General features: G+C 43.8%; 1 protein-coding gene across 2 annotated transcripts; it reads left to right on the forward strand.

Moving 5' to 3' along the window:
* Positions 1-18,779: 18,779 nt before the first annotated feature.
* Positions 18,780-58,543, forward strand: TMEM128 (transmembrane protein 128). Of its 2 annotated transcripts, none has more exons than XM_070757333.1 (5): positions 18,780-18,888; positions 21,830-21,971; positions 45,404-45,565; positions 49,354-49,462; positions 56,608-58,543. In XM_070757333.1, the coding sequence occupies exons 1-4, from the start codon at positions 18,807-18,809 to the stop codon at positions 49,451-49,453; spliced, it is 486 nt and encodes a 161-aa protein (XP_070613434.1). In that variant the 5' UTR covers positions 18,780-18,806; the 3' UTR covers positions 49,454-49,462; positions 56,608-58,543. The 2 variants fall into 2 exon arrangements, with proteins under 2 accessions (XP_070613434.1, XP_070613435.1); XM_070757334.1 differs by lacking the exon at positions 18,780-18,888 and adding an exon at positions 21,592-21,706.
* The last annotated feature ends 13,546 nt before the right edge of the window (positions 58,544-72,089 follow it).

The raw sequence follows: 72,089 nt of genomic DNA on the forward strand, positions 1-72,089 counted from the left end.
GAGCAAAGTCCGTGATGAGCTTCTGACTATGCTTTGATTTATGAGAAGTGAGTTATCTAGGAATTTATGAGATTTGAATTTTGGCACGCTTCCCAGATGCAGAGTTGAGGCTGGTTTCTTAATGTGATAGAACTGTTCTTGCTTCATATAGTACTTAAACTCTGCATTGCAATTTATGTATCCTGCTTGCTTGAAAACAAAGAATGAATTTTATCTCTAAGAAGTGATTTTCCAGGACTTAAAAATTATCAGAGGCCTGAGAATAGAACAACCAGGGAATAAAATAATGTGCTGAAGCTGAACAGACTAAGGACACTAGACAGATTAATACCTGTTCTGGACCTGGGCTAGGATCAGGCTGACTGTTCCAATAATAAAAGCTTTACAAGCTGGTAATTTTCCAAATAACATTTCTTTTATTCCTTCCACTTTGGATCTCATCATCACAGCTCTGGCATGGAGAAATGCATTCAACTCTTACAGACTAAATTACGAAGTCATAAGTCTTTCTAATTAACAAGCTGTCTACTTCAAAACATCTTCTTATATCTGAATCAGGTTCACGCTGTTAAAAAGCAGTTTATCATGCAATAGAAACAGTCACTTAAATCACCATCTTGGTTTTCTATCACTTTGAAGAAAGTGTTATTCTCTTCCATTGAATTCTGGAAGTGATGTAATTAATTAATTAATTAATTTACACACTCTGAAATAGCACATTAAACCTCTTCTCCCTAATTTCGTCCTTTCTTTTCTGCCACCTTCTGAACTTTGGATTTAAACAAGGGCTACCTTCTAAGCTTCCACTATCAGAAGAAACATGACTCTGCATACTTTCGTTAGACAGCTGTTTTATTTCACTTTCATCCTCACTAGCTTCCCCCATATCTCTTAAATCAGGGTAATTGACAGCTTCTACGTCCTCTCCATCTTCTGAATCTGACAATTTTAAAGGCTGACAGAGAACGCTCACAACAATACCTGATAGGTAGATTCCCCTCCCTACTTTCCTCCCCAAAAGTAAATAAATAAAATAAAAAGAAATAGAAAACAAATGTGCATGTATAAAAGAGTAGAATTTCCTCCAAATTCTTTCTGACATTTTCTGGGATTTTTGGTATATTTGTGTTCTGCAAATAATATCTTATTTCTTCTTACATTATATTTTCTGGTTTCTATAATTGTTCATAGTAATTTGTTTTGGTAGTGTAAATTTCCTTTCATGTCTATTAATTGGTTTAATGCTTTCATATCTGTCTTAATTTTATAGGCCAAACAACATTCTGGATTATTTGCATTTTCAAACAAGTTTTGTTTTACCTGCTTTATTTTCTGGGCAATCTCTTCATTTTATGTTTCTGTAGGGTCATATTTATTTTGTTTTATCTTGTGGATAATTTTGCAACCCCCCCCCCCAACCTTTTGTATTCTTCCTCCATCTCTTTTTTCTTTTTCTATCTTTTGTTTCTTCTGTTTTCTCATATAATATAATTACTAGTCCTCTAGTATATGCTTTACAAGTATTCCACACATTTTGTAGGGAGGTATCCTCTTTCTTTCTTTTCTTTTAAAAAAGGAAGTCAGTTCTTTTCCCATATGTATTTGAAAGATTTTTCATTTACTGCTCTCTGGTTCAGTGTCCATCTTGATATTTTTTGATGTCCTTTCCATTTCATTATAATTGGATTGTAGTCTGATCATATATTTGGTCTATCATTTCTATTTTAGTCAATAATTCTAATGACATCCACATCATATATATTCTTGTCCATAACAAATGTCTATTCGATTAGTACATGTATTGTCTTACTTTCATTTTATTTATTATTCATTCATTCATTCATTCATTCATTCAAGCGTGCATTAGTAATATACATAGATATAACATTGTTTATATACATAAAATGAGTACTGATGAGTACTGATAAGAGGGAACATTAGGACAGGGATGGTAGGCTTGCTGGTGCAATTATGCACACCCCTTACTGACCTCTTAGGAATTAGGTGAGGTCAAGAGTGGACAGGCTAAGGGTAAGGTTTTGGGGGGTGAGGTGACAAAACTGCAGAGTCAGATAGTGAGTTCCAGCATTAAACACTCTGTTGCTAAAGTCAGGAAGCAAAAATGTGCTGAAATCTCACACTTGTGAGCATCTCCTCATAAAATTTTGCTTCTGCGCATGTGCAGGAAGCAAAAAAAGCCAAAAAATTCAAGAAAAAAGATGGCACCACCTGACAGACTGGCACCAGAGTGGTTGCATGCAAATTGCGCAATCTGACGGCTGCTACTGTTGGTAATATTTTTGCTTTCATTTGTTCTACTGTCTACAAGTACTGCCTTATCCACTATGCAGCCTTTTTGGGGGGGCATTGTTATAACAATAGTTAAATCTGGGGTGTTGTGTTGTAGGTCCCTTTCTATTTGTATTCTAAAATCCCAGAACACTTTAGCTTCTTCATTTCTTATCATTTTGTCTATTTTGTGGTCCCGCAGTTTTTGCTTGCATTGAAATACCATTGTATGTTATTTTCAGATATATTTCAAATCTCATTAAGAGGAATTTTCAGGGAGTCTAAATACACATTCCAGCCCTAAGACCTGCAAGTGGAAATAGAATAACTGAATTCATTCACTCAGTCAAAATACTGACTGGACATACTCAAACAAAATGATAATATAACATGAACATGAGTCTTCGAAGGGTGGCATACAAGCCTAATAAATACTACTACTACTACTACTACTACTACTACTACTACTACTACTACTAATACTAGCAACAACAACAACAAAAATCTGTCATTGCAGAAATTTACATAGGTTTTCTTTGTTGATAATCTTGCTCTCTATTTTCCCTACGAGGAGCAACATAGCTTTTGTCAGGACTGCTGGCTGGACACTTTATATTTTTTCTTATTTTAGTATAATTTGTAAACACTGTATGTGGTCCAGGATGTAATAACACATTAGCTCTCCTTTTTCAGTTTTCAGTTTGGATGCCCAAGGGTACCTCACTTGGCTTTCTTGTTGCTTAGCTGCCTGGTTCTTCTCATCCTGTTCAAATGTATACCTGCTTATAGCTATTGCATTCCTTGCAACAAATACACCATTATCCATGTCCTCTTCTTAAAGGGTCATTTTGAGGTTGCAGAGTAATTTAATATACACATGAGAATTCTCCCTTGAACTCAACTGATTGTTCAATGTCAAACTTAGATTGAACTGTAGCATCCGATTGCATTTCAACAGATGGTAGCTAGTCATGTTTCTTGACTGTGCATTCAAGAGTTTGGTGGTAATTTAAAGAAGAATGCACACAGAAATACAATGTAAATTGTGTACTATTAATAACATTTATACCGTTCATCTTCCATTTAAGATCATCAATTTTTCCTCATTACACATAAATGTATCCCAAAACACAAAGACATGGAATTACATTTCTGAAGTGGACTAGCTACAGAGCAAAAATTTTCAAAATCTGCATTTTTCTGTGTTGCCATTTGGTTTAGTTATGTTGCCAAGGTTGTTCTGTATGGCTATGTAATTACTACTGAATCAGTGTTCCTGGGAATTTGATTATCTTGAAAACACCTAAAGATACAGGAACACCTAATCTAAGGGGTAATGAGCTGCCACCACCAGATCACCCACTAAACAAAACCAAGTAAAAAAACCAGAAATGGTTGTGAGAACCTCATTGGATATGAGACACTATTTAATGACTATTTATTAATACTATTTAATGACATTTTTAGTGTGGCAGCTTGAAATTATTCAAGGAAGATAATTAGTTGCTTCCAACTATGCTCTGCATGGGGTTGCCCTTAAAAAGCATCCAGAAGCTCCAATTGGTTCAAAATGCAGTTGCCCACATTGTAGAGATAGAATGGCACACCCTAGAGGCTGGTAAACCACACTAGATAAATGTGACATTCTGTGATAAGCACTCTGACCTGTGTGACCTTTTGTCTACGTGAAATTCCATACATTTTAAAAAAAATAAAGTTTATTGGTTAACAAAAGGTAAATGGGGGAAGGGAAAATGGGGTACATAAATTTAAAAAGGGATAGGAATAATTAATACATGATATTGTATTCTGACATATATATCTTACTTTATAACAAAAATTCAATGTACACATTTATATCTTATTACTATAAATACTTCATTTTTCTATCTTATCTTATTATTTAAAAGGTAGTAACAAGTAGTGATAGGGATAGTAAGAAAGATATTTATAGAAAGGTAGTTAGGAAGATGGGTTTACAATTTTATAAAGTATTTGTAGAATAATAGAGAAGGGAGAAAGGGAGGATCTGCCTAGGTGACAGACGTTATCAGGAAATACGACATGGTGTAATAGTATGTTAATGGGTGTGTCAGTAATATATCACTAATGAAAATAATTTAAAAAAGGAAAAAGAAAAGAAAATATATTTATGTAAGTATTGGAAAAGAGAAAAGCTGTGATTCAGTTAGTATAGAATAAGGTAGTTAGTTGAATTATATTGTTATCGTGTGTACGGTTGTTTAATTGAGTTTAAGAAACAAGTAAAAAGAGTAATGTTGTCGGAATCTAATTTTAGGCCATGGACTCTAAACCAACATGAATTGACCATTCACTGTCTACAAGGTAAAGTACAAGACCCCCATGCATTAACTAAGCAACAGGATCCTGTATTCTCTAATACCCAATGAGATGTAACTTGATGAGTAATGGTATGTGACTGAGGATAATAAAAGGAAGTGCCAGGCTTTGTCCTAAAGAAGTGCCTTCCCACAAGAGGTTGCCTCCTTTCTCTTGATTGACATCATCACATGGTCTTGTGCAGACTCAGGCATCCAAATGTATCATCTCTTTTGTAGGAGTTGCATTGGCTGCTGATTTGCTTCTGGGTGCAATGCAAGGTACTGATTGTCACCTTTAAAGCCCTACATGGCTTGGGACCAGGTTATCTGAAGGATCACATCTTCCCAGTTACATCCATCTAACTTAGAGCAGCAACTCACAACAGACTGGACCATGTCTATGAATGACAAATGGAAACCTACTATTATCTCCGTGTTTTTGAAAGCCCCACTTCAATGCAGCATAATGTAGAACAGATTTGTAGTTTAAGGCAAGTATTAATCTAGGTGGGGATTTTTCCCTCCAGGATACACAGCCTTAGTTCTGCAAGATGTCTTGCCAACTGAGCAAGTGCTACTTCTAGATAAGTGATTCTCTGGACTGCTTCTGCAAGAAATTGTCTTTTCATCTGGTTACCCCTGGTTTATTTCTCGGTATTTGACAAACTACTCCTAAAACTTAGATCCTATGGCATCTCAGGATTCCTCCACAGCTGGATTACAGCTGTCAAACAGACAATAAATTGTCAAAATTGGAAGCACCATTTCCACCCCCATCCCTGTTGAAAGTGGTGTTCCCCAAGGCAGCGTACTAGGACCTACTCTTTTCATTCTCTACATCAACGACCTCTGCGATCATATCATAAGCAACTGTGTTCTTTTTGCCGATGATGTAAAACTTTTCAATACCACAGACCAGTGATTTTCAACCTTTTTTGAGCCGCGGCACATTTTTTTACATTTACAAAATCCTGGGGCACACCACCAACCAAAATGACACCCTAAGACACTCTTCTCTCTTTTCCCATCCCTGTCTCCTCCCCCCCCTCTCTCTCTGTGTGTATACACACTCTTGAACCATTTCCAAAAAAAGGTGAGGGCTGGGGGATTTTTATCATATGCTTTAAATCGAGAGTCACTTCTCTCTCTCTTTTGTTTCTCTCTCTCTCCTCTCCTCTCATTCTCTGTCTCAATCATTTTCTCATTTCTCTTTTTTCCTCCCCTTTTTTCTCTCATTACTCTTTCTCTCTCCCTTCCTCTCCTTTTCTCTCTCTCTCTCTCTCTTGTTTTCTTTCTCTCTCTTTCGCTCTCTCTCTCTTGCTTGCTTTCTCTCTCACTCTTGCTTTCTCTCTCTTTTCCCTATCTCTCTTGCTTTCTCTCTCTCTCTCTCTTGCTCTCACTCTTGCTTTCTTTCTCTCTCTTTCTCTCTCTCTCTCTCACTCTCTCTCTCTCTCTCTCTCTCAGCAAAAAGTTGCGAGACCGGAACCTGAGCTTCCTTCTTCGCGGCACACCTGACCATGTCTCGCGGCACACTAGTGTGCCACGGCACACTGGTTGAAAAACACTGCCACAGACAACACAACTATTCTCCAAAAAGACCTTGATTTCATCTCAGATTGGTCTAACACTTGGCAAATTCAAATATCATCTAGCAAATGCTCTGTTCTCCACATCGGCAAAAAGAATCCGAACCTCGTATACAAACTAACCACACAAAATCTGATAAACAACCCCCAAGCAGTAAAAGACATTGGAATACTAATATCAAATGACCTAAGTGCCAAAGTCCACTGCAACAATATCGCCAAAAAGGCTTCTAAAATTGTCAACCTGATCCTATGTAGCTTCTGCTCCGGCAATCTCACACTACTCACCAGAGCTTACAAAACTTTCGCCAGACTCATCCTCAAATACAGCTCACCTGTCTGGAACCCACACCAAATTTCGGACATCAACACCCTAGAAAAGGTCCAACGATACTTCACCAGAAGAGCCCTTCACTCCACCACTCAAAACAGAATACCCTACGAAACTAGACTTACAATCCTGGGTCTAGAAAGCTTAGAACTACGATGCCTTAAACATGATCTAAGTATTGCCCACAAGATCATATGCTGCAACATCCTGCCTGTCAACAACTACTTCAGCTTCAACCGCAATAACACAAGAGCACACAACAGGTTCAAACTTAATATCAACCGCTCCAAACTTGACTGTAAAAAATATGACTTTAGCAATCGAGTTGTTGAAGCGTGGAACTCATTACAGACTCTGTGGTGTCAACCCCCAACATTTTTCCCTTAGACTTTCCACGGTTGACTTCTCCAGATTCCTTAGAGGTCAGGAAGGGGCGAGCATAAGTGCACTAGTGTGCCTTCCGTCCCCTGTCCAATTGTCTCTCCTATATTTTATATATCTTTTCTCCCATTCATATATCCTTCCTCTACTCTTCATTGATGTATTCTATTCTCATATCTCTTCTTCTATCCCTTCCCTGATATTTACTAGTATATGTTTTTATTCTCTTTTATTCTATTCTCTTTATTCTCTATTAACTTTCAATTTGTATTGGACAAAATAAATAAATAAATAATATTTTTTGGCAGTTTCAATATTTTGTAACTGTGAGAGTGGAATGTGTTACTTTACTAGAGGCTTATGTATGAAAAAACTATAACAAAAGTGATATAGTATTTATTAGCTCATAACTTATTCCTTTGTTATCATAGGGAACAATAACTGACATCCATATACAATGGTACTTCTACCTAAGAACACCTCTACTTAAGAACTTTTCAAGATAAGAACCGGGTGTTCAATATTTTTTTGCCTCTTCTTAAGAACCATTTCCTACTTAAGAACCCAAGCCCGGAAAAATTTCCCAGGAAATTTGAGAGCAGCACGCAGGCCCGGCCAATTTATTGCTATTCCCCCTTTAATCCTGGCCATCTCGGGCTATTCTGGGCTGCCAGAGGAGCCTTTCAGTGGTGCTTAAGGAGGCTTTGGCAGTCCAGTGCGAACAAAGCATTTTCCTTTCTCTGGGTGTTTGAAGAGAGACTAAACCTCTGCCAGCGTCCAGAGAAAAAAAACGCTCCCTTGCCTCGGGAAGCCCAGAGCGAACTGAGCATTTTCCTTTCTCTGGGCTCTTGGAGAGGGAATAAACCACTTCGCTGTGGTGACCCCCCATACACCCGGCATGAAATTGTCTCCCGGTGTGTCTGAGCATGGAAAGGCAAAAGGGGGCGCTTTGCCCCGTCCAGATCAACTCGGCTTCAGCCAAACTGAGGAGTCACCACAATAAAGGAAAGGCACTGACTACAAAGCGAGTGAGCAAGAGAAAAGGGGAGCCCTTCAGTATGGGAAGGAAGAGGCAGCAGCCGCAGCCACCTTTTGGTCAAAGGAGCAGGAGGTTCCCCCCTCTCGCCCGCCTGGGTTTCTCTCTCTGGCGCAGTGTATGGGAGGCAGCCTCGCGCCAGGTATATGGGAGGTGCGTGCTCCTCCTCGCTGCCTCAGAGTCCCTCTTTTTTTTTAAGCCTTAAAGTTTTGGATTTTTTTGATTCTTCTCACCTCACCTTCTTCCTTTGGCAGCGACTGTCCTCCTCCTCTTCTTCTTCCTCCTCCTCCCACCCAAATTCTGAGCTTTTATTTCTTTCCTAATGGGTTTGCACGCATTATTTATTTTTACAGATTCCTATGGGAAAAATTGCTTCTACTTACAAACTTTTCCACTTAAGAACCTGGTCACGGAACGAATTAAGTTCTTAAGCAGAGGTACCACTGTATATTGCTTAACTTTTTTTTCTCACACAGAATTGAAGTGTATCTCCTTTTTCCTGAAGTCTGCCTGCAGACCTCCCCAGATGCCTCAGAGGCCCCAGATCCTTCCAGGGACCTTTCTTGCTTCTGGTGTTTGGGTAACATATTCAGAATCAGAATAGAGCTGGAAGGTACCTTGGAGATCTTCTAATCCAGCCCCTACTGAAGCAGGAAATCCTATACCACTTCAAACAAGTCTGTCCAGTCGCTTCTTAAAAATCTCCAGTGATGAAGCACGAACTTCTAAACACAAGCTGTTCCACTGGTTAATTGTCCTCAATGTTAGGAAATTTCTACTTAATTTCAAGTTGTTACTCTCCTTGATTAGTTTATATCCATTGTTTCTATTATTTATTATTTTTATTTTATTTTATTTCACTTCTATGCCGCCCAATCCCGAATGACTCAGGGCGGCTTACAACAGTATAAAATTACCATATAAAATTACAAACAACAATAAAAAGGACGTCAATAAAAAACCAATCTAAATTCTAAAACTCTAATTAAAACTCGTAGCAGAGCAACTCAACAACACACATACATAATATTCATGCAGAATCATATTCATACAGGTGGTCAAGTTGGTGTTGATTTAGGGCCCCCAGGCCTGCCGGCATAGCCAGGTCTTTATGGTCTTATGAAAAGCCAGCAGGGTGGGGGCAGTGCAGACATCAGGTGGGAGTTGATTCCAAAGAGCCAGGGTGGCAACAGAGAAGGCTCTCCCCTGAGATCCTGCCAGTCTACATTGTTTGGCTGACAGGACCTTGAGGAGGCCAACTCTGTGTGCTCTAATTGGTCTCTGGGATGAATGTGGCAAGAGACAGTCCCGTAAATAATCTGGCCCTAAGTGATATAGGGCTTTATAGGTAATAACAAACACCTTGAATTGTGTCCGGAGACTGATAGGAAGCCAGTGCATCTCATGGAGTATAGGTGTTATATGGGTGTACCAAGGTGCACCCACGACAACTCGGTCGGCTGCATTCTAGACAATTTGAAGTCTCTGAACACTTTTCAAGGGTAGCCCTATGTAGAGTGCATTGCAATTACAGGTAGCCGAGAATAGTTAGTTTCATTTCAGCAGCAGACAAGCACAGAGTGGACAAGAGAGCAGAAAGGATTGAGCCACACCCAGCCTTAAACTTAATTTTCAATTTCGATTATCTGCACAGACTCAGATTTATTTGGCTCTCGTTAGCTGATTTAGTTGCTATACCTATTCATTAGCTGACTTTGTTAACAATCAGGAATATTCTAACACTCTTCCCTTTATGACTGGAAGAGACATAAATAATTTAATATTCTTCAGATACTTTTCTTTGAAGATCTACATTCACAGGTCCCTGATACCTGAATATCGCTTTTACTGTAATACAACCTTTTCAATGAAACAAAGATCATCTACACATGCTAATAGTTGACAAGCCCCACCTTGTAATTTTTCAGTGTACAGTATATGCAACCATCAGCCTTACAACTCTTGAAACCAAGACCTTTCAATGCAGTATCTAAACCAGACCTGGGCAAAGGTTGGTCCGCGGTCTGCATTCGGCCTGCCCGCTGTCTGTGACCAGCCCACCCGCCAATGTTTCCTCTAAGGCGGGCGGCTATGCTGCCACGCAAACAACCCCCCCCCTGTGCAGTCTTTTCCAAGGCTGTGCAGGAGTCAGGTGTCGGAGTTGGGAGGGAGCGGCAAGGAAAGTGCAGGGAAGTCTTCCACCGGTGAAGGTTATTCCTGCACCAAATGTTGCACGGCGTGCTTGCATGAGCTTCCCATTCCAGTGTCAGCCCGCCATGTGCTCCATGCGCTCTTTATGCATTAATCCAAATCAGTATCACCTACTACCTATCTTATTAGAATTAATACTTCTAACTTTATTAAAACAGATCAGCAATTCCTAAATTCATATATATAAATAGAAAAAATAATTCAAGTTAAAAAAAGAGCAACAAAACAATACTCCAAGCTTAATCAACCCTTCTCAAACTCCAATTTTTATAATCTGAGCAGAACTTTGAACCAAACCCTTTTATTTTTTTTATTTTTTTGAATCCCAATTTCCATTTTATTCTTTCTATTCTTCCTTCTAGGAAGGAAGGACTTTGTTAGAAAAATTAAGGGGTTATTGGATCAAACTTTGGACACTTGACAACTGGTCCGTAGTTATGAGTTGAAACACCAGAAGATACGTCTAGAGCAGCGTTTCCCAACCGGTGTGCCGCGGCACACTAGTGTGCCGCGAGACACCGTCAGGTGTGCCGCGGCGCCCCTAGGAAGCTCCAGCTGGGTGGGGCGCTGCCGGTGCTGGACCGCCGTATCCGGCGTTCTCCTGCTGGGCCCCAAAGAAGGAAGGCAGGAAAAAGGAGGCAGGGGCAGGGAGGTGCGGCAGTAGGAGTAAAGGGAGCCGCGGCTGCCTCTGCCTCCCCACGGTGCCTCCGGCCAAACGCGCCCCTGGCTTCTCCGCCCTGCCCCATTGCCCACCCGATCCGCCCACTCTCCTCCCCTGCCGCCGCCGCCTCAAGCCTTGGGGCGCGATCCGCCTCCTCTCCTCCGCCGCCGCCTCCTGCCTTGGGGCGAGCAATCCAGGAGTCCGGGACTGTGTGGCTTTGCGCAATGAAGAGAAAACGGCCGACTTTTCCCTGCTGCCGTTTTCTCTTCATGGTGCAAAGCCACACAGTCCCGGACTCCCGGATCGCTCGCTTCTACGGTCAGCAAAGCCATCTGCCCAGGAAAGCGCCGCGCTGGCCGGAGAAGCGAGCAATCCGGGAGTCCGGGACTGTGTGGCTTTGCGCCATGAAGAGAAAACGGCAGCAGGGAAAAGTCGGCCGGACTAACGGGAGGCAGCGCGAGGCCGGGCGCTGGGGACGTCTGGGAGGGCGAGGAGGCTGATGGCTGCTGCGCACTCCACTCTCTCTCCGGCTCTCTCTCGCTCTTTCTTTTTCTCTCTGTTGCTGGCGTGGTGAATGAGAGAGAAAGAGAGAGAGAGAGAAAGGAGGGGAGAGAGAATGAGAAAGAGAGGGAAAGAAAGCAAGAGAGAGAAAGAAAGGGGGGAAGGAGGGAGAGGGAAAGACATAGAGGGAGGGAAGGAGGGAGAGAGAGAGAAAGAGCAAAAAAGAGGAAGAAAGAAAGAAAGAGGGATGGAGAGAAAGAAGGGAAGGAAGAGAGAGAAAGAGGGAGGGAGAAATAGAGTGAAATGGAGGAAGAGATATTTTTTTTGTCCAAACTTTTCTTTAGCCCCCCCCCCGCCCCCCCGTTCAGTGTTCCCCAGAATTTTGAAAACATGAATAATGTGCCGCGGCTCAAAAAAGGTTGGGAAACACTGGTCTAGAGAAGCAATGGAGGAAGAGTAAGTCTGAATCGAACACTTATAAGAGCTTTTATTAAGACTTACAAAGTGGCACTCAAGGCGGCAAGATGCGCGTATCATGCCGCCTTGATTGCATCAGCGGAATCCCACATGGTCACTCTGTTTAGGGTGACCCGCTCCCTTCTTAACCAGGGGGAAGTTGGGGAGCCCTTACAGAGTAGTGCCGAGGATTTTAACACGTTTTTCGCTGATAAAATCGCTCGGATCCAGGCGGACCTTGACTCCAATTGGATAACAGAGTCGACTGACAATGAGTCAGTCAAGGTGACTGGGGCTTGTACTTGTCCACCTGTCTGGGAAGAGTTTGATCTGGTGACACCTGATGAAGTGGACAAGGCCATTAGAGCTGTGAGTTCCGCTACCTGCTTACTGGATCCGTGTCCGTCCTGGCTGGTCTCCACCAGCAGGAAGGTGACACGGAGCTGGGTCCAGGAGATTGTCAATGCTTCTTTGGGGGGGGGGGGTCTTTTCTGGATCCCTACAAGGAGGCACTTGTGCACCCCCTCCTCAAGAAGCCTTCTCTGGACCCAGCCATTTTTAACAACTATCGGCCAGTCTCCAACCTTCCCTTTATGGGGAAGGTTGTTGAGAAAGTGGTGCTGCTCCGACTCCAATGGTCCTTGGAAGAAGCCGATTATCTAGGCCCTTGACAGTCAGGATTCAGGCCTGGCTACAGCACGGAAAATGCTTTGGTCGCATTGATGGATGATCTCTGGCGGGCCTGGGACAGGGGTTTATCCTCTGTCCTGGTGCTTCTCGACCTCAGCGGCTTTCGATACCATCGACCATGGTATCCTTCTGCGCCGGCTGGAGGGGTTGGGAGTGGGAGGCACTGATCTTCAATGGTTCTCCTCCTACCTCTCCAGTCGGTCGCAGTTGGTGTTAGTGGGGGGTCAGAGGTCGACCTAAAGTTTACTCCCTTGTGGGTGCCTCACGGGTTGGTCCTCTCCCCCCTGCTATTCAATATCTACCTGAAACCGCTGGGTGAGATCATCCAGAGGCATGGGGTGAGGTATGAAACCGCTGGGTGAGATCATCCAAGGGCATGGGATGAGTTATCATCAGTATGCAGATGATACCCAGCTCTACATCTCCACTCCTTGTCCAGTCAGCGAAGCGGTGGAAGTGATGTGCCGGTGCCGGGAGGCTGTTGGGGTCTGGATGGGTGTCAACAGACTCAAGCTCAACCCTGATAAGACGGAGTGGCTGTGGGTTTTGCCTCCCAAGGACAATTCTATCTCTCTGTCCATCACCCTGGGGGGGAGTTATTGACCCGCACAGAGAGGGTCCGCAACTTGGGCATCCTCCTCGATCCACATCTCACATTAGAGAAACATCTTTCAGCTGTGGCGAGGGGGGTGTTTGCCCAGGTTCACCTGGTGCACCAGTTGCGGCTCTATTTGGACCGGGAGTCACTGCTCACAGTCACTCATGCCTGCATCACCTCGAGGTTCGACTACTGTAATGCTCTCTACATGGGGCTACCTTTGAAAAGTGTTCGGAAACTTCAGATTGTGCAGAATGCAGCTGCGAGAGCAGTCATGGGCTTTCCCAAATATGCCCATGTTACACCAACACTCTGCAGTCTGCATTGGTTGCTGATCAGTTTCCGGTCACAATTCAAAGTGTCGGTTATGACCTATAAAGCCCTTCATGGCACTGGACCAGATTATTTCAGGGACCGCCTTCTGCTGCACAAATCCCAGCGACCAGTTAGGTCCCACAGAGTGGGCCTTCTCCGGGTCCCGTCAACTAAACAATGTCATTTGGCGGGACCCAGGGGAAGAGCCTTCTCTGTGGCAGCCCCCCGCCCTTTGGAACCAACTCCCCCCTTAGATTAGAATTGCCCCCACCCTCCTTGCCTTTCGTAAACTCCTTAAAACCCACCTCTGCTGTCAGGCATGGGGGAGTTGAGACATCTCCCCTGGGCCTATACAATTCATGTATGGTATGTTTGTGTGTATGTCTGCTTTAATAACGGGTTTTTAAAAATGTTTTTAAATTATTAGATTTGTCTTGAATTGTTTTATTGTTGTTGTGAACCACTCCGATTCTACGGAGAGGGGCGGTATACAAATCTAATAAATAAATAAACAAACAAACAAACAAACAAATGATGGTGGCCATGTCCCAGGGTTATGTGAACATTTTTTGGGATTTTCTGACAAGCAACTGCAGGGATTCACGTAACAACAGTGGCAAGAAAAGTGGTAATGTGAGGCAGAACTCACTTAATAACCATCTTACTCAGGAAATAGAAACATTGGCCTCCATTGGGATCAGAACAGAAGTCGAAGATTATCTGTCTGACCAGTGTACTCTTTTAGAAGATCAGGAGTCTATTTTGAAGCTCCACAGAAAACATCTAGGGGAGAAGGCAGGTTGTCCTCAACTTACAACGGCTCATTTACTGACCGTTCAAAGTTGCAATGGCCCTGAAAAAAGTGACTTATGCTCCTTTTTCACACTTACTACCTTCGCATATACAGTATTGGGTAGAACTGAGTTAATTATATTAGTCCGGCCCTCTAAAACCATCCCAATTTTTCATGCAGCCCCATGGCAAAATTAATTGCCCACTCCTGATCTAAACAGATATTCCAATTCCTGGCTGACTGTTCAGCCCATAAATGGCCTTGTTCAATTTATATACTGTGTTAGGCCTTTTACTTTCATACCCTGGTGCTTAAACCATGTAAATTTCTTCCTGTAACTCAGCATTGAGGAATGCAATGGTTATGTCAAAATGCCAAATTTTATGGACATGTGCTGCTGCCAATGCTAGTTCAAGTCTTATGCTTTCACTCTTTACAGTTGGCCCGAATACCTCATCATAGTGTACATTTTTCATCTGTGAAAAAACTTGTGCCACTAATCTTGCTTTATATTATATTGGGCAGTACTTTCTTCTTGTATACCCACTTACATCCCACAGCCTTGCTTCCCTGTGGCAAAGTCATTGACACGAATACTGTACTTCATATTCTTCCATGGATTTCATTGCCTTGTTTACATTTCTTTACATTTTACTTATTCAACTTTAGGTAATGCCAATACTTCCTTATAGTTTTTTTGCTCATACCATACATTAAACACTTTATTGGCAGAATACCTGTCAGGTGGAATCCCCTTGTTCCACTGCTCTGACCTGCGTGGCATTGACTGCTCCTGTATGTCAATTCTTTCTTGTTTCATATTTTGTTCAGCTTTTTCAGTTTCTCCTCCCTGAATGTTGACACCATCACTAAGTGAGTTACTGTCACTAAATGGATCACCATCACTAAGCAAATCATTCCCAAAATTTGCATCAATTCTGTTCCAATTTTGCTCTGCAAAATAGCAGACCTGGAAATCACTAATATTTTACTTCCATCACTAAACGATAGCCTTTTGAGCTTGGCTCATAGCTCATAAACTTGAGCTTTCTAGCCTTTGGTTGTTCCTTTCTTTGGAATATGCACCCAGGCAGTACTTCCCAAAACTCTTAAATGTGCCAGAGATAGCTTTCTCGCATATAGCATTGCATATGGAGTAAAATTAATGGATGAACTCCACAGCCTATAGCTTCACCCCAGCAAAAAAAGAGCTTGGAAGGGTCACCTTTTCAGCCATGATGGCCTCCTGCACCCTTCTGTCAGTGAAAACAGAGCTCAGGAGGGCCACTCAGACTCAGACTGTGTTTGTGTGTGTAACTGTGGAAAATGGCCACAATTAGCAGATGAAAATTCACTGAAAAGCTAAGTTAAAAAAAAAAGTGAATATTTTTCTAAGCCTTTAGAGAAAATAATAGGGAATAAACAAACAGGGAAACACTAAATACTGTAATACTAAATAATAAACTCTAAGGAAATACAAACATTAATTTTAAAAGCATACTATTATATGCATACTATTGGGAGTGGAAATTCCTTTGTTTGGCTTTAGTAGATAAAATGAGTTTTGCTTATACAAAGAAGAGCTATTTCTCAAGAGGTTTATGGCCCTGACAAGTTGGCAAAATAATAGTGTATGTTATACTGTATAAGGGAACACTAGAATTAGCAGAATTATTAGAAATGGGAAAATAACAAAGTAGCAACATTTTAGGCAGGAATTTGCATGTATCCTTGCGGTAGGCTGTAACCCATCCCTTCAGATAGCTGATGTGGGAATGGGAAGTATTTTCTTTTCTTTTTAAATAATTTTATTAATTTTCCACTTTTAAAATGAAAAAATAGTAAATACAGAAGAAAATAAAAGAAAATTAAATTAATAATAGTATATACAGATATTAGTACTGTATTATATTAGCATTAAAGTCACTATATTTATATATTAATTATACACTAGACTATAATTTGTCTCAAGTATATAAATTAGTATATGCTTTTTTTCCATTAACAAAATAATTTCATACATACTTCAGTGATTTATCATGCAGGCTATATTGCCCTTCCCAAACTGGCGGCCCTGGCCCTCTGGAATCAACTCCCCCCAGAGATCAGAACTGCCCCCACCCTCGTCTTTCGTAAATTGCTTAAGACCCACCTGTATCGCCAGGCATGGGGGAATTGAGATATCTCCCTCAGGGTTATATAGTTTTATGTATAGTATACTTGTGTTGTATGGTTTTTAAATGATGGGTTTTTATATGCTTTTTAAAAAAAATATTAGATTTGTCACATTGTCATATTGTTATTATTATTGTTGTGAGCCGCCCCGAGTCTCTGGAGAGGGGCGGCATACAAATCTAATAAATTATTATTATTATTATTATTATTAAAGTCTAGATTTTATTTATTACATAATTTAAAATATTTAAGAAAGTAAAAATAATAAACAAATTAACCTGAAACCCGGCTGGGCATATTTCAGAGAGAGGAACTCCTCCCTCTGGGCCCAGCCAGGTTTCAGTCACACATACCAGGTCAGCCTTCTCCTCCAGGATAAGATCCCAGATAAGAAGGATATTATTCACAACCGACCTGGCATTGAGCAGCAGCAGCCTGAGTCCAGGGCCTGGATTGCACTCATCACCAGAGCCCCAGGTTGAGTCCATGGGGCAAGAACATGGGATCGCTTTCAGCCTGCCCCACATCTCCCGTGATATCTGCCTCTCCTCAGCAGCACTGGAATTTTTGGCCCTCTTCCACCCCAGAGATAGGTTCCCCCATCCCTCCTGCCTCAACATCGCCAAGCAAGCTAACCCAATTGTTAATTCCATTCATCTCATACATACCTTCCTTCCGATCCCAAACATCCATCACTAAAATTACCCCCCAATAAGTTAGTTTAAAAGAATATTAAATTTTTTTAAAGGTTAACCAATCAATTATAAATTTAAACTGAGACAGTAATATAATTAGAATCAATTAATATAAAAATCAGTTCTTAAATCACTAATTGAAAATTCATCAGTCAGTCAATCAATCCAGGTCAAGATGATAGTAAAGTCTTCTATAAGTCTTTCTTTAAACGTCTCTTTCAAGCTGAAGAGACCAAGGCATTGCAACCTGGTTTCATCCAAAGTTTAAGTTTGTTCTATAGTCTGTTCTTCTCTTTTTAAGTTTAGATTGTGAAACAAAAAGAAAGGAATGTTATCTGGTGTTCTGATTTTCTCAATCAATTTTGTTTGTTATAATTGTCTATATTATTTCCTCATAGCATCTGCTTTAAAATACACACACACACAAACTCTTGCCCTTGTCTACTGATCTCAGATGTTCAAATCTTTCCGTTCCTGAATTTTCTTCAATTTTCCCCAGACTATATGTGTTACATATGTCCTTCTGTACTTCACTTTGTCAGAGTACAGTGGATATGTTTACATAGTAACCGGCTTTTATTACTGGTAACCGCCTCTTTTAACTGTTCCATTAATTCTCCGTCGCCATTACGCCCATTCTCGCCACCAACACTTTCTCCTTATCCTGCAAATTTCTTCATATTTAATCACCGTAAAACAGAAGAGAATCACAATCACAGCTTTTAAGCGCTCGGACTTAATCCTGTTCTTTCTTCTAAAGTAGATATCTTATCTTCGTTTCCTCAGTTGCTTCCTTTTAATTGCTTCAGATCGCCACGTCTTCAGACCGGCTAATAGCCGGTTTCTTCGTGATCAGCCTTGGGGATTTCCTTGCTGCCTGGAGAGGTCAGCTGACCTCCTTCAGATTCACCAGGGTTTCCCCTTCAAATCGCCGGCTCTGCAAGTCAGCGATTGCACTAAGGCTATTGAAAAGAGAAAGCAGCCCTTAGAGAAATCTGGGGCTGCTCCTCAGCGACGTGGCGTTGAAATGGGAGATATTTTCATTAGGTATATTAACCTGCATTTAGCTTCTGTAGGGCATCTCTCTCTTGCGGGGGAGATACCACTCTTGCCCAACCAGAAGAGAACCAAACGTTTCTATTCTTTGCTCAAACATCTCGTGTGAATTCCTGTGTCAAAATTCAACAAACACCATTCTAGGATGAGAAATAATCTCAATAGATTATCTCTTAGTGATCTTTTTCAATATATTCCAGTTTTAAGATAATTCTTTGTAAAAAAAAAAAAATCAAATGAGAACGTCTATTTCAAAACTGAGTTTTCTGTATGCTGATTGTGTGGAAATGGTCTGTTTTTAGTCTTTTCTGCATTCTCTATTTTTCGATCGGCTCACAGCAAAGCGCAAAACGCGCACTATACGCAACATAGAATACTTTAAAATGTTTAAAGTATACTGTATTCCATAACGTACTATCAATAGATTAACCTGAACATAGATATTTCTAGCACCGTACAGAAATACACCATCGGCCCAGCTCTATTTCCTCAAGGATCCTTCTCCCTGCTGGCGGACACCGGGGATTCTACTCGGTGGTGGCCGAGGCCTCAGAAATACACTTCGGACCGCACCAGACGCGTCAGAACAATATCCCATTCCCACACAACAGAAGGGGGGTGGGGCGCGGGGCGCTGTGCTTCTGGTTTCCGATTGCGTCATTTCCGCCGCCCTCCTTTCGTGGTTGAAAGATGCCGGACTACGGTGAAGTTCAGCTGTTGGTCCGCCGGCGGCGAGGGCAGGCGAGCGGCCGTGAATCAGAACAGGACAATAGTAAGTAAGTCTTGCTGACTCAAGGAAGCGGACGGGTGCACGAACCGAGGGGCTTCGTCGTCTCCTGCAGAGTGCAGCGTCCGCTCGATGTCTACCCTGTTCTACTCGGAACTGCCCTGACTTGGGAGCAGGGAGGCTTCCGGAGGGCCTCGTTTTGGGTGTATCTGCTTGCCCAGGAGGCGGGAGTAGCATTTCCTATTCGGGCGCTGACAACATTTGGGGAGGGGGGACTGATTGGTAGCAGACGGCTTCTAAGCGTGTTCCGCCATAGGCCGGGCATCCGGGTCAGGCAGGGAAGACGGCTGGACATAGGAGTTTCCTTAGGGAACCGGGCCCTATGTCTCAGAAGGCTTTTCAGGCGATGACAACCCCCTGGAAGCCAGCCTAGCAGGCCCCTGGTAGCTCGAGAAATAGCGGACTCGAACCCTCTGTCCACTTCATGGCTCTAGCCGGCGGTAGAGCAGTTTGTGGTAGTGGAGCCACGAAGTGCGTTGGTAATCTAATCGTGAGGTGACTGGGCTGGAGTGCCTGTCTGAAGGTCCCCAGGAAAGGACAGGCTCCCGACATCCTTCTGTATTTCACTAACACCTTGTAAGCTGAATTTGATAACAAAGTAACAAACAAAGCATTTGTTTATTCAATTTATAGACTGCCCATTTCCCAGTAACTGCAGTATGCAAATGTGAAAAAAAATAAAAGAGCAGCTAACACTAATAAAAAAGCATGGAGATGGCAAAGATATTCCAGATAGAAACGAGGGAAAAAGTGGGGGGGGGGGGGGGCTGATTTTACACACACTAACAGTCTGATCCAAGAAATCCAAAACCTGCCAATCCAAGACAGGATCAGCTGGGCCAGACAGTACAATATTGGTTTGGTTTTATTATGGCTGAACAATGCATTAGTTTGTAGAATTCAGAAAAAGATATATCTAGAAAGAGTGCATATGAGAGCAACAAAGACTATTAGGGAACCGGAAGTTAAAATATATGGAGAGGGTCCATATATTTGCAATGACATCCGAAGCTGCCTGGCTGCTTCGTCCCTTTCCCAGGTGAAAGTTCCCCTCCCCAACCTTTGGTTACGTTTCCGGGACTGGCAAGTTGCACTTCTTAAAACTGTTTCCATTCAGTTCTCAAGCAAGCCTCTAGATGGATCGGTGAGTGGGTGGGTGGGTGGATGGAGAGATGGATGGATAGACAGGCAGACAGACATGATGGATAGATGGATGGATAGATAGCCCCCACCCGGGTTTCCTGAGGGCAGCCCATTGCCAGCCCAGCGCACCCCGAAAACACGCTTGGTTGGGGGGGGGCAACAGCTCCGAGCAAGACGGGGAACCCCCCCTCCCAATCCACACACACACACACACCTCGAGGGGAACATGAGGCTGCGAAGCTGCGTGGGACAGGGACGGGACAGTTTTAAGAAGTGCAAATTGCCAGTCCAGGAAACATAACCAAAGTGGGGGGGGACTTTCACCTGAGATAGGGACAAAGCAGCCAGGTACCTTCGGGTGTCATTGCAAAGGAGAGGCAGTCAGCCCCCCCACTCTCTCTCTCACTCACGCACACACTCCCCTCTCTCTCTTTCTCTTCCTGTCTTTCTCCTTCTCTTTCTCCTCTTTCTGATGGGCAGCAGGGGCGAGGAGAACTTGGAGCGGTTTGTCCTCTCGCCCAGCTGCCGAGGATCAAGCGGAAGGAGGAAAATAGAACGTAAATAGTGCAACTTGCCAGTCCGGGAAATGTAACCAAAGGTTGGGGTGGGGGAACTTTCACCTGGTGTCATTGCAAAGAAGAGGCAGTCAGCCTCTCTCTCTCTCTCTCTCTCTCTCTCTCTCTCTCTCTCTCTCTCTCTCTCTCTCTCACACACACACACACACACACACACACACTCCCCCCTCTCTCTTTCCCTTCTCTTTCTCCTTCTATTTTTCTTTCCAATGGGAAGAAGGGGCAAGGAGAATTCAGAGCGGTTTCTCCCAGACAGAGAAGCCGTGCAGGATCGGAGGGAGAAGCGGCGGCCGGATTAGGACTCCGGGCCGCTACTTCAACTGGCCACTGCTTCTTTGGCCAGGGAGACAAAGGGGAGTACATGGCTGTCCCTGCAGGCTCCGGAGGAGGAGGTGGTGGAGGAGGAAGAGGAAAGGGGGCATCTTGCCCAGCCACTGGAAAGCAAAGGGAAAATCCCAGGCGCTTTGGCCGACAACAGTTGATATTGGCAGTCCGGAGTTGGGGAATCCCGGTGGGGGTGGCAAGCAAATGGAAAATCCCAGCGGTGGCAGTCACAAGGCAGGGAAATCCCTGCGGCAGTAAGAGAGTGCACGTGCAGTAAGAGAGCCCACGCACCCGAGCTCGGGTTCGTAAGGTGAAAATGGTTCTTAAGACAAGGCAAACAAATCTTAAACCCTGGGTTTATATCATGAAAAGTTCTTATGAAGAGGAGTTCGTAAGATGAGGTATCACTGTATATGTAATTTTATATGCACTGTTTAAATATAGATAAAATAGCTGTTCTCATGGCTTGAATTGGCTCTTGTAACTTTTTTGTAGACACAGAAACTAACTGGAGGAATGGAACTGTACATTGAAAATTTGTTTGTCATTTCATTTTGATGGATTAGTTGGTTTGAAAGGGTTGTTGGATGGGCTTTGGAAGTGTTTTCTTTTTGTAGTTTTATCCTTTTTCTTCAGATAAGGTGGTACTGCTTCCTGGTACGGTCAAGCTACATTTGCTGGAATCCTGCTATGTGCTTACAGCATATGCTTTCTAACAGGCATGCAAGAAAGTCATGAAGCCTTGAGAAGAATCTGTTCAGGTTTAGTAAATTGTAACTAAGAATGAAAGTGTTCTGTTTTAGTAATTTATATTTGTTGTTATTTTTTAACATTAAACTTCAGCTACTACACTTTACAGAATAACAGTGGCTTTATTTTTACAGTTCCAGGTACAAACATGGAGAAAAAGGAGAAGCCTCTGCCTAGGATTAACATTCATTCTGCATTTTGGATATTGTCATCAATAGCTATTACATATTATGTTGACTTTTTTAAAACTGTTAAGGAAATTATTCAAAAAGAAAGGTAAAGTTCTGTTTTTATACAAATGAAAGTTGTTACTCTCTTTGAACAACATGTTAGTTTGGAAAAAATATTTATTAAAATTATTGATAGATTCTGCAATCTTTCAGTACATTATACATCTTACCATTTGAGAAAATAAATGTCTAATTCTAAAATCATTTTAATGGTAACTCAATATTCCTATCTACACCTATATAGCAAAATTTTCAGTAACTGAAGTAAGAGGGTTATCCATTTCCCTCCAAGTGCAAAGTGCATGCTGTAATATGCTCCTGAATGCTAAGGGCATGAACGCTGCTGCAATGGGTGCCCAAGATGCTTACTGAAGTGCACAAAATCAACAGTGAGTGCCACCCAAGAATTGCTTTTCTCAACTGTTTAGTGACAGGAGATGAAAGTTGGGCTTATCACCATATTCAAGAGCAAGCGTCAATCAATGCAGTGGTGCCATACCCATTCTCCTTCAGCCAAAAAATTAAAAACTCAGCAATTGGTGAAAAAAATCTTGGGCACCCAACGCGCACAAATCTTGGGCACTCATCGCAGCATTCAGGCAGTGTAGTGTATTACAGCGCTCACTTCGCACTTGGAAGGAAACTGAATGAGGATGCTCATCTCTAACCTTCACAATGCCAGTCAATGATCTACTGAACATTGGCACTGCTAGGTCTCTTCTGCTAGCTTCCCGCTACATGATAATAATACCAACTTCCCCCACAAACATTCCCCATGAGAGCTACATGCCTTGTAACCAATGTTCCCTCTAATTTTTTTTTGGTGTGGGCGGAAAAGTACAGTGTCTGAACAGCAGTCCCTTCAGCACTCCCTTCTTTTTTATTAAAATAAATTACCGTATATACTCGAGTATAAGCCGACCCGAATATAAGCCGAGGCACCAATTTTTGCCACAAAAACTGGGAAAACGTATTGACCCGAGTATAAGCCGAGGTTAGAAAATGCAGTGGCTACTGGTAACTTATAAAAATGGAAAACAATAAAATTACATTAATTGAGACATGTTTTAGAATATTTATTTTAAAGAAAACCAGTAAACTAGCTCTGTAAATTTAAAAGAGGGTAAACAAATTAACAATATTAACAATAAATTAAAAAGTAAAAAAAGTAGCTCGATCAGGAACAAAGCTAAAACCTAAGAGTTAAAATCCTTCAAAACTGGATTCCTTCTCATCATTACTTGGATTTACATTATTGTTCTGTTTTTATATATGCTGTGAGCCACCCTGAGTCCTTGGAGAGGGATTGCATACAAATCCAATTAAATAAATAAATAAATAAACAAACAAACAAATAAGTGTATCCAAAGAAGAGCTTCAGCATTAGCTGCTGTGAGGTTATCATCATAGAAAACCAAATAGATAGATAGATAGATAGATAGATAGATAGATAGATAGATAGATAGATAGATAGATATAGATAGAAAGATAGACAGACAGACAGAAAAATAGATAGATAGATAGATAGATAGATAGATAGATAGATAGATAGATAGATAGATAGATAGATAGATAGATAGATAGATAGACAGACAGACAGACAGACAGAAAAATAAATAGATAGATAGATAGATAGAAATAGATAGATAGATATAGATAGAAAGATAGACAGACAGACAGACAGACAGATAGAAAAATAGATAGATAGATAGATAGATAGATAGAAAGAAATAGATACAGATAGATAGATAGATAGATAGATAGAAAAATAGATAGATAGAAAAATAGATAGATAGAAAGATAGACAGATAGAAAAAGAATTCCTGTCTAGCTCTGCCTCATAACACATTATTAGATCCTATCCAAGCAAGGACAGCAACTACCACAAAATACCATTTTTTAAACAGTTTAAATCCTTTCAAAGGAGGGGGAGGAGAATCTGACAGCAGGGGGCCTTTTTAATCCGACTCACCATTGCAAATGGCTGCCTTCTTTGAGCTAGGGAGAGGAACTACGGCGTGCCAGAGGGAACAAAAGCTGGTGCCTCCTCGCTCTGGCTCAAGCAATGGCGCCCTCGTGTGGTGACTTTGTCAATGACCCGAGTATAAGCCGAGGCTGTGTTTTTCAGCCCATTTTTGGGGCTAAAAAACTCGGCTTATACTCGAGTATATACGGTAATAATAAAACAAAACCAAAATCTATTACTATTAAAACTAAAACAACCAGCAAAACCAAAAACACAACTATTAATAAATCCATGCTTTAAAATCTTCATTTCTTAAATATTTATCATAGTATTATAATAATCTAATAATAGTATGAAAATCTATCTGAACACCAATGCATCAATTAATGCTGTATATTTCCATATTTACTTTTCTATAATTTCATTCAATATTTCCAAGCTCAATTAATTTTCAGGACTTAGCATTTACTATTATTAACTTTCAACAATCTACATTTCCACGTATATTTTAAATTAATAATGCAAAGTCATAAAATCATACATTTTCCCTTGATCTACCCATGTTACATCAACACTCCGCAGCCTGCACTGGCTGCCGATCAGTTTCTGGTCACAGTTCAAAGTGTTGATTATGACCTATAAAGCCCTACATGGCATCGAACCAGAATACCTTCGAGACCGCCTTCTGCTGCACGAATCCCAGCAACTGATTAGGTCCCACAGAGTCGTCCTTCTCCAGGTTCTGTCGACAAAATAATGTCGTTTGGCAGGACCGGGGAAGAGCCTTCTCTGTGGCAGCCCCGGCCCTTGAATCAGCTCCCCCCAGAGATTAGGACTGCCCCCACCCTCCTTGCCTTCTGCAAACTCTTAAAAACCCACTTTTGTCGCCAGGCATGGGGAAATTGATTCCCCCGGTTGTCCCATTTTATGCATGGTTTGTTGAGTTGTGTGATTGTTTTTAATAAAGGCTTTTTAATGTCTTTTGTTTATAAATATTGGATTTGTAAACTGTATTTCTTGTTGGAAGCCGCCCCGATTCTTAAAGCTGTCAAGTTTGAAGTTTGTAAAAAGTGTACATCGTTGTAAAAAGTACACATTTGTAAAAAGTATTCTGCTACACTGGTATTTTATTAAATAATATATTATTATTATTTATTATTATTTATTATTATTATTAGATTTGTATTGTAATATTACTACAATATTTGTTTCAGAATACTTTTTTCCTTGTTTTCCACTCTAAAATCTAGATGTGTCTTATACTCAGAAAAATACGGTACTATCATTCCCTGAAAATAAGACGTGGTCTCGATTTCTTTTGACCCCCGAAGAAATGGCTAGGGTTTCTTTTGGGGGTTGTCTTAATCCCCCCCATCCATAGTTCCCTCTAAGCTGAGCAGTGAGCAATCGCTCACTTAAAAATCATCATCAACTCAGAGTTTTCCAAACCTGCCCAGAAGCTGAGAGGGAAGGAGAGAGAGAGGAAGAGAGGAAGAGAGAGAAACAGATAGAAAAAAGAGAGGAAGGAAAAGAGAAAGAAAAAGAATGGGAGTAAGGAAGAGAGAAAGAAAATCAAAATCTAGTTTGAAACTAGCTCAACTATTTAAGTGGCATTTTGATATTGATAGAGTTGCCCTATTATGAGCTCACTGTTATAGACACACAGTACAGTATTTTATTTTGAAATTCTCTGAGGCAAAACAGGGTGGGTTTTTTATTTGTTTGTTTGTTTGTTTATTTATTTATTTTTTCTGTGCCACCCAGTCCCAAAGGGACTGCCGCTCAAACACTATATTTTTCCGCCCACCCCCCCAAAAAATTAGAGGGAACACTGCCCCCATCTACCAGTATGAGGCGGGGGGGCAGCTTCCCCACACACTTCACAACGGCTTACCTAACATTTGCACCAGCCATCCACAATGTTTTTGCTGTTGTTTATTTTGTCCTCACCAATGTGGTCCGGTGCAGCCAAGAAGAGTTGTCTTTACTCAGCAAAAAAAGAGGCTCTCGTTGCAGGAGGTTTTAGATTTGGTGCTCTTGGCTGGGATATTTGCAATCTCCTCTCTCCAAATGAAACAAAAGTGATTTATGCCTGTTTTTCATTCAGATACCCATGGCAACATTGCCAGCGTGTCACATGGTCAACATTCAGTAGCTTGGCAACTGACTCATATTTATGATGGTTATAATCTAGGCCGGATCATGCGCCAGACACATAGGTCGGGGCAAAATAAACACCAGCAAAACAATTGTGGATGGCTGGTGCTAATGTTAGATAAGGTGGTGCTAGGCTCATGGGGCATGTCACTTGGCCTCATGGTCTTTTTGTAGCCACAATTGTACACCAAAGGCAATCCATTAGCCAGGGTTGTAAGAGTGCCCACCACGAGGCTGTTTTGTGTGGATGGCGGGTGCGAATGTTAGGTAGCCTGGTGCAGGGCTCGGCCTCCCACTCGTTTTGCCTCTAACAGCAGAAATGGCCCAATGGTCAGGCTATTTTGTGTAGATAGCTCGTAAGATCATTAGATAAGAGTGTGCGGGGTTCATGGGGCAAGTGCCCCCTTCGCCACTTCACCTCCTAACCCCATGTTGTTAGCACTGCAAGCAATCAGAGCTGATTGATTGATTGGACTTATATGCCGCCCCTTTCCGTGGATGGGTGAGTGCTTAAGTAGGAGTAGTTTTGGGGATAGGATTTAATTTTAGTGCATGCGTTCAAAAACATGATAGCTTGTCCTTTTGGGGAAACACAGTACCTACAATCAAGATTCAGAAGAGTTACAAACAGTTGTGCAAAAAAGAGGAGAATTTGGCTTAAAAATAAACTTGAAAAAGAGCCAGGTCATACTTAATAAATTCACCAAAGAAAAGAAAAAAATATATATGTGGAGAACAAGACATAGTAGACCACTGTATATACCTTGGTCAACAGATCTCAATGGAAGATGATACAATAAAGAAAATTTAATGCTGTGTTAAATGTGGTTGGCAGACATTTGGCAAGCTAAGTGTAATTTTCAAGAACAATCCCCCTCCATGCTTTTTGATTGGTGAATGCTTCCTGTTTAAACATATGCCATTGAAACAGGGACACTCACAATCAGTACAAAATCTATGAGTGGTGCAGAGCCATGGAAAGATACATAACTGGCACCACAATACAAGATAGAACGATCAGCACATAGAAAACAAACGAGTATAAAAAATGGAAATGGACTGGTCATATAGCAGAAAGAACTGATGGCAGGTGGACTAAGGCAGTCAGAATAGATTCCACTCAATAAAAAGCATCCACAAACAAGATAGATTGACAATACCAAGCATTGCAGGCCCCAACTGGCAAAAGAAAGCTCAATACCATATTGGTTGGAAACATGCAGAAGAGGCATTTATCCTTCAGTGTATAGCCAAATACTAGAATGAAAAACATGTAAGAACATATTTCTATTTCAATATACACATAATTTCAGATACATGATATAATTATTTAAAGGAAATATGCACAATTCTCTGAGTTGGCCCCAACTCCAAGCTCGGCATACTTATCCAGTGTTTGGCAATGAAAAATGAGATTACTTTTGTCTTCCCCAAGCTACCTTACAATCTTGGATTTTCTGGTGATTTCCCATACATATACCGAATTGAATATGTCTCTGTTTAGTTATCTGTGTACATATTTTTAATCAGCCAAATGCTGCTGTTTGCTATGGCATACATTATATGTAATAAATCTGAAGAGTGTAATAAACTAATAAGAGACGTCCATGGTATCAGCAGGACTCACTTCCCAGCCTCGGGAACACTAACAGGCTGTGCAACAAACTTCTCTCCCGCCCCTGCGTTTCCCCCTCCTGGTAAATGCTTTGCTGAGCAACAGGATTGGGGGGGAGGGGAGGGTAATGTGAGTGTTAGCCCATCATACTCCTCCCTGCCTCCTCCACTCTATCTCACTGCATTGAGGACTCTATTCCCAAGCAAAGTTCCTCCATGCTCCCAGGATATCGACTCCCTCAGCGCACTTTCAGTATCACAACCTACCCTAAAAGCATGAAGGCAGGGGATTGGGAGTGCACTTCTTAGCGGGGTCCTTGAAAGAGAAAGCCAACCCTGCCCCAGAAAAAAACCTGGGAGGGAACAAGGGGAAACCGAGGTTCATCCAATTGGGAAGAGAAGAAAGCAAGGGGACGCCAAGACCCTTCAGAACCTACTAGAACCACAGTGTGCACCTTTGCAAGAAGGAACTCCCCCAGGCCTAGATAGTTTTATGTATGGTATGCTTGTGTTGTATGTTTTTTAAATAATGGGTTTTTTGATATTTTTTAAATATTAGATTTGTTCTTTGTACATTGTTTTATTATTGTTGTGAGCTGCCCCGAGTCTGCGGAGAGGGGTGGGATACAAATCTAATAAATAAATAAACAAAGGGTTTTTTTAAAGTTTCAACTCCTTTAGGAATTTCCACTTGTGGGCAACTATAGCTCCTTCACAACCTGTGGACTTCAACTCCCAGAATTCCTGAGTCCATGGGTCACAAAGTTGCAATTCATAATAGTAGCAAAATTCCAGCTATGAAGTAGCAACAAAAATAATTTTATGATTGGTGGTCAGCACAGCATGAGGAACTGTATTAAGGGGTCATGGCATTAGAAAGGTTGAGAACCACTGGTTAAGGGTATGGGACCTAGCAAGGCAGCAAGCTATGTGAGGGATTGCCTTGAGCTAGGGGAGGACCAGTGTGGGTGCTGCAGTTCAATCCTCTCAGGGCTCCCCCCCCTCTCAAGACAGCCTGTTCTCTGTTTAATGATCCTTGTGGTTACTTAACAGTTGCAAAAGGGACAAACAATTGTCATTATGTAAGCACCTCATTTAATAATCACAATAACTTACAGCCATAATTCTGGGAGCAGTTGTGGTTGGAAATCGGGACTACCTGTACAAGATTCTTGTATAAATATAACTTCAGCTATTCAAATATATTTAATATTTTTTTTACATTTCAACCCAGTATTGTCAACCTACGTATATAAAAGGACCAAATAGAATAAAATAAAATTAGGATCTATATAAAACAAACCTTCAGAAACAATGAATGTTAATGTTCCGTATGTAGACCAGATCTAGGCATTTTGCAGCCCTAGGCTAAATCTGGTCTCTTGACTGTTGTTTGTTTGTTTGTTTGTTTGTTTGTTTGTTTGTTTGTTTGTTCGTTCGTTCGTTCATTCATTTATTGGATTTGTATGCCGCCCCTCTCCACAGACTCGGGGCGGCTAACAACAGTAATAAAACAGCATATAACAATAATCCAATACTAAAAACAGTTAAAAACCCATTATTATAAAAACCAATCAGACATACAGACATACCATGCATAAAATTGTAAAGGCCTAGGGGGAAAGCCTATCTCAATTCCCCTATGCCTGGCAGCAGAGGTGGGTTTTAAGCAGCTTATGAAAGGCGAGGGTGGGGGCAATTCTAATATCTGAGGGGAGTTGGTTCCAGAGGGCGGGGGCCGCCACAGAGAAGGCTCTTCCCCTGGGCCCTGCCAAGCGACATTGGTTGATGGGACCCGGAGAAGACCCACTCTGTGGGACCTAACTGGTCGCTGGGATTCGTGCAGCAGAAGGCGGTCCCTGAGGTAATCTGGTCCAGTGCCATGAAGGGCTTTATAGGTCATAACCAACACTTTGAATTGTGACCGGAAACTGATTGGCAGCCAATGCAGACTGCGGAGTGTTGGTTTAACATGGGCATATTTGGGGAAGCCCATGATTGCTCTCGCAGCTGCATTCTGCACGATCTGAAGTTTTGAAAGGTAGCCCCATGTAGAGAGCGTTATAGTAGTCGAGCCTCGAGGTGATGAGGGCCTGAGTGACTGTGAGCAGTGACTCCCGGTCCAAATAGGGTCGCAATTGGTGCACCAGGCGAACCTGGGCAAACGCCCCCCTCGCCACAACTGAAAGGTGTTTCTCTAATGTGAGCTGGGGATCGAGGAGGACGCCCAAGTTGCGAACCCTCTCTGAGGGGGTCAATGATTCTCCCCCCAGGGTAATGGACGGACAGATGGAATTGTCCTTGGGAGACAAGACCCACAGCCACTCCGTCTTGTCTGGGTTGAGTTTGAGTTTGTTGACACCCATCCAGGCCCCAACAGCCTCCAGGCACCGGCACATCACTTCCACTGCTTCGTTGACTGGACATGGGGTGGAGATGTATAACTGGGTATCATCGGCATATTGATGATACCTCATCCCATGCCCATGGATGATCTCACCCAGCGGTTTCATGTAAATATTAAATAGCAGGGGGGAGAGGACCGACCCCTGAGGCACCCCACAAGGGAGAGACCTAGAGGTCGACCTCTGACCCCCCACTAACACCGACTGCGACCGACCGGAGTGGTAGGAGGAGAACCACTGAAGAACAGTGCCTCCCACTCCCAACCCCTCCAGCCGGTGCAGAAGGATACCATGGTCAATGGTATCAAAAGCTGCTGAGAGGTCAAGAAGCACCAGGACAGAGGACAAGCCCCTGTCCCGGCCCGCCAGAGATCATCCATCAGCGCAACCAAAGCAGTTTCCGTGCTGTAACTGGGCCTGAATCCAGACTGTCGAGGACCTAGATAATCGGCTTCTTCCAAGGACCGCTGGAGTTGAAGCGCCACCACCTTCTCAACAACCTTCCCCATAAAGGGATGGTTGGAGACTGGACGGTAGTTATTGAGCATGGCTGGGTCCAGGGAAGACTTCTTGAGGAGGGGGTGCGCAAGTGCCTCCGTATAAGAAGCCGGAAAGGACCCCTTCCCCATGGAGGCATTGACAATCTCCTGGACCCAGCTCCGTGTCACCTCTCGACTGACCGAAACCAACCAAGAGGGACATGGATCCAGTAGACAGGTGGCGGAACTCACAGCTCCAATGGCCTTGTCCATTTCATCAGGTGTCACCAAGTCAAACTCCCCCCAGACAGATGGACAAAGACGTTTAGCCCCAGTCACCTCGACTGACTTGTTGACAGTAGACTCTGTTTTACAATTGGAGTCGAGGTCCGCTCGGATCCGAGCGATTTTATCAACGAAAAACCTCGGCATTACTCTGCAAGGGCTCCCCAACTCCCCCCTGGTTAAGAAGGGAGCGGGTTACCCTAAACAGAGCGGCCGGGCGGGATTCCGCTGATGCAATCAAGGCGACATGATACATGCATCTTGCCGCCTTGAGCGCCACTTTATAAGTCTTAATATGAGCTCTTACAAGTGTTCGATCGGATTTGGACTTACTCTTCCTCCATCGCTTCTCTAGACGTCTCTTCTGGCGTTTCAACTCCCGGAGCTCCTCGTTGAACCATGGAGCTCTACAGGGTCTAGTGCTGTGGAGAGGTTGCAGCAGCGCAATTCGGTCAAGGGCCTCCGTTGCAGCCTTGTTCCAGGCCTCAGCCAGAGACTCTGCCAAACTGTGGACGAGTGTATCTGGCCCTTTGGTATGGGGAGGACCAATGGCCCTCCACAATAATCGCAGATTTTCATATGGTCCCTTAGGAAAATTAATTGCTCACTCCTGGCATAGAGAATATTGATGTTAGCAAATATATGGTGGAGATAATATATTGGTATAGAAAATATATTATTAATTTAAAAGGTTGTGATTGAACAGAATAAATACAGAATTTATCTCCCTGCCATTAAACCAATTGCTAGAAATAACCAACCCTATTACTTCCATAGAGAATTATTTCCCCACTTCAATCCCCTCTAATTTCTCTCTTAAAAAAAGCAAAACAAAGTTAACATTGGAGTCCTTGATCTTTGACCACAATTGAGCCCAAAATTACTGTTGCTAAGTGAGACGTTTGTTAAGTTATTTTTTCCAAACTTTCCAAACTTTCTTGCCACAGTTATAAACACGATTATTAAACAAATCTGGCTTTCTTTCTTTTTTTTCTTTTTTTGCAAATCTTTTTATTGTTTTATAGATACATATATCACAATTTGTTTATACAGTTTACAGGTCTTATCCAACTTTTTTACCGGTTACAGTTGTTATATGGATAATATTAACTTAATACTATGCAATGCAAAACAGGGTAAAAACATTCAAATGGTATTTTCTTTTCTTTTTTAAGGTTTGTGCTGCTATTTTTTATAAGGTTATACAAATCTTTTCCTTTGAATCCACTCGTGCCAATTGTTCCACATGCTTTTAGTTTCGTTGATTCTGTTTCCCTTAAGTAGGTTTGTCAATTTATCCATTTCTGCACATGTATATATTTTTTCTATTATTAAATTTACATTGGGGGTCTGTTTGTTCTTCCATGTTTGCGCAATTGCAATTCTTGTAGCTGTATTTATGTGAGTCACTAAAAAAAGGGTTTGTTTCGAGTAAGATTTTTTCCAAATTCCGAGGAGCATCCCCTCCGGTGAGTACGCTATTTCCTCCTTCGTGATTTCCTTTAACCATTTGTAAATTGTTTCCCAAATTTTTTGGATTTTAGGGCAGGACCACCACATATGGAAGAAAGTTCCTTTTTCTTTATTGCATTTCCAACATACATTTTGTAGTGCTGGGTAAATTTTGGCAAGTCTTGCCGGTGGTAGATACCACCTGTAAAATAGTTTGTAATAGTTTTCTTTATAGACTTTCTTGCCACAGTTATAAACACGATTATTAAACAAATCTGGCTTTCTTAATGACTTTGCTTGTCAGATGGTCAATATGATCACATGACCCCACTACACTGCAACCATCATAAATATGAGTGAATATACCAAGCATTTAACTTTTGATCAAGTGATCAAGGGGATGCTGCTATTCTTGTAGGGTAGAGCTGAGGAATTTAATCAGTTTCTCATAGAGAGAATCGCTCAGATCCAGAAAGACCTGGACTCTGACTGGGCAGAATCAACTGACGTGACTGGGACAAGTCCGGTTGTATGGGAAGAGTTTGAACTGAGTGATGCTTGATGAAGTGGGCAAGGCCATAGGAGCTGTGAGCTCCTCGACCTGTTTGTGGACCCGTGTCCCTCCTAGCTGGTTTCGGCCAGCAGGGAGGTAACATGAGGCTGGATCCAGGCAGTGCTCAACATTTCTTTGAGAGAAGGTTGCTTCCTCCTTCTGTTAAAGGAGGTGGTTGTGCTCCCTCTCCTCAAGAAGCCTTCCCTGGATCTGGCTATCCTCCAGTCTCCAACATTCTCTTTTCAGGGACTGTTGTTGAGAAGGTGATGACTCCTCAGCTCCTACAGTCCTTGGATGAAGCTGATTATCCTTATCAGTCTGGTTTCAGGCTCAGTTACAGCACTGAAATTGTTCTGGTCACACTGATGGATGATCCATGGAGGCTGTGAGGGTCTGGATGGGCGCCAACAGGCTCAAGGTCAACCCTGACAAGACTGAATGGCTATGGGTTTTGCCTCCCAAGGACAATGTGATCTATCCCTCCATTACCCTAGGGGGTGGGGAAATCTTGACCCCCTCAGAGAAGGTCCGCAACTTGGGAGTCCTAGATCCACAGCTGAGGTTAGAGCAACATCTCTCAGCTGTGGCTCGGGGGAGTTTCGCACAGGTTTACCTGATGCACCAGTTGCGGCCCTATTTGGATAGGGAGTCTCTTCTCACAGTCACTCATCACCTCGAGGCTTGACTACTGCAATGCGCTCTACTTGGGGCTACCCTTGAAGAACATTCGGAGATTTCAACTTGTTCAGCATGAAGCCGCACAAGCTGTGATGGATGTACCTCGATACACCCATATTAGTCCAACACTCTGCGAGCTGCACTGGCTGCCAATTGGTCTACAAATGCAAATCAAGGTGTTGGTTATTACCTATAGCCCAATATGGCTTAGGACAGTGATAGTGAACCTATGGCACGGGCGCCACAGGTGGCACACAAAGCCATTTTTGCTGGCACACAAGCTGTTGCCCTAGAGTAGCTCCAGCGTGCATACGTGTGCTGGTCAACTAATTTTTGGCTCGCACAGACGCTCTGGGAGGGCATTTTTGGCTTCCAGCGAGCCTCCAGGGGGATGGGGGAGGGAGTTATTACCCTCTCCTGGTTCCAGGGAATACTTTGGAGCCTGGGGAAGGCAAAACACGAGCCCACTGGGCCCACCAAAAGTTGGGAAACAGACCTCCAGGGGGCAGGGGAAGCTGTTTTCGCCTTCCCAAGGCATTCAGTTATGAAACATAGAAACATAGAAGATTGACGGCAGAAAAATGGTCCATCTAGTCTGCCCTTATACTATTTCCTGTATTTTATCTTAGGATAGAGATATGTTTATCCTAGGCAGGTATATTTATTTATTTATTTATTTTAAAAATAGTTTATTAAATTTAAATCATTAAAAGGGGTGGGGAAGGGTCATTGGAAAAAATGGGAATGGGTATATGTTTATCCCAGGCATGTTTAAATTCAGTAACTGTTGATTTACCAACCACGTCTGCTGGAAGTTTGTTCCAAGCTTGTTTCAGTAGTTTGTTCCAAGTTTGTTTCAGTAAAATAATATTCTCCACTGAACTGGAAGGAGAGTCCAACATGGGAAATTCCTCTAGTCTTATTGGTAGGGACTGAGTTTAGATTAACATATTAATGAGGTACCGCCCCCTAGCTGCCCCAGGCACCCAGTTTTAAAAACTCAGTCTAGTGTAGGGACGTAATGAGTTTTTCTCCTGGTTCTATCCAGATTAAAACCTTGATTTGTTTGTTTGTTTGTGCTTATAACATTAACCTTACTTTCCTTTTCAGGCCAGAAGTACAACTGGGGTCTCTGCCCTCCGCAGGCACCACCCCCTTCATGGCTCCTCATACGGCCTCTTCTCCCAGAGAGAACTGCCCTGAGAGAGGAGTTGCAGCCCAAGGTCACTAGCCCCCATGGTCAAACCCGGCTGGAAGCCTAAGGTGGGGGGTCCGTGCCCCCCCCACTGTGAGGCTGGAAACATTCCAGGTCGTTGGCGCTGCGATCCAAGGGGTCTGTAAAGCTGCTTCCCAGCTGATTTGTCGCGCCGCCGGGACCGTGGGCAGACGCGAAGAGGACAAGCAGCGGAACTGAAATGCTGCGCTCCCCAGGTAAGGCTAGAGGGCGCCTGTTGTTTTGGGGGCTCCGTGCCGCAGCGAGAACCCCATTTCCGGTGCCAGGCTCTTGAAGAAGCCAAACCAACGGATTTGCGCCCGCCCGAGGCATGGGGGGGGGGGTGGAAAGAGCCTCAGTGGCCGGGAGCAAGAACAGTGCTCCCCAGCCGAGAGAAAACGCGCCCACCATTTTGGATATGGGCAGAGCGGTTCACGGAGGATCCCCAGCCATAGAGGGAGTGAACAGTAGGCAGCGGGGGATAAAGCGGCCCCTTCCCCAGTGACCTCTAAAGCCAAGGGAAAGGCCTATGCAAGTAGGGCCAAGGATAAGTCTTCCTCCTCCTCTATCAAGATTTCTTTGAACTTAGGTGATACTTGACTGATTGACTAATGAAGTGGACTATCTCCTCTATTCTTAACATTTTTAAATATTTCTAATTTTAATTTTTTAATAATTTATATATTTTAATATTGATTATCAATTAATATCAATTTGTAGAGTAAACTTTAGAGTAAATTGTGTTTCTTTAAAAAAATGATGGATAATTGGGCTGGATGTGATAATATGTATGAAATGAGTGATTGCTATGGGTGGAGTGGGTGGAATTTTGATATGAATGAAATGAATAGAAATGGTATGAATGATTTAATTGGCCTACCTGACACTGGAGAGGCGGAAGGGAAGGGGGCACCGATCTCTGGGGTGGCAGAGGGTCGGAATATCCCGGTGTTGCTGGAGAGAGGCAGGTATGGCGGGAGCCATGGAGCTAGCCATTCTAGGGGAACGAGAGATCACTACTTAATAACGATCCCATGTTCCGGCTCCGTGAGCTCAACCCAGAGCACTGGTGATGAGTGTAATTCTGGTCCTGGGCTCAGGCTGCTGCTACCCAATGCCAGGTCGGTGGTAAATAAAGCTCTCCTCATCTGGGATTTGATTCTGGATGAGGAGGCCGACCTGGCATGTGTGACTGAAACCTGGTTGGACCCGGAGGGAGGAGTTCCTCTCTTTGAAATCTGCCCAGCCGGGTTTCAGATATGGCATCAGCCTCACCCCCATTATAGCCAGGGAGAGCCTTTGCCTGTGTAGACTGAATTGCTCCAGAGATGCGGGTTGTGAGTCCCTCTTGGTGAAGTTGGACTTAGGGGTTCAGGTGGGCTTGTTTCTCACGTACCTGCCTCCCAGCTACGTTTCAACAGCCCTGCCTGTGCTGCTCGAGGAAGTAGCCGGGCTGGCGGTGTGGTTACACAGACTTATTGTCTTGGGGGACTTTAACCTGCCGTCACTCGTCACCGTCACAGGAGTTCATGGCCACCATGACAGCCATGGACCTGACTCAAGTAGTACAGGGTCTGACCCACCTGACATGGTATTCCTCTCTGAGCAATTGAGCAATGGTCTGAGACTAAGGGGCTTAGAAGTGTTGCCTTTGTCATGGTTGGACCATTTTCTATTGCGGCTTGACTTCCTGGCTCCAATCCTTCCCTGCAATCCTTCCCAGGCGAAAACAACTAGGTGGTTCCACCCCAGATACCTGATGGACCCAGAGGGCTTTCAGAAGGTGCTTGGGGTTATTCCAGATACACTCATCCACAGTTCGACAGAGTGTCTTGCTGAGGCATGGAACAAGGCTGGAGCGGAGGCTCTTGACTAGACTGCACCATTGTGACCTCTTCATGGCACTAGACCCCTTAGAGCTCAATGGTTCAACGATGAGCTCCGGGAGTTGAAACGCCAGAAGAGACATTAGAGAAGCGATGGAGGAAGAGTAAGTCCAAATCCGATCGAACACTTGTAAGAGCTCATATTAAGACTTACAAAGTGGCACTCAAGGCGGCAAGATGCCCGTACCATACAACCTTGATTACATCAACGGAATCCCGCCCGGCTGCTCTGTTTAGGGTGACCCGCTCCCTTCTTAACCAGGGGGGAGTTGGGGAGCCCTTGCAGAGTAGTGCCGAGGACTTTAACATGTTTTTCGCTGATAAAATAGCTTGGATCCGAGCGGACCTCGACTCCAATTGGATAACAGAGTCGACTGACAACGAATCAGTCAAGGTGACTGGGCCCCGTACTTGTCCATTTGTCTGGGAAGAGTTTGATCTGGTGACGCCTGATGAAGTGGACAAGGCCATTGGACCTGTGAGTTCCGCCACCTGTTTACTGGATCCGTGTCCCTCCTGGCTGGTCTCGGCCAGCAGGGAGGTGACACAGAGCTGTGTCCAAGAGATTATCAACGCTTCTTTGGGGAGGGGGTCTTTTCTGGATCCCTACAAGGAGGCACTTGTGTGCCCCCTCCTCAAGAAGCCTTCCCTGGACCCAGCCATTCTCAACAGCTATCGTCCAGTCCCCAACCTTCCCTTTATGGGGAAGGTTGTTGAGAAGGTGGTGGCGCTCCAGCAGTCCTTGGAAGAAGCCGATTATCTAGGCCCTCAGCAGTCAGGATTCAGGCCCGGCTACAGCACGGAAACTGCTTTGGTCGCGTTGATGGATGATCTCTGGCAGGCCCGGGACGGGTTTATCCTCTGTCCTGGTGCTTCTCGACCTCTCAGCGGCTTTCGATACCATCGACCATGATATCCTTCTGCGCCGGCTGGAGGAGTTCGGAGTGGGAGGCACTGTTCTTCAGTGGTTCTCCTCCTACCTCTCCGGTCAGTCGCAGTCGGTGTTAGTGGGGGGTCAGAGATTGACCTCTAGGCTTCTCCCTTTTGGAGTGCCTCAGGTGTCAGTCCTCTCCCCCCTGCTATTTAATATCTACATGAAACCACTGGGCAAGATTCTCCTAGGGCATAGGGTGAGGTATCATCAGTTGTACATCTCCACCCCATGTCCAGTCAACGAAACAGTGGATGTGATGTGCTGGTGCCTGGAGGCTGTTGGGGTCTGGATGGGTGTCAACAGACTCGAACTCAACCCTGATAAGACGGAGTGGCTGTGGATTTTGCCTCCCAGGGACAATCCCATCTGTCCGTCCATCACCCTGAGGGTGGGAATCATTGACTTCCTCAGAGAGGGTCCGCAAGTTGGATGTCCTCCTCGATCCACAGCTCACATTAGAGAAACATCTTTCAGCTGTGGCGAGGGGGGCGTTTGCCCAGGTTCACCTGGTGCACCAGTTGCGGCCCTATTTGGACCGGGGGTCACTGCTCACAGTCACTCATGCCCTCATCACTTTGAGGTTTGACTACTGTCACGCTCTCTACATGGGGCTACCTTTGAAAAGTGTTTGGAAACTTCAGATCTTGTAGAATGCAGCTGCGAGAGCAATCATGGGCTTCCCTAGGTATGCCCATGTTACACCAACACTCTGCAGTCTGCATTGGTTACCGATCAGTTTCCGATCACAATTCAAAGTGTTGGTTATGACCTATAAAGCCCTTCATGGCATTGGCCAGAATATCTCCGGGACCGCGTTCTGCCGCACAAATCCCAGCAACCAATTAGGTCCCACAGAGTTGGCCTTCTCTGGGTCCCGTTGACTAAACAATGTCGTTTGGCGGGATCCAGGGGAAGAGCCTTCTCTGTGGCGGCCATGACCCTCTGGAATCAGCTCTCTCCAGAGATCAGAATTGCCCCCACCCTTCTCGCCTTTCGTAAGTTCCTTAAAACCCACACCTGTCATCTAGCATGGGGGAGTTGAGATATTCCTTTCCCCCTAGGCCTATACGAGTCTGCGGAGAGGGGTGGCATACAAATCTAATAAATAAATAAATTAATAATAATAATAATAATAATAATAATAATAATAATAATAATAATAATAATAATACAATTCATGCATGGTATGTTTGTGTGTATGTTTGGTTTTTAATAAGGGTTTTTTAATTATTTTAAATATTAGATTTGTCATATGCTGTTTTATTATTGTTGTTAGCCGCCCCGAGTCTACGGAGAGAGGCGGCATACAAATAAATAAAATAAAATAAATAAAATAAAATAAATAAAATAAATAAAATAAAATAAAATAATAAAATAAATAAAATAAATAAAATAATAAAATAAATAAAATAAAATAAAAAAAATAAAAATAATAAAAATAATAATAAAATATAATAAAAAAAATAAAATAAGATAAAGGCCCTGAAACAGTGTCTGGAGGTGGCCTTACATTCTTCTGCCTCATCCCCTAGAGGCCTAGTCCCAACAGTGCCTCCTTTCCAGCCAGTGATACAACCCCTGGGTATATCATCCCCCCAGACCTTTACTGGACCTGCGGGATCTGCTACGGAGAGGGATTGGTCACCTGACTGCCATTTGTCTCCCTTACCACCTTCAGGGGTCACATCACCGGGACTTAGGCCTGAAAGACCCGGACCATCGAGCCAGCCTATACACGTGCCTTTCAGCTCACCAGGGGGCATCCATACCCCTTCAGCCACGTTTACGCCCACAGCTGCAGGACTCCGGGCTCATACTGACACCTGGCAGGGCCCAAACCCTTTGCTACAGGACTTGATAGCAAGTGCCTATTCTCAGGGCATGGCGACGGGGGTGCAACAGCACACCTTTCAACACCCCCGCCAGGCTCAGTCTAGGTACTGCACCATCGCCCCCTTCAGGGTTTGGGTCCTTAGCGGAGGAGCTAGCCTCACTGGATGACGGCAGTGACAGGGACAACGACTTATCTGAAGATGAGACAGCTCCCGAGCAGCCGTCCTTTACTGGTCTGTTCAAGCCATCGCTCGTTAGAATACTGCTTCATAAGGCAAAGCAGATTGTAGACCTGCCAGGCTCCGTGAAACCCTCGGACACGGCAGAGGCATCCAGACCATTGGCAACTCTGTTCAAAGAGCCTACCAAGGAATCAGATCACATACCGTCTTCCTAGATTTTCTTGGAAAACCTAAAGCATCCGTGGCAACACCCAGCGGCGGCTCAAGGTCCTTCAATGATGGAAAGGAAGTTTTACACCTTCGATGACGAAATTGAAACATTGCTTCAGTTTCCACCCATCGACAAGCCCGTAGCAACCATTGTTTCTAATGCCTTGGTACCATCAGAAACAGCCAACAGCCTTAAACCCTATGACAGAAAGGCGGGAATGCTATTACGAAAGATGCATCAGATGGCCAGTTGGAGCCTAAGGGCTGCTTTGGCAGCTTCCTTTTTCAACAGGGCATCAATCACATGGATCCAAGAAATGCAGGCAATGCATTTCTTGATGGGTGCCTGCTTGCGACAGGACCTGAATAAACTAATGGCCGTGGCAGAATTCTCTGCTGACGCCACTCCGAATGCGGCAAAATTCTCCTCCAGAGGGATGGCGGCCACACTGTCTTTGAGACGCCTCTTATGGCTTCGTAGCTGGCAGGCGGACACCAAGTCGAAGTGGTCCTTGGCCTCTGCCCCATTTCAGGGCTCCAACCTGTTCGGGGAGGCATTGGAACCCGTTCTCGTAGAGGACAAGGACAAACAAAAGATCCTTCCGAAATCTTACAAGCCTCAGGAGGCCACGCACTACCCCTTACTTCAGGAGACAGCTCTTTCATTGGGACTCTTCCTCGGGCGCAACCCAGACACCGAGGTCATATTCTCAGGGGTCAGTACAACCAACCCTTCTTTAGAGGTGATAGACCCGGTTTCCAGGACAGATCTAGGAACTATCAGCAGTCAAGACGCCCCTTCAGAGGTTCCAATCAAAGAGACTTCAGACGCAACAAGTGACTCTTCCAAGTTGCTCTCCATAGGAGGCAAACTTCAGTTTTTCAGCACCTCCTGGGAGACTACATCCTCAGACAAATGGGCGCTGGCCACGGTGTTGCAAGGAGTTCGGTTGGAGTTCATGCAATCCCCACCCAACTGTTTTTTGCGATGTCCAGTGCCCTTGGATTCCCAGAAACAGGAAATCTTGGAACAGGAAATCACCCATCTCTTAGATATTCGGGCTATCAAGAAGGTACCACAACAGCTAGAAGGTATGGGGTTTTATTCAATTGTCTTCCTCGTTCCCAAGGCATCAGGAGGTTACAGACTAATCGCCCCCCTATGGAGGATTCCAGATCACCTGGTCTCCCTCAGCCAAGGGTTCATTCCCCACCCAGAACCTCAATGGTTCCAGTTAACCGTCTGACACTTGAAGGGGACAGATTGAGAAGCCATCAGCTTCCAGACAAAGTCATCTCCACTATGTAGGCTGCGAGGCTACGTCAAGGATTTACCAGGCGTCGTGGTCCAGCTTCTGTACATTTTGTGAAGAATGCCAGATTGTTCCGCAGGACTCTTCCGTGATTCCAGTCCTGGAATTTCTCCAAGTCGGTCTTGAAAAGAGCCTGGCTTCGAATACCTTAAAGAGACAGGTGGCGGCCCTGTCGACGATCCTAAAGGCTGAGAACGGCCATTCTCTGGCTCACCACCTGTGGATCAGAGATTTCCTTTGGGGAGCATCCAACAAACACCACCCTTCGGTTCACTGTTTTCCAACTTGGGACGTTTCCTTGGTTCTACAAATGCTCACGGGGCCACCATTTGAACCACTACGTACGGTCTCCCTCCACTTCCTTGTGGCGGCAACCTCAGCCCATCAAGTGTCAGAATTGTCAGCTCTTTCAGTACGTTCAGACCTTTGCATCTTCCACCCGGATAGAGTCATCCTATCTCTGGATCCGGCCTTTATTCCAAAGGTCAATACATTGTTTCATAGGAGACAAGACCTCGTGATACCGGACTTTTGTGCGCATGGAAGCCACCCATCAGAACTTAGGTGGCACAAAGTGGATGTCCGAAGGGCATTGAAGATTTATATTAGATGGACTGAAGCCTTCAGAAAGGCTTCAGGCCCTATTTGTCTCCTTTTCTCAGATCAAGATGGGCCTCAAAGTTTCACCAGACGCTTAGTTACTGGCTTTTGAAGCTTACAAAGTGAGTTCTCGACCCCCGCCAACCAGGATTACGGCTCACTCTACCTGAAGCGCAGCCACCTCAGCCACATGGATTACTCAGGCGTCCATTGAGGACATTTGCCGGGCAGCCACTTGGTCAGCTCCATCAACATTCAAACGACACTATAAACTGGACTTGTTCACCTCGGCTGAGGCATCGTTCAGGAGGCGAGTTCTTCAAAGAGTGTGCACGTCTCCTGCGCCCCTGGTCCAGCCTTTTCCCTCCCATGGAACTTAAACTTGGGTATATCCCATGTTGGGCTCTCCTTCCAGTGCAGCGGAGAAGAACCGTTGTACCTACCTGAACGGTCTTCTCAATGCACTGGAAGGAGAGTTCAAATCCTCCCGGCCAGTAGGCCCAGGGACGATTATTCGTTATAGCTCAATTGCCAGTTATCAGTTATTATGTTGAATAAATGTTATCTAGTTTACCAATTCTCTTTCCTTCATTTTTTAAAACTGAGTGCCTGGGGCAGCTAGGGGGCGGTACTCATTAATATGTTAATCTAAACTCAGTCCCTACCAATAAGACTAGAGGAATTTCCCATGTTTGACTCTCCTTCCAGTGCATCGAGAAGAACGTTCAGGTAGGTACAACGGTTCTTTTCTCATGTTGCTTCTGATCTTTCCCCCAACTAACTTCAGATTGTGTCCCCTTGTTCTTGTGTTCACTTTCCTATTAAAAACACTTCCTGCCTGAACCTTATTTAACCCCTTAACATATTTTAATTATGGGTGGAGGCACTCGCTCATGCCTATGCTTTTTCGGCACCCAAGGAAAAAAAATGTTCACCATCACTGCCTTAGGACTAGATTATTTACAGACCATCTTCTGCCTCATATGTCCCGGTGATCACTTTGGTCGCACAGAGTTGGCCTGCTCTGGGTCCTGTCGGTCAAACAATGCCAGCTGGTGGGACCACAGGGGAGAGCCTTCTTTGCTGGGGCCCTGGTTCTCTGGAACCAACTCCCCCCAGATTTTTGTACCACCCCACTCTCCTCGCATCCCAAAAAGCACTGAAAACATATTTATGTCAGCCAGCCTGGGGCCATTGAACGATAGTTCTCTGCTCCGTCCACTAGTATGTATGAGTGATGGCTGTGTGTTGTTTTATTGGGTTTTAATCTTTCTATCTGTTCTTATTTTATGTATTGGGGCATTTTAATTTAACAATTTTACTGTTGTAAGCCGCCCTCAGTCCGCTAGGAGAAGGGCGGCCCATAAATTCAAGTAAATAAATAAATGGTTGAGGCTAAAACAAGCAGCTGCAAACTTGTTACTTTCTCCTGTCCTACTTGATTTCTTTTGGAGTTTTGTAACCTGATTAGTTTTACCCCAATTCCCAGCATTGAATAGAATAGAATAGAATTTTATTGTCCAAGTGTGATTGGACATACAAGGAATTTGTCTTGGTGCATATGCTCTCAGCGTACATAAAAGAAAAAGATACATTTGTCAAGAATCATCTTAGGATACAAGCAACAAGTTACAGTCATACAGTCCTAAGTGGGAGGAAAAGGATGATAGGAATGTTGAGAAAAACTAGCAGAATAGAAGTGCAGATTTAGTAAAAAGTCTGACAGTGTTGAGGGAATTATTTGTTTAGTAGAGTGATGGCGTTCGGGAAAAAACTGTTCTTGTGTCTAGTTGTCTTGGTGTGCAGTGCTCTGTAGCAATGTTTTGAGGGTAGGAGTTGAAACAGTTTATGTCCAGGATGTGAGGGGTCAGTAAATATTTTTCCCGCCCTCTTTTTGACTCGTGCAGTATACAGGTCCTCAATGGAAGGCAGGTTGGCAGCAATTGTTTTTTCTGCAGTTCTGATTATCCTCTGAAGTCTGTGTCGGCTTATAGAGGTGCAGTAGACAAGACTCAATGATTCCTCTGTAGAACTGTATCAGCAGCTCCTTGGACAGTTTGAGCTCCCGGAGCTGGCGCAGAAAGAACATTCTTTGTTATGCTTTTTTGATGATGTTTTTGATGTTAGGTGACCATTTTAGGTCTTGAGATATGATAGAACCTAGAAATGTGAAGGTCTCTACTGTTGCTACTGTTTTGTCTAGTATTGTGAGAGGTGGAAGGGTTTCTCCTAAAGTCTACCACCATTTCTACTGTTTTGAATGTGTTCAGTTCTAGATTGTTCTGGTCACACCACAAGGATAGTTGTTCAACTTCCCGTCTGTATGCGTATTCATCATAGTCTTGAATGAGTCCGATCATTTCTTCACAGCTGCTAGCTAAGTACTTAAGGACTGATTAAGGGAATTGTACAGCCTACAAGGTTGTTTTGGGACGAGTGCTCTTTGCAGTACAAAAAGGGTGCTTTGTTTCTTTTGAATTTTGTGATAAAGAACATTATTTTGAATTTTCAAACGTGTGTGTGTCTGAAATTTGTACCCTTGAATTTTCCGGAGGCTCATACCAGAGAGCCCGGCAGAACACAAAGGGGTTTTTTTTAAGAGGCAACTTTGTCTTTGTCCATCAGCATTTAAAAGAGAAAGCCCACTATTTTGAAGACCACATTTTGGGCAGAGTCCACATTTTGGACAGAGAGGACCACTGGTTTAAAGAGGCTATGTCAAAATTGTACAGCCCTCTCTCAACAGAGAGGAAGGATACGACATCATCTATATCCAGTCTGCAACAGTCCCTTCAACAGTTCTAAGAAGGCTCCACACCCATTTGCACTACAGGTGACCTTGATGACACAGATAAACCTCCAGGTGGCCTCAATGACTCTAAAAGAATGCAAATAACCAGTTGTCTGCAACTAGTATAAATCCTTCCATTTTCCACCATCCAGGCAGTGCTGAATAAGTTTCTTGAATGAGAAGCAAAAGGCCTTCAAAGAAAAAACACAAAGCCCACTTGTCTCTTGGAAAAAAAGCACCTTTAGGATTCCCCCTTAAGAGTTTTCTGAATAACTTCTCAATAAAATGTTCTGAACATAATTATTCCTGGCTATATATTATGTACATATTGCTATGTAAATCAGTTCCTTTTATTAAGGCCGTGCAAATGTGAATCATTTCAAAATTTCAAAATAATTCATAATTGAATTATGGTTAGAGTTTCAGCATCTTTTTCTTGATAAATTTAACTTTACATTACTCTATTTTGCATAAATAAATCAGTGAACATGCTATTTTCTTGATATTCAATGATTTCCATTTCCCTCTTACAGTAAGATTTTTAATCATGATTTTCTAGTTTAATTTGTTTTTAAATTTAATCTCATGAATCAGAGTCCCTAGAAGTCATCATCTAATTATCAACCAGACCTAATCATGTTTGGCTTCTGAGCCCAGGCAAGGCTGTCCAAATATTCTACTTAAACTCAATCCCTTTTTTCTCTCTCTCTCCTATGTTTCCAATCTTAGTTTCTCAGGTGCCCGTATGCTAAAAAGTCCCATGCATACCTGAAGAGTAAGGCTTGTGTCTTTCTCGGCCAATGTAAGAACACTTCTGATCTGGATTAATCTAATTGAGGCAATGCTTACAACATTGATGCATACTTAATACAAGATCAATTAGCTTATTGTGGCATTTACTCAGCTCTCCTTTTCTCTCTCTTGCAGCGGGTGGTTTCTCCTTGGCAGCTGTTTATTAGCAGTCAGTCTGTCAGTGGCATTTTACTGCATCATATACCTTGAATGGTATCATGGAATTGCAGACTATGAAACTAGCTATCCTACTCTTGTTCCCATCACAACTGCTAACTTTATTGCTGCAGTAGTTTGGTAAGTTGACCATTCATAGAATAAACCGATATTAATGGAGACACATGACAAAAGTAACTTAAAACATTTGTGAGAGGAGGCAATAATAACAGTTTTTTAATGCTGCTTTATGTTAGCTTTAGCTCTCTTGAAGCAATTTTTAAAGCTTGTATAAAATGTAACATGTTTAATTTAGTTCAGGTTGTTTCAGAACCATTTATTTAGCTTTACTAAGTATTGAGGCTTTTGGTCCTGATGAAGCTTCAGATTTGTTAAAGAATAAACTGAGGCCTTCTAAGTGAGTAATGTAGATAAAGGGAGTAAAATTCGTAAAAAATATGTTTCCAGCAAAGTAATATATTTTATATATTATATTATTTATATCTCACTGCAATCTAACAATTCTTAATGGTTAACACAACATAGAAAAAACAGTTAAAATTCCTAATAGGAATAAAATCAGATAAAATCAAAATACAGTAATGTAATAATGTAAGTTAAGAATAAAATAACTCAAAACACCAGAGATGGATCTAATATCATCAATCTCCAGAATCCCCCTTCTCATGCAGGAGACTGTTACAGAATTATAGAGATGGGGGGAATCTCAGAGGCCATCTAGTCTGACCCCCCCTGCTCAAGCAGGATAATTGGTCTCCCTGTCAAATTTCTGGGCTGCTAAATTGGCTGGTGGAACTCCCTGTCTCACAATATGCTAATCTTTAAAAAGCTAATTTGGGAAACCAATCAGATTGGTCCTCTCAAAAGAGGAGTGGGAGAGAGAGCTAGGTAGCATCATCTTAGCAAAGGACAGAAGTGAAGTTACTGGTTACTGTCTAGGGCCCCTTTATGACCTGGTCGTCATGGTGATCTGTAGAATTGTTACGATGCATGCTGATGAAGAAGGAACAAGCGGTTATGACAAAACCAACTAGAGGGCATCTAGTCCAACCCCCTTCTCAAGCAGATTTCTACAGAATCTGAAAGATGGAAGGGACCACAGAGGTCATCTAGTCCAAACCCCTTCTGAAGCAGGAGATTTCTACAGAACAACAGAGTTTGAGGAGACATCAGAGTAGTCCAACCCCCTGCTCAAGTCGGTGACCTCTACAGATTCCCATACAAATTAACAAATGTTGGAAAGGACCTCGAAAGTCATCTATTCCCACCCTCCTGCCCTCTACCCGTACAAATTAACAAGAGTTGGAAGGGACCATGGAGAGAGAGAGAGAGAAATGTGAAGGTATGGGTGGAAGGGCGGGGTGGGACTGAATAATCTCCAAGGTTCCTTCCAACTCTTGTTAAATGTGTACGGGTGACCCCCTACCCCCACTTGTGAGACCTCTTTTGCTCTCTCTACAAACACTTTCTTTTGTTATAAGTGCTCCACGCATCGTAAAAATTCCACAAATTACCATGACAACCAGGCTATAAAGGGGCCCCAGACAGTAACCAGTAACTTCACTTCTGTCCTTTGCTAAGAGGATGCTACCTAGCTCTCTCCCCCAACCCTCTTTTGTGAGGACTGCTCTGATTGGCTTCCCAAATTAGCTTTTTAAGGATTAGCATGTTGTGAGGCAGAGAATTCCACCAGTCAATTTAGCAGCCCAGAAATTTGTCCCGGAGACCAATTCTCCTGCTTGCGAAGAGGGTTGGACTAGATGGTCTCTGAGGTCCCTTCTATGTTTGTATTTGTGGGTGTGAAAGAACTCCCAAAGGCCGCTACCCCCCACATTGGGGACTCTCCACATGACCATAGGAAAAGTTAAAAAAGGTATGGGATCGTCTAGATGCCCAGAGCATGAACAGACCTCTCTCTCTCTCTGCAAATAGGGAGGGATCATTAGCCCTCCAACTCTTTTTCTCCAAAGGGGGTCAGACTAGATGGCCTCTGACATCACCTCCACCTCTATCATTCTGTTTCAATCTCCTGCTTGAGCAGGGGGTCAGACTAGATGGCCTCTGAGATCCCTTCCATCTCTTTGATTCTGTAACAGTCTCCTGAATGAGAAGGGGGTCAGACTAGATGGCCTCTGAAGTCTCCTCCATCTCTATCATTCTGTTTCAATATCCTGCTTGAGCTGGGGGTCAGACTAGATGGCCTCTGAGCCCCCCTCCATCTCTATCATTCTGTTTCAATCTCCTGCTTGAGCAGGGGGTCAGACTAGATGGCCTCTGAGATCCCCTCCATTTCTATGATTCTGTAACAGTCTCCTGCTTGAGCTGGGGGTCAGACTAGATGGCTTCTGAGGTCCCCTCCATCTCTATCATTCTGTTTCAATCTCCTGCTTGAGCTGGAGGTCAGACTAGATGGCCTCTGAGATCCCTTCCATCTCTATGATTCTGTAACGGTCTCCTGCTTGAGCAGGGTGCCAGACTAGATGGCCTCTGAGATCCCTTCCATTTCTATGATTTTGTAACAGTATCCTGCATGAGAGGGGGGTCAGACTAGAACTGGTGTGTGTGTGTGTGTGTGTATGAAAGAGTGAACTGTCCCATTCTTTCCTTTCCAAAGTAGCATTTTGTTAGGACCGTTTTGATTGAATGGTGGCAAAGTGCCTCATGTGGCCAAAAGGCTGTGGCTGAATGTGGAGTTTTGTGATGAAAGGGCTAGGGTGGATAGCTAGGGGTCTTTTGGAAAGGGAGATAATGCAGCGGCCTATCAGCTGCTGCAGAAGAAAGAGCTTCATCCAAATGGTGGAGGCAAAAAGTCCCACCCCCATCTGACTCACAGGCTGCGAGTTTGACATCCCTGGCCTAACACTTGATTTCTCTGCAACTGTGTGCAGGCATCACCACATACCTACACTGCAAAGGGATTGTTGGGTAAGCATAGGTTGCAGATGGCTGCAGAAGGGCCCATGCTCACACTTCCAAAATTCCTGTTGCGTATTTTATGGAGGTGTATGTCTTTGCATGCTGATTACTGTGCTTTACTGTTTGATCATCTCCTAGTCAGAATGTTACTATATGCAGAAATATAAATAATCTCCAAATGACAAATGCATAAATTCTTGACATGCAGAGAATTCTAGCCTTAATTCCTTGATGTATTTTATGACATAACATTTTAATATAAACATTTATATTATCTCAAGAACAAGGTTTATGAATTGCTAGCTATTTCCAGAGTGCACACACACACACACACACACACATCTCAATTACAGATAATCCTTGCTTACCCACTGTTCATTCAAGTGACCATTCATAGCTACAATGGATCTTCATCACTGTAACGATTGTAGCATCCTTTTGGTCAGTCATGTAATCTCAATTTGACCATTTGGCAACCATATTGCATTATGACAGTTGCAGTATCCTGTGATCATGTGATCACAATTTGAATTTCAGAAGCAAAGTCAATGGGGAAGCCAGCAGTATGGATTGTAATCATGTGATGTGTTTACCAAACCATGACAATTAATGTAATTATCCTGACAACTGATGTTGTAATCATCGCAGTCATGTGATGTACTTGATCACTGCGACCTTTAGTGATGGAGTTGCCAGTCCCTATTACAGTCAGTGAGGACAACCTGTATTTATCATGGTTCTTTTTATAATTACGAATTTATGAAAATTTAGAATACTATCAAGAGAAAAGGACTTAGCGAGAATAAAAACAAAGATACTTGTATTTCTGTGTGTGAACATATATTTATTTATGAGTAGATTGCCAGAAGATATTTCAAGATGAATAAAAGTGACTTTTAAAGTAATAGGTTAAATATAAGTATGATAAACTAGACATAAAGTTGCTAATATTAAATATTAAATATTGATCTTTCTTTTTTTTTCATTCCCAGTTTTAACATTTCCTTATGGCCTGTGTGGTCATTTCTGACACCTCTGGTGCTCTTCATTCAGTTTATGGGTATAGTCATGCTTGTGTCCCTTTTGGGCTAGACCTTGCAGGTAAGATTATCTGATGCTTAACTCTGTTTCTCTAAATGACCAAATCTTTTCGTTTTCATGCAATAATAGACTTGGAGCATGTTCTAAGGCTGATCAAAGCAAAGCAAAATGGAACTGTTACTTTTTGTGGTTTGGAAGGTGTTTTTTGTGGAACTATGTTATGTTTTTGGAAATTGCATCATTCAGTCTGAAGTACTATCAGCACCAAAGCTCCTAGTAGATGATTGATGTTAGCTGAAAAACTTAAGCAGAACTTAGCATTATTGCTAAGTAAGGACACCATCAGGAAATCCAGGCATGTTGAGTTGACTCAGAGATTTTTAAAAAGAGATATTCCATATCCCTATTTTCTGTTTTCTTAGCAATGGACTACATTCTCTTCATCTTTTCCATACCTATTCAGTTTTATATCACCTGCGGATGTACAGTAATTGTCATTCCTATCATTTCATTTAATATTGAGTACTTGAACATTACTTTCTCTCTCACTGTTACATTGCCCATACAGTATTTCTTTGCTTATAGGATATGTCCTCAAGTATTTCATCAAATGCTTGATGATTTCAAGATTTGAAAAATCCATTTGTATAGTAATTTGTGGAAGAATTCCTGATGAGAATGCAGGTGAAACTCAAAAAATTAGAATAGCGTGCCAAAGTTCATTTATTTCAGTAATGCAGTTTCAAAAGGTGAAACTAATATATGAGAGACTTATTACATGCCAGGCAAGATAGTTCAAGCCATGATTTGTCAAAATTGTGATGATGCTCATGAAAACCCCAAATCCACAATCTCAGAAATTTGGTATGGTGCCACTGTGGAAACTTCACACTGGACTTCCAGCATCTTGCAGTGTGTGCCTCCCCATTCTTCCTCCATACTCTGGGTCCTAGGTTTCCAAATGTGATAGGAAAGTTTCCATGGTCTGTGTTGATTTGGGGAGCCATGCCATTTGCTGAAGTTTGTCTACTTCAGGGGTCCCCAAACTTTTTACACAGGGGGCCAGTTCACTGTCCCTCAGACTGTTGGAGGGCCGGACTATTAAAAAAACGTGTGAACAAATCCCTATGCACACTGCACATACCTTATTTAAAATAAAAAACAAAATGGGAACAAATACAATATTTAATATTTATTCTTCCTCTTTCTCTCTCTCTCCCTTTCTCTCTGTCCTTCTGTCTTTCTAGTTCTCTCTCTCTCTCTTTCTCTCTGTCCTCTCTTTCTCTTTCTCTCTTTCTTTCTCTCTCTTCTCTCTTTCTCTCACTCACTCTCTTTGTATCTCTCCCTCTTTCTCTCTCCCTCTCTCTGTCTCCTTTCTCTCTCTATCCCTTTCTATCTCTCCTCTTCCTTTCTCTCTCCCTCTCTCTTTCCCTCTTTCTCTCCCCCTCTCTCTTTCTTTCTCTCTCTCTTCTCTTTCTCTCACTCACTCTCTATCTCTCCCTCTTTCTCTCTACCTTTCTTTCTCTTTCTCTCTCTCCCTTTCTCTGTCCCTCTTTCTCTCTACCTTTCTTTCTCTTTCTCTCCCTTTCTCTGTCCCTCTTTCTCTCTGTTCCTCTCTTTCTTTCTCTCTGTCCCTCTCTCTTTCTCTCTGTCCCTCTTTCTTTCTCTCTGTCCCTCTCTTTCTTTCTCTCTGTCCCTCTCTTTCCTTCTCTCTGTCCCTCTTTCTTTCTCTCTGTCCCTCTCTTTTTTTCTCTCTGTCCCTCTTTCTTTCTCTCTGTCCCTCTCTTTTTTTCTCTCTGTCCCTCTTTCTTTCTCTCTGTCCCTCTTTCTTTCTCTCTGTCCCTCTTTCTTTCTCTCTGTCCCTCTCTTTCTTTCTCTCTGTCCCTCTCTTTCTTTCTCTCTGTCCCTCTTTCTTTCTCTCTGTCCCTCTCTTCCTTTCTCTCTGTCCCTCTTTCTTTCTCTCTCTCCCTCTCTTTCTCTTATCTTTCCTTCTCTCACTCACTCTCTTTCCATCTCTCTCTTTGTATCTCTTTCTCTCTCCTTCTCTCTCTATCTCTCCCTCTTTCTCTCTCCCCCTTTCTATCTCTCCTCTTCCTTTCTCTCTCTCTCTTTCTTTCTCTCTCTCTCTTTCTCTCTCCCTTCTTTTTTTTTTTCTCTCTCTCTCTCTCATACACCACACCGGCAGCAGAGAGAGAAAGAGAGAGGTAGAGATCGGGTGCGTTACCGGATGGTGGAGGCGGTGTGGGGCCAGACGCTGGGTGCTGGGGACGCAGGGGGAGGGCGAAGGGGTGGATGTGGCTGCTGCCTCTCAGCTGCAGAGCCGAATGGGGACGGAGATCAGTGGCGGAGTCCGGCGCTGGGGCCATGCGGGGCCGCTCATCCAGGCGGGCGTGGACCGGCAAGCCGCCCTCCGCTCTCTCTTTCTCTCTCATATACCATGCCAGCAACAGAGAAAGAGAGAGAGCGGAGGGCGGCTTGCCGGTCCACGCCCGCCTGGATGAGCGGCCCCGCATGGCCCCAGTGCCGGACTCCGCCGCTGATCTCCGCCCCCGTTCGGCTCTGCAGCTGAGAGGCAGCAGCCACGTCCACCCCTTCGCCCTCCCCCCGCGTCCCCAGCACCCAGCGTCTGGCCCCACACCGCCTCCACCACCCGATAACACGCCCGATCTCTACCTCTCTCTTTCTCTCTCTGCTGCCGGTGTGGTGTATGAGAGAGAAAGAGAGAGAGCGGAGGGCGGCTTGCCGGTCCATGCCCCCCTGGATGAGCGGCCCCGCATGGCCCCAGCGCCTGCCTCCACCCCCGTTCGGCTCTGCAGCTGAGAGGTGCGTCCACTCCTTCGCCTTCCCTGGCACCCAGCGTCCGGCCCCACGCCGCCTCCACCTCCCGGTAAAGCGCCCGATCTCTTCCTGCAGGAACGGGTGGTGGGGCGCCGTGAAGGGCCGCGCTTGAAGGCCACCATGGCGCCGCAGTCCAAGATTGCTCACTTCTATGGCCAGCAAAGCCGGCTGCCCGGGAAAGTGGCGTGCTTTTTAAATGCGACGCTTTCCTGCATCAGCCAGCAAAGCCGGGCAGTCGGCTTTGCTGGCTGGAGAAGCGAGCGATCTGGGGCTGCGTAGCTTTGCGCAGGAGGAACAGGGGGACAGGGCGGTCCCCGCCGCCTGTGTCAGCGGCGAGGTGTGCTCGCCTTGTGCTGTGGGGGGGAGGCGATGGATGTCAGGGGTTTTCAAGCAGCCGCCTCCCCCCCCACACACACACTTAGCCATGGTGCACTTAGCTGTGACTTTCAGTGGACAGTTTTTCAATTGCCAATCGCCTTTTCATGAATTTCACGTCCACTCACCGCGGAGGAGGAGGGGAGGAGGAGGTGGAGAGGCAAGGGGGCGGGGAGGAAAGTGGGCCTGCAATTGGCCAATTTCTTTCTCGCCTTTAGGGAGAGGAACTGTTGCTGCTCTGCCATAGGGCAGCAACAGTTTCTCTCCCTAAAGGCGGCAAAGGAAGGGGCCAATTGCAGGCCCGCTTTCCTCCCCACCCCCTTGCCTCTCCACTTTCTCCTGCTCAGCAGCCGACCGCGGTGAGTGGACAGGAGATTCGGGAGCTTATTTTATCGAGCAGTAAAATCTCGTGAGCTGCCGCAGACTGGTTAAAAGACCTCGTCGGGCCGCATCCGGTCCGCGGGCCGTAGTTTGGGGACCACTGGTCTACTTGAATCCAAGGTCAATTCAGCTGTCTACTAGGAGATTTTGGAGCACTTCATACTTCCTTCCACAGATGAGCTTTATGGGGATGCTGACTTCATTTTCCAGCAGAACTTGGCACTTGCCCACACTGCCAAAAGCACTGAGACTTGGTTCAATGACCATGGAATTACTGTGCTTGATTGGCCAGAAAACTCACTTGACTTGAGCCTCATAAAGAATCTATGCGACATTGCCAAGACAAAGATGAGAGACACAAGACCAACCAATGCTGAAGAGCTGAAGGCCGCTATTGAAGCATCCTAGTCTTCCATAATGGATGGAAGACTATGAGCGGGACAGGGGTTTATCCTCTGTCCTGATGCTCCTTGACCTCTCAGCAGCTTTCGATACCATCAACAATGGTATCCTTCTGTGCCGACTAGAGAGGTTGGGAGTGGGAGGCATCATTCTATGGTGGTTCTTCTCCTACCTCTCTGGTCGGTCGCAGTCAATGTTAGTGGGGGTGGATGGTCAGAGGTCGACTCCTAGGTCCCTACCTTGTGGGGTACCTCAGGGGTCGGTCCTTACATGGCACCGCTGGGTGAGATCATCCAAGGGCACAGGGTGAGTTACCACCAGTATGCTGATGATACTCAGCTATACATCTCCACCCTGTGTCCACTTAGTGAAGCAGTGGAAGTAATGTGCAGGTGACTGGAGGCTGTCAGGGTCTGGATGGGTGCCAACAGGCTCAAGCTCAATCCAGACAATACGGAGTGGCTGTGGGTACTGCCTCCCAAGGACACGTCCATCTGTCCGTCCATTACTCTGGGAGGGGGGGAATTGCTGATCCCCTCAGAGAGGTCCGCAACTTGGGCATCCTCCTTGATCCACAGCTGATTTTAAAATGGCTGTGACGAGGAGGGCATTTGCCCAGGTTCGCCTGGTGCACCAGTTCTGGCCCTATTTGGACAGGGAGTCTTTGCTCACGGTCACTCATGTCCTTATCACCTTGCAGTTTGACTACTGTGATGTTCTCTACATGAGGCTACCTTTGAAGAGTGTTCAGAAACTTCAAATCATCCAAAATGCAGCCACATGAGTGGTTATGGGCCTTCCAAAGCATACCCACATTTCACATAATTTTGTGGACTGCATTGGCTGCCTATTAGTTTCCGGACACAGTTCAAAGTGTTGATTATGACCTACAAAGCCCTACATGGCATCAGGCCATATTACCTCCTAGACCGCCTTCTGCCACATGAATCCCAGTGCCCGGTCAGGTCCCACAGAGTCGGCCTCCTCTGTGTCCCGTCAACCAGACAATGTTGTTTGGCGGGGCCTAGAGGAAGAGCCTTCTCTGTGGAGGCCCTGGCCCTCTGGAATCAGCTCCCTCGGAGATTCACACTGCCCCCACCCTACTTGCCTTCTGTAAAAGTTTAAAGACCTATTTATGCCACCAGGCTTTGGGCCATTAGATCCTAGCCCCCTGACCAACAAGTGTTTTAGTATGTTTTGTTGAATGAATGGTGATGAATGCTTTTAAATTATACTGGAGCTTTTTAAGTCTTTTTAATCATATTAATTGGATTTTTAGATGTATTTGCTCCGTTTTTTTGATATGTTGTGAGCTGCCCCGAGTCCTCGGAGAGGGGCAGCTTACAGATCCAATAAATAAATAAATGAATAATAACACCTCAGCAGTGGCACTGGCTCATAGCTTCCATGCCACACCTCATTGAGGCAGTAATTGCTGCAAAAGGGGCCCAGACCAAGTGCTGAGTACATATGCATGCTTATACTTTTCATATAATTATTTATGGCTATTGTTCTATGTACAATCCTTGTTTTATTGATTCCATGTAATATTCTAATTTTCTGAGATTGTGGATTTGGGGTTTTCATGAGCTGCATGCCATAGTCATCACAATTATTTATTTATTTATCTAGTCATTCATTCATTCATTCATTCATTCATTCATTCATTCATTCGACTTCTATGCCACCCAATCCCGGCTTACAACAAAATATAAAAAATACAGTTAACAATAAAAAGAAGTCCCATATAAATTAAAACAATAACCCCAGTAAAAATTCACAACTCAGCAATTGAATCAACACAACATACCATTCAATATGATTTGGCCATGAAAGATGTATAATTCATGGCCCCCAGGCCTGCCAGAAAGCCAGATCTTTGTAGCCTTTTGGAAGGCCAGCAGGGTGGGAACAGTACAGCCCGGGGCTGCCACAGAGAAGGCCCTCTTCCGCGGACCTGTCAACCTGCAATCCTTAATCCACGGGACCCAGAGAAGGCCCTAAGCCATGTAGGGCTTTATAGGTAATAACCAACACCTCCATGACCATAGACTAATCAGTAGCCAGTGCAGCTTATGGAGAATAGGTGTTATATAGGTATACCGATGTACACCAATATAACTGCATTCTGTAGTCTCTGAACACTCTTCAAGGGTAGCCCTATGTAAAGCGCATTGCAATAGTCAAGACGAAAAGTAATGACGGCTGGGTAACTGTGCGTAAACTCTCCTGATCCAGAAATGGACACAACTGGTATACCAGGCGAATCTAGGCAAAGGTCCCCTGGCCACAGCTGACAGATGGTGATCAAGGTTAAGATGTGGATCCAGGAGGACACCCAAGTTGTGGATCTTATCTGAAGGGATCAAAGTTCACCCCCAGAACAATGGACAGACAGTTAGACTGGTCAATAGGAGGAAATGCCCACAGCCACTCAATCTGGTCTGGGTTGAGCTTGAGCCTGTTGGCTTCCATCCAGACCCTTACACCTTCCAGGCACGGGCACATCACCTCCACCGCTTCACTGAATTGGCATGGGGTGGAGATGTATAGCTGGGTATCATCAGTGTGCTGATGATATCTCACCCCATGTCGTTGGATGATCTCACCCAGCGGCTTCATGTAAATAGTAAGGGGGAGAGGACAGACCCCTGCGGCACCCCACAAAGAAGGGGCTGAGAGGTGGACCTCTGCACTCCCCACTAACACCGACTGTGACCAAATGGAGAGATAAGATTAGAGCCACCATAAAATGGTGCCTCCCACTCCCAGTCCTTCCAGTTGTTGCAGAAGAATACCATGGTAAATCGAAGGCCGTTGAGTGGTCAAGAAGCACCAGGATAGAGGAATGACTCCTATCCTGGGCCCACCAGAGATCATCCATCAGACTAAAGTGGTTTCTGTGCTGTGACCGGACCTGAAACCAGGCTGAAAAGGGTCAAGATAATCGGCTTCATCCAAGGACCGCCGGAGTTGGAGCGCAACCACTTTCTCTACAACCTTACCCAAGAAGGGTAGGTTGGAGTCTGATCTAAAGTTTTTCAACCCAGCTGGATTCAGGGACTGTTTGCACAATATTCTAATTTTCTGAGTTTCACCTGTAAATAAGAGATGGTTATTTTGTAAATATGATAACTCATGCTGATTTCTTTTCATTATTGCATTGTTTTTATAACCTCTTAGCTGAAATCCTTCATATTTTGTTTTAGGATCTTTCTACACGATGTCAGACTGAATTGTCTGGATTTAATCATTCTCCCCATTTTGAAGTTTGGGACAGCATCTGCTTTCTGCCACTTCAACTTTGGCTAGAATACATAAAGGATCAGCAAGACCATCATCAAATTTCTTCAGTACTATAGAAGGGAAGATTTAATTAGAAGTACATAGACATTCTCTGGCCATGTATGCTTCATTTTCAAACTTCATTTTTGTTCCTCATTCTGTTGTTCACCATTTCTTGTTGAGCAACACTGAATCATTTGCATTCTTAAAAAGATAGCTAAAAGCTTTATTTAAACAGAATGGTATTCATTCGTTTGTAGGCTGAACTGCCAGCTGGCAGGATTTGAAGATCAAACCTGTAGGTAATAAAATTTGGATAGTCTAAAATCTCACCTTCACTGAGCAAAGTAGTTGAACTAAAATATGGTTATGAAATTAAGTATCATGTCATATACTCTTAACTGTTTTTAATGTTTCAAGATACTTACATCATATTGTTGACATCTTTGGGGCCCCAAATTAAACACCAGGGCTTATTTTTGGAGGGGTGTTGCCCCCACCTCCCATGTACTGGAGGGCCACCTGTTTGCTCACAGGAGGCTGTGCAGCATGCCAGAGTCTTAAGTAGGGCTAATTTTAGAGGTAGGGCTTATATTAGATGCACATGTAAAAATCATGCTAAGGATTATTTTTTATTTTCTTATTTTCCAATCTATATGAATTAGTAACTGTTTAAAAAGGCATTAGTCAGACCAGACTTAGAATACTGCATCCAGTTTTGGTCATCATATTATAGAAAAAGATGTAGAGATTCTGGAAGGAGTGCAGAAAAGAGCAGCTAAGATGATTAGGGGGCTGGAGGCTAAAACATGTGAAGAATGGTTGCAAGAATTTTGCGTGTTGAATTTAGTGAAAAGTAGGAGTAGGATAACAATGTTCCAATATTTGAGGGGCTGCCATAAAGAATGGGGGGAGGGTCAGACCAATTTTCCAAAGCACCAGAAGATAAAACAAGAAATGATGGAAACTAACAAAGGAGAGAAGCAAACTAGAAATACAAGGAGAAATTTCCTGATAGAACAATTAACCAGTGAATGGTCTTGCCTTCAGAAGTTATTGGTGTTCCATTACTGGAGACTTGTAAGAAGAGACTGGACAGCCACTTGTCTGGAATGGCATAGGGCAGTGATGGTGAACCTATGACATGGGTGCCACAGGTGGCATGCGGAGCCATATCTGCTGGCACGTGAACTCAGTTCCAGCGTGCATGTGTGTGCCAGCTAGCTAATTTTTGGCTTGCACAGAGGCTCTGGGAGGGCTTTTCTGGTTTCCAGCAAGCCTCCAGGAGGATGGGGGAAGGCATTATTACCCTCCCCTGGCTCCAGCGAAGCCTTTTGAACCTGGGGAGGGCAAAACACGAACCTACTGGGCTCACCAGAAGTTGGGAAACAAGCCGTTTCTGGCCTCCAGAGGGCCTCCGGGTGGCAGGGAAAGCTATTTTCACTCTCCCCAGGCACTGAATTGTGTGTGTAGACACTCGTCATGCATGAGAGTGCATGCCCATGTTCTTTCGGCACTTGAGGAAGAAAAGATTCACCAGCACTGGCATAGGGTGCAATTTAATGGAGGTTGGATTAGAAGACCTCTAAGGTCCCTTCCAACTGTTATTTTCTTACTTTAAGAAATTCTCTCTCTCTCTTTCTCTGTGGGGATATGAAATAATTTGAATGCTTGAAAATGTGCTACAAAATTTAAATGGTGGCAGGCTCCACATGGAAGAAAAAGTAATTTATAAGTAAAATTGTTTGCATGCCTTTGGGACCTTAAAATTGAGCTGTTGTTTAATGAGGTGCTTTTATTGTAATTTATTTCATAGACAACAAATACAATTTATTTTATTAAACAGCAAACCAACTGGGAGATATGTGTAACAAAATCAATTTAATCCTTTGACAGAATATTTAGTATATAATGGTTTTAGCTCTTGGCATCTAGTGTACATAAAACTCCACCTCTCTACTATTCTGTGCTTCATCTTGAAGACAAGTCTGGCTACCAGGGTCAAGCTTTAGGAACTCGCCTTATTCCAAGTAAAGTTTTCTTTTGAGCCTATTGTTTCCATTAAATACACTTTCAGTTTGAAGACTTTTGCAGCATTATATTGAGACATCAAGTTTAAATGTAGAAACACTTGTAGTTACATTAGTGTTTATCTTTGTGGAAACAATAATTGAGAACCAATCATAATTTTCTGAAATCTAGGAATCCAAAATTCTCTTCACAGCACCATCTCTTAAATGAGTGGTTTATTTATACAACCCTTGGTTCCTTTGTTGGATGTTGACCTTGTGTTGGAAAGAGAGATTAAAACATAACTTCAATAGATTAATGATAAATTTTATTTGGCAAAGGAAAAAAAACAGCACAAAATTGAAACCTCTACAGTAATTTAGAGAAAGAGGAGGGCTGGCATTATCCAAGTGAGAATTATATCACCAAGCGTCATCAAGCGACGGTAGCAGGGAAAGGAGGAGGAGGAGGAGGACAGCCAGAGTAGCCCGCAGCTGCGGAGGAAAAGGAGGAGGAGGAAAGGACAACAGTGTCAACAGTGGGCTACTGTAGCTCTCTTCCTCCTTTCCCTGCTGCCGTTGCAAGTGGGTCTCTTTAGCAAATCTGCTTCCTCGCACAACACATGTAATGGCTTGACCATCATGTGGCCGGGGGTGGCTTAAAGGTGATCAACTTGACATCACTCACACCAAGGATTTGGGTTAGGGTTAAGGTGCCTGGCCTCTCCTCACCTCAAAGAGATACAATTTCCCTATCTATTTACTATTACTAAACATCTAAAATATACTATTTAATTCTATGTATATATGCCATATGTGTACATACATATCACACACAGGCACACAAAAATCTTCGGAGAGGGGCGGCATACAAATCCAAATAATAAATAAATAATAAATAAATAAAAATATAGATTATCTACTATATAAACTGTATGTGTACACACACACACACAAACACACATGCATAGCTCTTCTAAAATTATACACATTCAACCTCACATAGTTTCTACCACAAATTTAACCATAACTAGAACATTACACATCTCTTCAGATGTACTTCCCTAGCTTGCACATCACTGTTACAGCTAGGAAATGTCCTGGATTGGGTAAAATATAGTGAATCTCACTTTGTTCTTGCTTAGCCACCAAAACTTTGAGCTCAATTGTGGTTATAAGTCTTACTTTTTCTTTCTTTCTTTTTCTCTTCCTTCCTTCCTTCCTTTCCTCCCCTTTCCTTTCTTTTCCTCTGTTCTATTCCTTTCCTCCTTTACTTTCCTTCCATTTCCTCCCTTCCATTTCCTTCTTTCTTTTCCCCTGTTCCATTTCTTTCCTTCTTCCCTTTCCTTCTCTCCCCTCTCTTCCTCACTTCCCTTCCTCTTCCCTTCCTGGGCCAAGGTCACCCGGCAGCTCCCTTCTCGGCTGCTCGGACCACCCACCCAGAGCCCTGTGCAATAGATCTCGGCTGACAAAAGATGGTAGGAAGCAAGGCTCATTCATCACAGAAGGAGCGCGCGCACACACACACACACACACTGCACTGGTTTCTCCCACCTCCACCACCGCCACTCCTCCAGCATTTACAACTCCCTGAAAGCTTTGCTGAAGTGGAGCCAGCGGCAGGGGCAAGAGCACTTTCCCTCCCTTCTCTTCCTCCTGCCCTGGGAATGGAGCAAACCTGTCTGTCACATGGAAAAGTGGAACGTCAAAGGAGGGGGAGAAATGAAGGGGCGAGAGAGCTCGCAACAGACTTGGAGGGGCACCTGTCAGCATTGGAGATGAGAGACTCCTCCGTGAACCCAGGGAAAGGAGTGGAGAAAAGGAGCCCCTTCAGGAGGAAAATTTTCTTCCCCTCAGTTTTGTGCCCTCTTCTTCTTCTTCGGCAGACCTGCTGCCAAGCCTCTACTGGCTGGAACTCTGTGTTTGTTTTGGTTTTTTACTTCTCGCTTTCACATGTTTCTGCCGTGCCTCTTTGGTGCTTCACCTCAAGGAATGGTGTGGGTGGAAGAAAGGCAAAGAAAAGCCAAGGAACTGTGAGAAAGGTGGAGGGGGGTTGAGAGGAAGAGAGTTGGGAGAGAGTAAACGCCAAGCTTGTCCTTGCCTCTCCCAAAGAGCTCCTGCATCACCTCACAAGAGCACCTGAGCAGATTCTTTGCTGTAAGCAGCCTGAGTGTTTTACAATAAAAATGGAGGCTACTTGCAGCAAGGAATCTGCCTGAGTCCCTGGCATACAATTACCTGCTCTGCCCCCCTGTTGGAAAACATTGCAGCACCGGTGGATGAGTTGCCCTTTTTCTCTTTCCATCCAGGGAGCCTGCTCAACTTCGTGTTTCAGAGGACGTGCGAGGCACGAGCCTATTTAGAAGACTTTCCTAAACTTTGCACAACCCGTTTCTTGATATCGGGCTGTTTTGGGGCTGCAGCACCAGCTGGAGCCACTCACCGCCCACCCATCCCCATTCCAAAAATGGGGCATGAGGAGGCAAACAAAGTTCATCTTATTTCAGGTGATGGGTGATTCCGGCCAGCACTGCAGTCTGAAAACACTTTCCTCCCCAATTCTAAAAAAATGAGGCCTGCAAAGTTTAGAAGAAATGTCAAGCTGCCAGCCAGAATTCAGACAAATAAAACTCAGAGTCCTTTTTATAAAAGTTCAAAAGTGAATTTATCAAAATCAGAACTAGAAGCATCGAAAGAAAAAAAAGTCTGAGAAAATGGCGCGATACACACATATATCAAAACCCCTTTTCCACCCCCTCTTGGGATTATGCCCAATTCGAGTCCGATCAAACACATGTAAGAGCTCATATTAAGACTTACAAAGTGTTCAAGGCGGCAAGATGCCCGTACCATACAGCCTTGATTACATCAGCGGAATCCCACCTGACCTCTCTGTTTAGAGTGACCCACTCCCTTCTTAACCAGAGGGGAGTTGGGGACCCCTTGCAGAACAGTGCCGAGGAGTTTAATACGTTTTTTGCTGATAAAATCGTTTGGATCTGGACGGACCTTGACTCCGATTGGATAGCAGTGTCAGCTGACAACGAGTCAGTCGAAGTGACTGGGGCCCGTCCTTGTCCATCTGTCCGGGAGGAGTTTGATCTGGTGATACCTGATGAAGTGGACAAGGCCATTGGAGCTGTGAGTTCCGCCACCTGTTTACTGGATCCGTGTCCCTCTTGGCTGGTTTTGGCCAGCAGAGAAGTGACATGGAGCAGGGTCCAGGAGATTGTCAATGCTTCTTTGGGGAGGGGGACCTTTTCGGCTCCCTACAAGGAGGCACTTGTGCACCCCCGCCTCAAGAAGCCTTCCCTGGACCCAGCCATACTTGACAACTATCGTCCAATCTCCAACCTTCCTTTTATGGGGAAGGTTGTCGAGAAGGTGGTGTCGCTCCAGCTCCAGTGGTCCTTGGAAGAAGCCGATTATCTAGGCCCTCAACAGTCAGGATTCAGGCCTGGCTACAGCACGGAAACTGCTTTGGTCACACTGATGGATGATTTCTGGCGGTCCTGGGACAGGGGTTTATCCTCTGTCCTGGTGCTTCTTGACCTCTCAGCAGCTTTTGATACCATCGACCATGGTATCCCTCTGCACCAGCTGGAGGGGGTTGGGAGTGGGAGGCACTGTTTTGCAATGGTTCTCCTCCTACCTCTCCGTTCTGTCGCAGTCAGTTAGTGGGGGGTCAGAGGTCGACCTCTAGGTCTCTCCCTTGTGGGATGCCTCAGGGGTGGGTCCTCTCCCCTTTACTATTTAACATCTACATGAAACAGCTGGGTGAGATCATCAAAGGGCATGGGGTGAGGTATCATCAATATGCTGATGATACCCAGTTATACATCTCCACACCATGTCCAGTCGGTGAAGCAGTGGAAATGATGTGTCAGTGCCTGGAGGCTATTAGGGTCTACATGGGTGTCAACAGACTCAAACTCAACCCTGACAAGACGGAGTGGCTGTGAGTCTTGCCTCCCAAGGACAATTTCATCTATCCATCCATTACCCTGGGGGGGTGGATCACTGACTCCCTTGGAGAGGGTTCGCAACTTGGGCATCCTCAATCCACAGCTAACTTTAGAGCACCATCTTTTGGCTGTGGCGATGGGGGCGTTTGCACAGGTTCACCTGGTGCACCAGTTGTGACCCTATTTGGACAGGGAGTCATTGCTCACACTCAGTGCGTTCGGAAACTTCAGACCGTGCAGAATGCGGCCGCGAGAGCAGTAGTGGGGCTTCCTAGATTCACCCATGTCTCGTCAACACTCCGCGGCCTGCAATGGCTGCCGATTAGTTTCCGGTCACAATTCAAAGTGTTGGTAATGACCTATAAAGCCCTACATGGCATTGGACCAGAATACCTTCGGGACCGTCTTCTGCACGGATCCCAGCGGCCAATAAGGTCCCACAGAGTTGGCCTTCTCTGGGTCCCGTCAACTAAACAATGTTGTCTGGCGGACCCCAGGTGAAAAGCCTTCTCTGTGGCGGCCCCAGCCCTCTAGAATCAACTCCCCCTGGAAATTAGATCCGCCCCCACCCTCCTTTCTTTTCGTAAGTTACTGAAGACCCACCTATGCGTCCAGACATGGGGTACTTGAGGTATCCCCAGGCCAATGTGATTTACTTATATATGGTATTATTGAATTGTATGGTTTTTAATTATTTGGGTTTTTAGATGTTTTTAAGTATTGGATTTGTCACATTGTTTATCGCTGTTGTGAGCTGCTCCGAGTCTTCAGAGAGTGGCGGCATACAAATATTATAATAATAATAATAATAATAATAATAATAATAATAATAATAATAATAATAATTAATAATAATAATAATAATAATAATAATAATAATAATAATAATAATAATAATAATAATAAAATGGCTACAGGAAATTACAACAAAATTCACACCAGAATTCACACTCTTGGGAATATTTAAAACTAATTATAACATGAATACTAAATGCTTCATCTTATACATAATCCCTGCAGCTAGATTAGCATATGCACAGTTCTGGAAAAACTCTGAAGTACCAATAGAAAGCATAATAATTTAAAAAAATTATGACTGTGCTGAAATAGACAGACTCATGATAGAATTACGTGGACAAAAGGGCTCACATTATTATAATACATGGGGAAAATGGTATCAGTGGATAGAACATAGCAAAAGAAATTTAAAGAAGCATAGAATATTATAAATATGTAAATATAAATGTAAATGTATATTTACATGATGATTGAAATAGGAGAAAATGTAATGTATTAATGCCTTAAGAGTTGAATGTACATGTAATAATATAGGAATGCTCAAAGATATATTGTAACTTTTATTAAAAAAAAAAAGATTTGAAAACCAATAAAGTAAATTCAAAAAAATCTGATAAAGCCAAACCCCCTTTTTCCTTAGCATCTTGCAAGAGCTTATATCTTATTGTTTTTTTCCCTTTCCATATGAACTTAGAAATGTCTTTCTGCCATTATTTAAATGGATTCTCAATTTATTACAAAGATTCTACCCAATAATGATAAGTACAGTTTATCACATCTTTATAAATACTCTTTAATATTCCTCCAAAGCAGGGGTCCCCAAACTTTTTACACGGGGCCAGTTCACTGTCCCTCAGACTGTTGGAGGGCCGGACTATAAAAAAAACCCTGCGGTTTTCTTAATGCCGCCGCCTTGAGGGAGGAGGAGGAGGTGAAGTGGAGCAAGTCCCCAACTCCTTGCCGAGTTTTCTCTTTCTTTCTCTCTCTCTTCCTTCCTCTCCTTTTTTTCTCTCTCTCTTTCTCTCTCACTTCCTTTCCCTCTCACTCACTTTCTTTGTATCTCTCCCTCTTCCTTTCTTTCTCTCTCCCTCTCTATTCCTTTCTCTCTCTCTTTCTCTCTGTCCCTCTTCCTCTTTCTTTCTTTCTTTCTCACTCATTCTCTTTCTATCTCTCCCTCTTTCTTTCTCTCTCTCTTGCTTTCTTTCTCTGTCCCTCTTTCTCTCTCTTGCTGTCTTTCCCTCTCTCTCTCTTGATTTCTTCCTCTCCCTCTCTATCTCTCCCTTTCTTTCTTTCTTTCTTTCTCTCTCTGTCCCTCTCTCTCTTGCTTTCTCTCTCTCTCTTTCTTTCTCTCTGTCCCTCTCACTATATTTTCTCTCTCTCTCACTCACTATCTCTCCCTCTTCCTCTCTCCCTCTCTATCTCTCCCTTTCTCTCTCTCTCTCTTTCTTTCTCTTTCTTTCTCTCTGTCCCTCTCACTTGATTTTTCTCTCTCTCACTCTCTCTCTTGCTTTCCTTCTTTCTAGTTCTTTCTCTTGCTATCTATTTCTCACTCCCCCTCTTGCTCTCTCTTTTTCTCTTTTTCTCCTTTCTATCTCACTCTGTCTGTTGATCTCTCTCTCACACTCTCTCTTTCTCTCTCTCTTGTTCTCTCTTTCTCTCTTCCTTACCTCTCTGCGGAGGCCGGGGGCGGGGAGGCATGGCACCGGCACATCCGCAACGGGCAGGGGCAGCCACATCTCCCTTCTCCCACTGCCTATGTCTACTGCCGGCGCCTCCCGCCAAGTCGGCGGCTGGTGCTGCAGGTTTCTCGGGCGGGAGCTGCCACTTCCCTCTGGGCAGCCCATCCAGGCGACCGTAGAAAGTGCAATAATCTCTGCACTTTCTACGGCCGCCTGGCTGGGCTGCCCAAAGGGGAGTGGCAGCTCCCACCCAAGGAACCTGCAGTGACGGCCACCGGCGGTAGATATAGGTAGAAGGAAAGGGAGCCACGGCCGCAGCCACTCCCCCCCCCGCGGATGGGCGGGTGCTGAGCATCTTGGTTGTGGCCTCTCTGTCCCCATGGCGTGGAGCGGGGAATCTCGGCACCAGCATTCGCCGCAGGCACGGCTCTTTCACCCACGCTGTCACCTCCAGCCAAGCCGGCAGCAGTTGCCGCAAGTTCCTCGGGCAGGTTCTGCCACTTTCTAATAATCTCTGCACTTTCTACAGCCGCCTGCCTGGGCTGCCCAGAGGGAGTGGCAGCTTCCACCCAAGGAACTTGCAGCCATTGCGGGAGAAGGGAGCCGCGGCCGCCCCCATCCACTGCGGATGGGCGGGTGCCGAGTCTCTCGGTTGTGGCCTCTCCGCCCCCATCCCCCTGCCAGCCCACAAGGGGATGGGGAATGCGCGCACACACGCAACATTCAGAATAAGAAAAACCTTCGCCATTCAAAAAAAGAAAAAATTTAGCCGGCCTTGCACTTTCGTCGCTCCCCACCCCCAACTCCAACGCCCGGCTCCATGTAAAATCTTGTGTGCTGCCACAGGCCGGATAAATTGCCTCAGCGAGCCGCATTCGGCCCCTGGGCCATAGTTTGGGGACCGCTGCTCCAAAGAGGGACATAATTATTTTGAAACAATTTATATTTGCATTTGTCAGCATAAACCCCAAGTATTTCACCTTTTTCTCAACCCAACTTTTTGTTCAATGTATTACTATCCTGAGAAAGCATATTTTTGATCAGCATGGGTGTTTTCAGTTTGTTTATTTTGAAACCTACCAAAGGGGTTTTTGGGATATTTACCTTTCATGCTGAAAGAGGCTTTCTCTAGTTGCAGCCTGCTGTTTCCTTTTTTTAAAGAATTTTTTGTCATTTTTGTGGCTTTGTTATTTAAGATGGCAAAAAGAAGGGGTTAAGATAGCCGAGCTGGAACAAGGAAGCTTGATACAAAGTGAAATTAAAGTATGTAAAACTTTCTAAAACTATTTTTGTAATTTTTGGCTTAAAATTTTCAGTGAATTTATATTATTGGCTGACTTGGTTTTCAGAGTTCAAATAAGAACTTTTTCCATGAAATGTGGAGACTGCCGCGAGGGAGGGTATGAACAGTTTTGATTTTAATAGCTTTTGATTCGTTATTTGTGGTTATATGCTGTAAAGCTCTTAATCCCCGAGGCCTTTTCAAATAATAGCGCTGAGGGAGCCAAAAGACTATAATATTGCTGACTCCTCATAACACTACATATAACATAATCTTGTTAAATCAAGTGAAATATACAGTTTTTCTGGTGTATAAGACGCACCTAGATTTTAGAGGAGGAATACAAGGAAAAAAGTATTCTGAACCAAATGGTATAGTATTATATTGTTTAATAAAATACCAGTGTAGCAGAATACTTTTTACAACCATGTATACTTTTAAAAACCATGTGCACTTTTTACAAACTTCAAATTTGACAGCTTCAAGACTTGTGGATTCAACTCCCAGAATTCCTCCACCAGTCATGCTAGCTCAGAAATAGGAATTGAAGTCCACAAGTCTTAAACTTGCCAGGTTTGAAGACCCTTGCACTCCTAATCCCTAACTCAAACAAGCAAAACAAACAAATGAGGACAATTCATTTTGTTAGTTGTTTCTTTAGTCACGGAAATGGCTAATGATAGAATCATTTACAATTACAATTCCCTGCTGAGGTTGCCTTAATATTACTACTATACCATGACATTTTCAAAGACCTCTTTCTTGACTACTTCAATTTTCACAATTGAAGTGCATGGAAATATATGGTGATGATGATAAAATGGAGTGTTTCTAGAGCAGAGATCTCCATCCTTGCAACTTTTAAGACTTGTGGACTACAACTTCCAGAGTTCCTTAGCCAGCTTTGCTGGCTGACAGAAGCAATTTTTAAAAAACATTTAATAGATCAGTTACTGCCTTTCTTGTATGGAAACTGGCTTATGTTGGGGGACTGGAATGGAGTGACTACACCAGCTTTGTATAGAACAGTGGATATGGCACGTGGAACCATATCTACTGGCACGCAAGCTGTTGCCCTAGCTCAGTTCCAATGTGCATGTATGTGTACCAGCCAGCAGATTTTTGGCTCACACAGAGATTCCGGGAGGGCATTTTTGGTTTCCAGAGAGCCTCCAGGGGGATGGGGGAGGGATTTTTACCCTCTTCCAGCTCCAGGGAAACCTTTGGAGCCTGGGGAGGGCAAAACATGAGCCTATTGGACCCACCAGAAGTTGGGAAACAGGTCATTTCCGGCCTCCAAAGGGCCTCTGGGGGGCGAGAAAAGCTGTTTTTGTCCTCCCCAGACATTGAAATATGGGTGTGGGCACTTGCGCACGCACTATAGTGCATGCCCACTTTTTTTGGCACCCGAGGGAAAAAAGATTTGTCATCACTGGTATAGAACATCCATCAAAGTGGTTAAAACCTCACAGGGTAAATTTTCTAAGACCTTCTTTGAATTGATGGATAATCTAGTACTAATGATTCATGATGATATAAAAATGGAGATATCAGAGAATATACTTTCTTTTCTGAAAGACATACATCTTTCTCAAAGATTGACATGATAAGGTGTTCTGTCTGGGTCCCCCCAGACGCCAACATCAACCAAAAAGAGTATCCAGACACACTGGTAAAAAGCAAAGGCAGTTTATATACTGGAAAGCAAACACAGGTAACAAAAACTGTTCTTACAGACAGGAACACGATGAAGCTTCACAGAGGTTTCACGAAGGCCAGGCAATAAAACAGGATTCTTGCTGGCAAAAACAACACTGGAGATAATAAAACCCAAGCCTCCCCCAAGTCTTTCAGCCTTCTAGGCCACAAGCCAAGATCAGAGACGCCAAGAATCGAAGCAAGGTCACAGGACTCCCAGTTGATAACTCTCCACAAGACTGTAAGGGCGGGCCTGCCTTTTCAACCCTGCTGAGGAGAACCACACCCAAACCCAGCTGTTGCCAATTCAGGGATGGAAATACCTTTCTAATTGGCCCCTTCTTTGAGCTGCACGTCTCTGCCTCATGTCTATTATAGCCTGTGCGTCTTCATCCAATGAATCCAGGCTACTAGCTGGGGAGAGGCCCCCCTGGGGGTCTCAGGCTGCTCTCCCTCCTCCTCTTCCTGACGTTCCTTTCCCCCCGTCTGCCTGGTCCTCCCCCTCCTGGTCACTGTCCTCCTCCTCTGGTCATGGATCCGGCAGAACTCCAGCCGGTCCCTGAGGAGCCTCAGGCTGAATCACAACAATAAGGATATCTAAAAATCTTGCAAATAAATTCTGAAAGTGGACATTCTACCTAAATCTTTCTCTGTCTATAATCCTGTGCTTTTGGCTTTAAGAGGAAAGAGCTCAAGTTTCAGATAGAGATTAAATGAAGCTACTTTATAAAAGGAAAAAGATTGTAAAAGACTATAAAAAGAAACTGCAGGAATATTTTGAGAAATATTAATAAAGAGGTATGTAAATAAATACCTGTATAAATTGTTGTATACCTGTATAAATAAATACCTGTATAAATAAATTGTATAAAAAGCTACTGCAAAGTTGACAAACAGGACTGCCTTCCAGTCTAATTTCTGGAAAACATTATTCATCAAGATGACTAAAGAAGTTAGTTAGTTAGAAGTTAGGACCAAAGCCCACTGCAACATCGTCACCAAAAAGGCTTCAAGAGTTGTTAACCTAATCCTACATAGCTTCTGCTCCCGTAATCTCAGACTACTAACCAAAGCATACAAAACTTTCGCCAGACCAATCCTCGAATACAGCTCATCTGTCTGGAACCCACACCACATTTTGGACATAAACACTCTAGAAAATGTCCAGAGATACTTTACTAGAAGAGCCCTCCACTCCTACACTCGCAACAGTATACCCTATGCAACCAGACTCATAATCCTAGGTTTAGAAAGTTTAGAACTACATCGCCTTAAACATGACCTAAGCATAGCCCACAAAATCATCTATTAAATATTCTATGTCCCTTAATTGGTGAATTCAACATTTATTGAAATCCATTTAATTTCATTATCCATGCTTTATTCTGTTTACTATTCCTATATTAAATCTTTTGCCTTTTTGTTGCTGATCTCGTCATTACCCTTTCTCTCTATTCTTTACTCTCTGTTAAGGATTCTTTTAGGACTCTAGGGTGTAGTGCATCTAGTCCTGGCGATTTGTACTCATTGAGCTCTCTCATCTTACTATGATTTTAGTTATGCTGAGTTCTGTTCCAAAACTCTTTTTTGTGGCTGTGATGCTGGTTTGTTGGTTGGCGGTTTCTTTTGGTGTGAAGACTGATGTGAAATATGTATTGAGCAGTTCTGCTTTGTCTCTGTTGTTCATAATTTCTTTGCCATCTTCTCTTTTTTAGTGTACCAGCTGTTTCTTTGCTCTTTATGGCTGTGGCTTTGGGTTTTGCCTCCCAGGGACAATTCCAACTGTCCATCTATCACCCTGGGGGAGTCTTTACCCTCCTCAGAGAGGGTGCACAACCTGGGCGTCCTCCTCGATCCACAACTCAGCTTAGAAGACCATCTTTCGGCTGTGGCGAGGTGGGCATTCACATGGGTACGCCCTATGCGCCAATTGCAGTCCTATTTGGACAGGGAATCACTTCTCATAATCACTCACACCCTTATCACCTCGAGGTTTGATTACTGCAATGCTCTCTACATGGGGCTGCCTTTAAAGAGTATTCAGAGACTACAAATTGTGCAAAATGCAGCTACACGAGCTATAGTGGGGCTACCAAGATCTGCCCACATTTAGCCCTCTAGAACAAACTCCCTCCAGAGATATGTACTGCCCTCTCTCTCCTGGTCTTTCATAAAGCTTTGAAGACCCACCTATGCTGGCAGGCATGGGGGCTGAGTGTTGAGAGTTTTCTAACATTTTTAGTAATTTTGTATAATTCTTTTAAAAGTAATTTAGATTTCTTTATATATATATTGTTGCATTTATAATGCTGTATGCTGCCCTGAGTCGTCTCGAGAAGGGCGGCATAGAAATCTAATAAATAAATAAAATAATAAATAAATTTCCCTTAATTGGTTTGTAAAACCAATTTAAAACCCACCTCTATCGTCAGGCATGGGGGAATTGACATGTTCCCTCCCCCTAGGCTTATAAAATTTATGCATGGTACGCTAGTGTGTATGATTGATTTTAATTTGTGGTGTTTTTAAATTAATGTAAATATTGGATTTGTCTTACATTGTATTGCTATTGCTGTGAGCCGCCCCGAGTCTGCGGAGAGGGGCGGCATACAAATCTGATTAAACTCAAACTCAAAAAGATTGCCCATAGTTTCAGTTTGGTTTGGTGGTCTATAGTATACTCCTATTGTTGTGTTACATTTTCTTTCCTTTAAGTTAACCCATATGCTTTCTGGGGGGGGGGTGTTCTTATTTAGTTGGATGTAGCTCTGTGACAGTACAGTGGTTTTTTATGTACAGTGCAACTCCACCTCTTTTTTTGTGTGACTTATTTTTCTTGAAAAGTTTGTATCCCTTTATTTGTTGTTCCAGTCATGTATTTCATCCCACCAGGTTTCTGTTATTCCAACTAAATCATGTTAACTCTTGTGCATTAGTATTTCCAGTTCATCCTGTTTGTTTCCCAGGCTTTGTGTGTTTGTATAAATGCATGAGTTCTTTGTGCCTGATACTGCGAGGGCATTTTGTATCTTCTGGTTGGTATTTGAGCTTGACTTGTTCCCCATCCTTATTTTGTTCATTGTTTGATCTCCTAGTTTGGTTGCCCCCTTCCCCCCCTCGTCTTAATTTAAAGCCCTCCTGACAAGTTGGGCTAGTCGGTTTCCTAGGAGATTCTTCCTAGCCCTGGTGAGGTGTAGTCCGTCCAGCAACAGGCCATCATTCCCAGCGCTACTGTAACAGACCGGGAGTGCATCCATTCACATTCTGGCATTAGATTCGTTTTCTGCGCATGTTCAGAAGTCAAATCTTATGCAAGGATGTTTGCGCATATGAGATTTTGCCAATTTTTGCGGAGAAGCAAAAAAGCCCCCAAATCAGCAAAAACAAGGTAGGTGACTTTGGCTGCCCCCCTGGGTTCCGAACTCTGCTGCTTGTGGCCTGTCCACCTGGCCCACCACTCGTGGCCTGTCCACCTGGCCCATCACTCCTGGCAGTTCCACCACTTGCGGGTCTGCCCGCCCGGCTCTACCACTTGCAGTGGTGCTGCTGCTCACAGCCTGCCCAGTCCTTACCTTTTGGAGCCTTGCTTCCTGTGAAGCACTTGATTCCTGTGCACATCTTTTCACTTTTTACTAACTTTATTTTTTGGGTATAAATTTTTTATTGTTTTTCCACACCTTACAAATTCAAATTCACATACCTCAAATTAAAATACAATACAATATAATAACAAATGCCAAATTCCTAATCCAAATTTCCTAATTATTTATCCAATTTTATTCTGGTATATATCATTCATCCTGTGCTACCTCCTTTTCAAATCTTATTTCAGATATTTTCCTTCGCTCTGATCTGAATTCAAAGTGCTATCATTCATCCTGTGCTACCTCCTTTTCAAATCTTATTTCAGATATTTTCCTTCGCTCTGATCTGAATTCAAAGTGCTATTAGCTATCTCAATTTCTCGTGGCTATT

The sequence above is a fragment of the Erythrolamprus reginae genome, chromosome 7, assembly GCF_031021105.1.
Source record: "Erythrolamprus reginae isolate rEryReg1 chromosome 7, rEryReg1.hap1, whole genome shotgun sequence".
Classification (NCBI taxonomy): Eukaryota; Metazoa; Chordata; class Lepidosauria; order Squamata; family Dipsadidae; genus Erythrolamprus; species Erythrolamprus reginae.

What these genes read in the sequence shown, in the direction of transcription:
- TMEM128 (XM_070757333.1), top strand. Translation starts at nt 18,807, where the DNA reads ATGCCGGACTACGGTGAAGTTCAGCTGTTGGTCCGCCGGCGGCGAGGG. An exon ending in GAAATTATTCAAAAAGAAAG is followed by an intron (nt 21,972 to 45,403) that starts GTAAAGTTCTGT and finishes TCTCTCTTGCAG; the next exon opens with CGGGTGGTTTCTCCTTGGCA. An exon ending in TTTATTGCTGCAGTAGTTTG is followed by an intron (nt 45,566 to 49,353) that starts GTAAGTTGACCA and finishes TTTCATTCCCAG; the next exon opens with TTTTAACATTTCCTTATGGC.